The 71,939-nt window shown below is 44.5% G+C and overlaps 2 protein-coding genes across 2 annotated transcripts; both read left to right on the top strand.

Moving 5' to 3' along the window:
- Nucleotides 1-2,495: 2,495 nt before the first annotated feature.
- On the top strand, nucleotides 2,496-49,017 carry PRPS1 (phosphoribosyl pyrophosphate synthetase 1). The gene is made up of 7 exons (XM_030209266.1): nucleotides 2,496-2,860; nucleotides 20,991-21,174; nucleotides 23,956-24,054; nucleotides 26,180-26,304; nucleotides 27,677-27,850; nucleotides 36,893-37,052; nucleotides 47,112-49,017. The coding sequence occupies exons 1-7, from the start codon at nucleotides 2,739-2,741 to the stop codon at nucleotides 47,202-47,204; spliced, it is 957 nt and encodes a 318-aa protein (XP_030065126.1). The 5' UTR covers nucleotides 2,496-2,738; the 3' UTR covers nucleotides 47,205-49,017.
- Nucleotides 49,018-69,084: 20,067 nt separating this feature from the next.
- On the top strand, nucleotides 69,085-69,981 carry SLC25A53 (solute carrier family 25 member 53). The gene has a single exon (XM_030210743.1). It carries the CDS (start codon nucleotides 69,085-69,087, stop codon nucleotides 69,979-69,981), a length of 897 nt encoding a protein of 298 aa, XP_030066603.1.
- The last annotated feature ends 1,958 nt before the right edge of the window (nucleotides 69,982-71,939 follow it).

Below are 71,939 nucleotides of genomic sequence, written 5' to 3' on the forward strand. Positions count from 1 at the left end.
TGTTGGGACAGGTTTGACTAAGAGTGACAAAGCTGGAACTTATGCAGCACAGCACTGGAATAAATCACACCACTGTAGTTGGTTTGACGTTGTGATTAAGCTTAAATTGCTGCACAAGCTGTGATGGTACATTTTTGGCAAATGAGAGAAATTTTTAAAATAATTTTTTCCTGACCCTGATTGGTATTTTGAGGTAATTTGCAATTGAAATACCTCTCTGACAGCAGTGTATGCTGTTATCTTGATAGATTTCAGTGATGTAAATTTTGATGTTGAAAATATAAAAGATTTTTATATATTAAATCTTCCTAATGAAATATCTTGTGGGTGGGATTAGGATAGGGATAAATAATTATATATTTTGTTTATTGGGAAAGCTAGTCAGGGAAATGATCTATAGGTTTTGTGAAAAGGGGCTACTTGACCAGTGTTATTAGTTAGGATTTAGGGTTTTAAAGCATAGGATAGTAGGTACCCGGACCAGGTTCCTGATTTCAGCTGACAGTGAAAATATGGTACCCACCGATTCAAGAAAGGCGAAGAACAGAAGATTACAAGAGAGCGGGAACAAAAGTTAAGTGAACTGAGGTTGACATTGAAAACTACACAAAAGACTGACTATCAAAGAATAAAAGAAAAATATACACTTACCTGTTTGATAGATGAGAAACCTGAAAAGGAAAAGACCACTAAGAATCAATTCTTGAAAGTTGACTTTTGCTAGTTTTTTTGTTGCATGTTTTATTATAAATTGAACAAATTAGATTAATACTTATCTGATCTGTTGTTATATCAGGGGGGAGGTTGATTATCTGCTGGAGAGATCCTGTACCAACGTAAGGAAACAAGTGTTAATAGCACTTCAGTTAACCAGGGAAGGAGTTAATAGTTACTGATGTAAGTGAAAGGGAAGTTTAGTATTCCTAAGGATTAAGGGTAATATCCTTTAGTGTGATTGATAAAATTCATTAAATTATTTAATTGAAAGCAAACGTGTTCAATAAAAAAACTTTTAACTAATTCCATCTCACTAGTTTTATTTGTGTCCTCTCTCCGCTTCTGGGCCCTTGGCCTGGATTGGCCGCTGTTGTGGACAGGATGCTGGGCTCGATGGACCCTTGGTCTTTTCCCAGTGTGGCATTACTTATGTACTTACTAGCCGTTAAGCCCGTAAAAACGGGCGAGTATTGCAGCCCTCATTTCTCCCCTGGCCTCACCCTGTCCACCGATCCTCCCCCTTCCCCCATGACCAGCTACCCTCATCGCCACCGCTCCCTCCCCCCTCCGTGCCGGGCCCCCTGCACTGACTTGACAGTGCCTCTCACCTCCGTGTGCAAGCACTACAGGCAGCAGCAGATCGCTCTGCTGCTGCCTGCAGCGCTTCCACACAGAGGTGAGAGGCGCTGTCAGGTCAGTGCAGGGGGCCCGATACGGAGTGGGGCGGGAGCGGCGGTGGGGATGGGGGGGAGGGTGGAGGTTGTTTCATGCGAAGTTCCTTTCTAGGCGGCAATGGCGGCGTCCGACAATTTGACTCGTTTCCCTCTCTGTTCCGCCCTCTGACGTCATGACGTCTTGACGTGAGGGCGGGACAGAGAGGGAAGTCTGTACTGCGCATTTGCAAGTGAGTACGGTCACTTGCCGTTTATATGTTTGATGGGTGATGTGTTTGTGCCACTTGGCCAGAGCTACATTGAAAAGCTGAACCAGAACACATTTGGCCCGCCACCTAAACCCAGGAGTGGGGGAGGGGTTTACATATTACCAGTAACAAATTTTTTTTGTTCTGATATTTATATTTTGATTTACCCATGCACTTCTGGTTCGACTTTTTAATGTCATACCATCTCCTGGCTGTCATAAAACATCTTCCTTGTCTGAGCGAAGACTTCAAAGCTGGCGCAAGCAGCAGATGAGCATCACTGCTGTGATAGCGAAAATGCTGAAGCAGATCAGGGGCTATCAGGCCATGGGCAGGGGACAAATACTGGATGGGGTGGACAGAGCAGGCCAAAGGGGAGGGAGTTTTAGAAGGCCCACCACCCATATTAACTGTGGGCCCATTCAAAATGTTAGGTGTTGTTGCTATGTCATTGGTAAAAAGTTTTAATGGAAACATCCAATAAACTGCATTTTTTTAATGTTAACTTTTTTAAAATTTAAATTTAAAAATTAAACTAGAGAAATAATTTCTTCCAAGGAAAAGATGCATTACAACTGTACCATTCAACTACTCAGTAACAGCTAACCCTGCTGCTCAGTCACTACCACTGCTTCTTCTACGTGCTTTCTGCCTTTCTCCTCACCCTAACAACTAACCTTAAGGCCCACATTTCGCCGGCAAACTGACAACCTACCTCCACTGCAGGACGTCTCCCTCATCACCCAATAGGAGGATAACGCGCCCGCAGATGATTGTTATAACCAACCAATTCGCTTTCATATCTAGGCGACACTTTGCCAAGTATCCCACCCCTAAATCTCAGTAGGCTAGGTAAGCACCACAGTATTACAAGCTGCGCGGCGCTGCCTGGCAAGGGAGGGGGAAGATGGCAGTGTAGCTTAGGGCGCTTCTTTGCTGAAACCGTTATTTTTCTTCTGCAGAGAAAGTCTGCTTTTATGATAGTAAAGCTGTTGTAGCTGATTTCGTGACGGAAGGTACTGGGGTATTGGTTTTGGCTGTTTTTATTTTATTTTTTTCTTTAATTTTAATATTTTCAACAATTCGTTTGGGAACGGAGATGCCGAACATAAAGATCTTCAGTGGTAGTTCTCACCAGGATCTGTCGCAGAAAATTGCAGACCGGCTTGGGTCAGAACTGGGCAAGGTAGTAACCAAGAAATTCAGCAACCAGGAGACCTGGTGAGTGGTGGGTGAAGAAGGGAGGGAAATGTATCTGGGAAAACACATGGCCGTGCAGGATATGAAAGCGGCTGCGAGAAGGTACATAAGCAGCCAGGCTTTGTGAGGCTGCACGCGCGGGGAACATTGGGAGATGAAGTCTTTCAGCGCTTATGCATGGGGAACAAGGGGAAGCGAACGCTGATGGGAGTGTTCAGGATTGTATTTCCCAGCAGTCCGGCTGGCAAGCAAGTGACCATTTGGGATGGATAGTCCTAAGGAGGTCTGTTAAACCTCCTTGGATAGTCCACTGGTCGCGAAAAACTAGCACGCGCGGTGAAATGAAGTCGAAGTGATCAAGCTTGCTTGCTTTCCCAATCCCAGCGTGCCCTGCAGACGAGGTCAACGCCGCACCCCGTTTACTTCTGATACTCTGCGAGGGTCAAGTTGCGTTGCGTCTTCTGAAGAAAACAAGGGCACGTGCTTGTTTTGCTAGTTTTGTGAGTTCTGCTATACGCCACTGCTTATCCTAAGTAAACTTTATATGAAAGCAGGTCTTGAAATACTTAACGATAAACCTTTTAAATACCTTTTTTTTGTACTTTAACTATGACTACTATTTCAGTGTCAGGTGGAAGAGGGTCTACTTAACCACTACTAGAGGTTTTGTGTAACGACATTTCCATACCTTCCCACTTCTTCCATCCTACTTAGATGGAAGAAGTGGGAAGGTATGGAAATGTCGTTACACAAAATCATTATTTCTGTGAGGGCATTTTGTTAGAATATTATCCAGATTGTAGTGGTGTAAGAACTAAGGTGGTGGACTTAGAGGGATCTGGATCCCCCCCCCCCCCCCCCCCCTTCAATAAGAGGGTCCTGGACTCCCCTGGGTCCCACTTCTCTCCCACCTCCTCAGATCCAGCATATTTCTTGTCCTTCCCCACTATGCAACGTCTCTCTCATTCATTTCTCTCTCCCCTGGATGGATCCGAAGGAAGGAGAGCAGAGATGGTGCAACATTTTTCCCATCTCCTCTCTGTTCCTGGAAATGGCTTTCGCCCATCGCATTTACCTGAACAGTGCCTTTCTCCATAAAGGGCCCTGGCTATGGTCCATCCTTGCTGAAGCAGGAAGTTATCTCAGAAAGGGGTAGGCTGTAGCAAGCAGCCGGGGCCCTGTATGGAGAAAGGGACTTTTTGAGGTAAATTGGGGGGGGGGGGGGGTGAGACAGGAGAGCGCCGGACCCAGGGAGAAAGATGTGGGGAGGAGGTACTAGGCCCTCGGGCACTGCCCGGTTACCTGAATGGTCAGTCTGCCCTTGGCATTAAATAGAGTAAAAACAGAGCTAAATCGTACTGTGTGGCATGCCCAGCAACCAGTCCAGAAACATCATAGTCCCTAAGGCTCAAATTCATGGTTTTTATTAAATTGTAATTCTGCCCTCTCAGGTGACCATGTTGCCTATATAGGACTAAACATGAGCATGAGTTCACTTGTATGACAAAAATGTTTTGCAGCTTAGGGGCCACACCTGAAAGAGAACAAGTTCTAGATCTTTCCATCTTAAAATCTTTATTTAGTAAAAGGTGAAGCTGGATAAGGGAAATGCATACAAACCTGATCCTCCTAACTTCCACAGTAAATAAGACAGCTGGACATAGCTGGTTTTTGTTTTGATTGCAAAGACAAAACTAGCCAGATCTGTTGGCTTTTGTTTGATTGGAGGAGAGCTGGAGGATCCACTAGATACATGTTACATGGAAAGAATTGTACAGAAGAGGTCAAATGTCTGCCTTGGGGGGGTGGGGGGGGAATAATTCTCCAACAAGTTCAATGGGATGAAGCATGGCATGGCAGTGAAAACGGTGAAAGGACACAAAAATGGGCCAGAGAAAGTTCCAGAGAAAGCCTGCCCATGTCCCAGTGCATTTATTACAGGAGAAACAGTCCCAGCTTCTATAGGTTAGAAACATAGCAGTTAGGACTTTCATCTTCTCAAACTGCTTCTCCAAATCCCACACTGCCCCCCATCTTTCTTAAATCTAATCTGTAACTGCCCCCTCCCATGCATAAATAAAACCGTATTGCAATATACTGGATTGGGGACGAATTCCATAAGCACTAGTTAATGCCAAACTTAAAGCAAAATATAGTTTATTTAAAGGAGAAAGAGACACCTCAGAAACCAATCAGATAATGATCCTTCAATCATCAGGCTCAAAAACTCCTTTATTTAAATATTTTTTCAATGCCATCATTTACAGTGCATCAAAAATATTTTTAAATCAAGAAGGTGATTTAAAGTGTTCAAATCAACGATTTCATTAATAAAACAGCACTTGCGCCTATGTTTACTAAGGTGCGCTATAGGCAAGTTAGTGGTTTTAACACGTAAATGGTCTATGCGTGTTAAACGCTAATGCGCCCATAGGAATGTATAGGCGTGTTAGTGTTTAATGCGCCTTAACTTTAAAGGCGCATTAAAAATTCTAATGCGCCTTAGTAAATATGCCCTGTAATGTTCAACGGGGCCACCCATCTTATGGTCTTCAGGAACTTGTGCTGCTTGTCATTACCAGAAATTTTATCTAAAAAGATAAAAAAATATGAGTTCAACAAAATTGTCATATCTTACAAAGTTTGATTGCTAAACCTACAGTTCACATTCTTCCAGTTTCATCAGAATCCTTCAAAATGGCACCATTATGTCGCACGCCAACTTAGTCATTTAAATAGAATGCTGTCATCACATAATTACCAGTGGGATCTTAAAAAAATAGAACATGATTTAATATTCTTTTTTATTACTCCGATTTAATAGAATGCATGGCAGTCAATCATATTATTTAATCCTTCTGGTTCTAAAGACTTAAGCTCAAATGCCCACTTTGCTTCTATCCACTGCAACATTAATTTACGATTTCCTCCTCTTGTCGGTTGTATTTTGAAACACAGCATCTGAGGTCTTCAAATGAGTGTTTCATTAAGATTCACTGTTCGCCCAAAGTCTCTTTCCTATTCATTCTTCTAATGTTTATCTATGTTCTAACATTCTGACTTTAAATGATCTTGTTGTCTTTCCTACGTATAACTTCCGGCATGGACCGTGGATCACGTAAACCACATGGTCCGTCAAACAATTGGTTTCAGTGATGCAGTGTGTACATTTTTTGATCTCATCAAAAATTTTTATTTGTAATGTGGTCTTGCAGATCTGACAAGTGCCACATCTAAAGTGGCCAGTGATTTTTTTTTTTCAATTGTTAATTCACAGTGTAACCTGTAAATCTGCAGGACTTTCTTTCAAATTGTTACCTCTCGCAAAGGCAATTCTCAGATTGACATCTTGAAAAGTAAGGTTTGACTGCATGATCTTCCAACGATTTCTCACCATCTTGGCAATATCAGAGCTACTAGCTGTGTATTTCATCACCATTGTGCACGTACTGTCAGACTATCTTTGTAATGAAAAAAAGCACAAAAGGGCCTCCGGAACTGAAACAGTGGTACAGTCTTTATTGAAAATGACCTGACTGCAGCTAGTGGTGGAAGAAGGTGAGTAGCATGTGGTCTGTAGTAAGTATTTGTAGACCCCTGAGGCAGGTGCTGTTGAGCGCCGAAATATGGCCGGCCCGTGTTGGGGCATTCGCAATAAAGACTGTGCAATTGCTCCAGTTCTGGAGGCCCTTTGTGCTTTTTTTTGTTGCTGTATTTTGTGTGCTATTGGACCCTCTCTTTTTTTGCAGACTCTTATCTTTGGACACAAGCCAGATAATAAAAGCTCTCTATTATTGTATTTGGCTCTTTTTATAAGCCTTTCTGAGTGTTTTCTTTGAGTACCCCCTGTCCTTCAATTTATTGATTTAAGTCTTTGACTTGCTTTTTATGCATGCTTTTCTCAGTATTCTAAGCATCTGCGACAGTGGCAAGCTGTTCTTCAAATTAGTTGGATGACAACTCAAATTGTGTACAAAAAAAAAAAAAAAAAAAATGTATTTCTGTCATTTATTTTCAAAAGTTTTTGTAAAAAAAAAGTGTTTGTCCTTTAATGAGATCTCGACATCAAGGTAATGAATCCGTGTAGAAGAATGAGGATCAGTGAATTAAATATTATCATTACTGCTGTTTAACCATCTTATAAATTGTTGTAACTCTTCAGCTATTCCTTTCCACAACATAAAGACATCTATAAACATCCACCAGTGGTGTATGAGTTCTTTAAATGGTGATGTCTCTATCCATTGTTTTTCAAAAGAAGTCGTATACAGATTTGCAATTGAGGGCACAAACGTTGCCCCCATTGCTACACCACTGGTTTGGAGGTAAAATGTGCCATTAAATAGAAAAAGCATCTAAATGATAATGGTGATCCCCAGGATACTCCCCAAGAACTTTGATCTGAATGAATGGGTCTGAGAGGCAGATGCATCAACCAAACGTTAAAAAATCTAAATCGTAAAAGTCCCTAACGATTTTTAAAAAAACGAAGAATGCACCAAGAAATCGAGTCACACATACCTGGTGCGGTATTGAAAAGTTCAATGTATCAAAAAATCGTAATCCCCGTCCATAATCGGCCCCTAAAGCATGCGCAGAGCAGCCAAGCGTTTTGCTGCCTGCTCTGCGCATGCTGCATACGTCAAAACAAACAAACAAACAAACAAAAAAAAGCCACAACACATACACGTGGCTACCCGGTCAGCAAATACAAAACCAAAGGATCAGGCGAGGGCAAGGGCCCTCGTCCGGAGCGTCCTGTATGGTCGCCCTTGCCCCTCCCCCCCCCCTGCTGCTCCCCACTTTCTGCCGCTTCCCCCCCTACGAAAAAGCAAAATTCTAGCAGCCCCGCTCCCCCTCCCTTCCTGTTCTTGTGTTTTGCAAAAGTTAACTCCGCCTCCCGTCATTCTTCCGCCCCGTGCCCCGCTGCACCCCATGAGGTCGACTATGCCACTCCCCCCCCCCTCCACCGAGACCCCCCTCCCTATTACCGACCCGAGCAGCGCCTCTCACCTCTTTCTGAAGGCGCTGCACGGGCAGGAAGATCTGTTGTTGGTCGCAGAGTCTTCATGACGTCTCTTCTTCCCTGGCCTAGGCCCGCCTCCTTCTGACGTAGGTAACCAACGTAGGTTACTTACGTCAGAAGGAGGCGGGCCTAGGCCAGGGAAGAAGAGACGTCATGAAGACTCTGCGACCAACAACAGATCTTCCTGCCCATGCAGCGCCTTCAGAAAGAGGTGAGAGGCGCTGCTCGGGTCGGTAATAGGGAGGGGGGAGCGGCATAGTCGACCTCAGGGGGTGTGGCGGGGCACGGGGCGGAAGAATGATGGGAGGCGGAGTTAGCTTTTGCAAAACACAAGAACAGGAAGGCAAGGGGACCGGGGCTGCTAGAATCTCGCTTTTTCGTGGTGCGGGGCAAAGCGATGGAATGTGGGGAGCAGCAGGGGGGTGCACAGGGCGGAGGAATTATGGGAGGCGGAGCTAGCTTTTGCAAAACAGAAGAACAGGAAGGGAGGGGGACCGGGGCTGCTAGAATTTCGCTTTTTCGTGGCGGGAAGTGGCGGACAGTGGGGAGCAGCGGGGGGGGGGGGGGGGGGGCAAGGCTGTCCATACAGGACGCTCCTGATGAGCGCCCTTGCCCCCTCCCGATCCTTTTTTTATTTGATGTGGTTTATGACACGTTTTCTTTAAGCTTAAACACAGCTCTTGGACATATGTAATGCAACGTCCTTTTGACCAATCACAGCGCTTTTAGCTCTGCTAATGCGCTGGGATTGGCTCACAGTTTGTTTTTTCACTTTACGATTTTTCCTGGCACAGAGCTGTCCTAACCTCTCGTTAGATTTCCTGCCTTTTTTCTGCGTTAAGGCAATCGGGAAAAGCTTAGTGCATCTCGTTTCAATGGGGTTTGTACAGAAATTGCTTATCTGCATTCCGTTTTCGTTAGCTGCTAGCTTCCTCGGTAAAAGCCCTTTGCATGCAATGGATCAAAATTTCCTCGTTGGAGGGTCGTTATAGGCTCATTAAAGTTTAGTGCATCTGCCTCTGAGTGGGTAATGGCTTCATGCCTTACTGCAGGTGTGAATGGACTTTAAAAGACCTCATCATCCTGTCTTTCGGTTTCTGTTAACAGAATTAAACTGCTATTATGAACTTTTCCACACCCTCTTGCACTTCTTAATTCCTTCTCTAGATTCTATATCATCCTCCTCCCCATCACTTAGAGTCAGATGCACAAAACCTAACCAGCCTGCAATGTGATGATTTTTACACTGGTTCTAGCCGGTTTAGCGAGCAAGGAGTAAAGTGAGATGTGCAGAAACGGTGGCTCAGAGCTCTTTTCCTATCACTATAGTAGCTAACAAAAATTGTGTACAAAGCTATTACAATGAGCTAGTTACTATACAAATGTGTATGCAAAGCAGTGCACAGCTGTTTTCCCAATTATGCACAGAAGCAGCTCCTACATTTACCATGGAAAATTTAACGGGTTGTCAGGAGCTGCCAGTACTGCCTAGATGACAGCTGAAACAGTGGCATGAAGGGGTGGAGGGAAAAATCAGTCCATTAGAGGTGATATTGATAAAGGCTTTGCTCTTGGTTGAAGGCATAATCGCAGGTAACTGTTTCACTAGGCTGACCCCGGCTGCTTCTTCTCACAAGGGAGATTGGACCTCAGCAGCAGTGTATAATTTGCAGTTCCAAGAGCAGTCTTTCTTTGCACTTTAGTTTTTGACCTGAAAATCAAATAGGTTCATTTAAATACAATCAAACTGAACAACTGCAGTGATCTAGAGCAGAAACAGTAACCTAATACCAAAGAAAAACGCTCTAGTAAAATTAACCAATAGGTGCTAATTTGTTGAAAAATGGAGAAAAGCCCTCAGAAACCGTAGGCTAAATTGCCACTGGGTTTAGAGCGTGGTTAGAGCTTATATTGACTTATAACACACGCTACAGTTTAATCACTGGGCAGAAAAACTCCATTTGAAAAACAAGGCTCATAAAATTTTTTCGCCCCAAATTATTCTGTGTGAACACACAAGAAAATGTGTGAACACAAAAGAAATTTTCTTTCAATATATATTTTTTACAAATGTTTTTTCAAAATGTTTTTATCAAAGTGTTAACGCATCAGCATATCAAAAAAAGAAGAACACTTAGCTTTATAGTGTGTTAAGACCGGGCACTCATCACTATCTGTTCCTTTATAGTGTGTTAAGACCGGGCACTCATCACTATCTGTTCTACGGGAACCCGTTTCGCCTAGAAACGTGGCTTCTTCAGGAACAGAGTGCTATTGACATATGCTGACAATTTTTAGCCAGACGTCTACAATACTTCAAGATGGCTTTCCCTTTCTCGCTAGTTAGCACTTTAAAGGCTCGGCCCTTCTCTCTCTCTCAGTTGTGGTCTCGCCCTTGCGGAAACAGGAAATGAGGGCGGGACCACAGCTGAGAGAGAAGGGCCGAGCCTGCACGCCTTTTACCACTGCTGCCTTCCGCTGTAACTCTGACTTGGTAAGTGAAGATGACTTTTAAAATTTGGAGGGAAGGGGGGGACCCTGAAACTTGGAGGGAGGGGGATGATAACCCTGGAACTCGGAGGGAGGGGGGACCCTGGCACACTCTCTCAATCTCACACACACACACGTGCTCTCTCACAGACACTCGCACCCAGTCTCACTCTCACTCTCTCTTTGTCACACACACACTTGCACATTCACTCTCTCTCTCACATAGTCACTCTCACACACTATCAAACGTACACACTCTGAGCAAAACCTTGCTAGCGCCTGTTTCATTTCTTTCAGAAACGGACCTTTTTTAATAGTATTAAAATAAAAAATAGAAATATGTATTGCCTCTATGATATACAAGAATTGGGGCCCTGTTTACTAAGGTGTGCTAGCGTTTTTTAACTTGCGCTAAAAATTGGTGTGCGCTAGTGCTAGACACCCATATAGTCCTATGGGTGTGTCTAACAATAGCATGTACAAATTTTTAACACATGCTAATAATGCTAGTGTGCCTGTAGTGTGGCTTAATAAATGGGGCCCATTTATGGCAGTTAAAACCTAAAAGGTGCCCAAACTTTGTCGGCCGTGAACTATGCTGACCCACCCCTCCAGTTGGATAAAAAGCCAATATCTCAAACCATTGAAGTTAGAAGTCTAAAAGTTTTGTAGTTGTTCATCTTATGTATTACTCTCCATTCTGGTAGATTATCAGTTTCTAGTAGAGAATCCACAAATGTGGAGAACTCGATGAAATCCCACGGATAGTCACAATACAACAAAGCAGTGGGTAAAAAACCAGTAGTTCCAGAGTGAGGATGAACCAAACTTTATTAATCAGTATATTGGGCTCATGCAAGTGATCTGGCTCACGCTTCAGAACAAAGGTCTTTTTTAAGACTCCTGATGTAGGCCCTTTGGCCGAAACACAACATTGTTGAGTCAATATACTGATTAATAAAGTTTGGTTCATCTTCACTCTGGAACTCCTGGTTTTTTTACCCACTGCTTTGTTAGATTATCAGTTTCTGACATGGTGAGGTGGGGAGGTTTCCAAATTTAGGTTGAAGTGGCATGGAATGACCCAATTTTGCTTAATGTATAATCCTCTATTGTAACTTTACCTCCCTGATCCTCATAGTTGTCAGTATCCCCTTTATTACTTTTTGTAAACCACTTTGATATACTGCCAATCATGAAATATCTATTTAACTATGAACTATATTTAAATTCTTTTACTGAGAATACACCAGCAAGGCTCCATTATCAGGCGTGTTATGAACATCCTGTAAAAGATAATCAGAACATATGTAATGAACAATGCTATATTATAACAAAGGCACATAGTCATGGGTATCCCTGGAAGGGCTTGGGCCTGTCTACTTTTACTTCAGGCCCACCCAGCAGCAAAACACCATTGGAGTAGCTGTGAGAAGCTCCACCAGATGAAGGGATCCTTAACCTGCCAAACCCCCCAGGCCATCAAAACATCATGGTAGCCTCACTAATTTGCTTTGTCTTTGAAGGCATGAATGAACATAGTAAAGGTGAGCCTTGATGTAGTGTATCTAGCTTTTCAGAAAGCTTTTGGCAAAGGTCCTCCTGAGAAAATTAGTCTTGGGATAGGAGGCAATGTTCACACCATAGCTACTGAGCTTGCAGTGAATTTGAGCCGCATGGTAGAAGATCTTATGAGGTTTTAAATTGAGATCTAGCAGCTTTGCCAGCACTGTGCAGCTCAAATTTGCATACATCTAGTAGCGCTATAGAAATGATAAATAGTAGTAATACTGTGAGTCCAGCAGCACAGTGCAGTTGGAAAGAAGGATTCAAAGAAAACAGCTGTGTAAAAGAAAGGGGAAGGGCTGATTAGCTGGTTGGGGGCAACTAGTGAATGAAGGAGTTGAGAGTACTGGGGAGAGATAAGAGGCAGACTGGCGGAGGGCAGGAGGGAGGAGATGAGAGAGGCAAGACTGGCTGAGGGCAGGACTATAGTGGTAGGTGAAGCCAAGAAGCAAATACCTCAGGCACAGCTTTAAGGAGGATGATCCTATGCTGCTGATGGAACACTTTGGGGGTGGAGGGAAGACGCTGGCTTCTGCCCGTGCAGTGGTACATTAAGGTTCTGATACATAGAACAGAGCATGGGAAAACAGCCTTAGTAAATTGGGTACTAATGAAGTGCCCTTCCAAACTTCAGTTAGAGGAACAGAGCATGGGAAAACAGCCTTAGTAAATTGGGTACTAATGAAGTGCCCTTCCAAACTTCAGTTAGAGCTGGTACTGCTGGCTGTGAAATTTTTTAGTGTGGCTCCTAAATGCAAATTTTTGTGGGGTGGGGGCTGGCTCCTAAATGGAAATGAATTGGCGAGTTCTGGAGCATCCTAAATTGCTTCTTGTAAATATTTACAACCTTTAAATCTGAATATTTTCCTAATAGAACATTTGTTTACTTATATGCATCATGGATGAGATGGGGGACAGCATGCTGTGCTGCCATTGTTGCTGTAGTGACAGATAACTCCTGATCACTCACTGGCTTTCTCCATATACTGCCAGTGATTCAGACTTAAGGGTTTCTCCGAGGACAAGCAGGCTGCTTGTTCTCACGACTGGGTTGACGTCCGCGGCAGCCCCCACCAACCGGAAGAAGCTTCGCGGGACGGTCGGCACGCAGGGCACGCCCACCGCGCTTGCGCGGCCGTCTTCCCGCCCGTGCGCGACCGCTCCCGCCAGTTACTTTTTTTCCGCGACTGGAGAGAGTTGTGCAATTGCCTCTCTCTCCGTTCAGCCGCCGGATTTTTCGACCGCGTTTACGCGGATCGTTGCTTTGGATTCCCGTTCGGTTCCTCTTTCTTTTCTTTCTTTGTATTGTTAAAAAAAAAAAAAAAAAAAAAAGATTTTCGCGCGTGTGGAGCACGCGCTCCCCTTTTCCCTCGCTTCCAGCGGGGACGCCTCATTGCGGCCTAGTGGCCGCTCGGTCGGCTAATTTTTTCGTGGTGTGATTTTAGCCACCATTGCCGACTTTGACTTCGCCGACGCGATTTTTCCGTCGATGTCCTCGAAGGTCCCGAGTGGATTTAAAAAGTGTGGTCGCTGCGGCCGGCCGATCTCGCAGACCGACACCCACGCTTGGTGCCTCCAGTGCCTCGGGCCGGAGCACAATCTCAAGTCGTGCGCGCTGTGTCTCGGTCTCCGGAAACGGACTCAGGTTGCGAGGCAAGTTCTGCGGGACCGTCTTTTTGGAACTTGCGCCGGCCCCTCGACGTCGACCTCGACGGCATCGGTATCGAAGGCCGGGTCTTCGGTACCGGTATCGATGCCCGAGACATCGGCACCGATGGCAGCGACCCCAGGAGAACAGGTCCCTTCGGCCCGCCGGTCCGCCGGTGAGAGTGGGGTTGAGAGGCCGCGTGGGCAGTCGGCCCCGGTCACTCCCTCAGCTCGTGAGCCACGGGACCGAACCCTGTCGGACCCGGTACCTCGAGACCGAGGGGGATCGACCTCCTCCTCCTCCATGCCCTCCGGCGCCGGTGACGTACACCGGAAAAAAGATAAGAAGCGCCGTCACCGGGAGCCCTCGGTGCACCCTGAAGAGGAGTCGACGCCGAAGCGTCATCGCAGAGAGGAGAGATCTCCGTCGGTGGTGGAGGTACCGACGCGTCGGGGTTCCGGCACCTCGGTGCCGTCTCCTGGCCCCCAGCAGCTTCTGGCACCGACACCCTTACCGGCCCCACCGCCTTTCCCGGCAGCGGGCCTGGACGAGTGCCTCAGAGCCATCCTTCCGGGGATCCTGGAAGGGCTGATGCGCCAGGCTGTGCCGGCGTCGGGGGTGCTTGCGCCCCCGGCGCCGATGACTGTGGCGCCGGCGAGCTCTAGCCCGGCGCCGGGGCTGTCGACACCGCCGCCGCTTGCGGTGCCGGTCTCGACCGCCACGCAGGTGGAGTCCCCGTCGACGTCGATGGAGGGAGCTCCGTCCCCGCCGGCGCGGGAGTCCACCGCTCGACGACACCGAGACCTCGGTGCCTCGACGTCGAGCCGGGCCCGGTACCGGACTCAGCTACATGAGCTAATGTCCGATACCGAGGATGAGGACTCGTGGGGGGAAGAGGAGGACCCGAGATATTTCTCCTCAGAGGAGTCTACGGGCCTTCCCTCGGACCCCACGCCGTCACCGGAGAGGAAGCTCTCACCTCCTGAGAGTCTCTCCTTTGCCTCCTTTGTGCGGGATATGTCTATAAGCATTCCCTTTCCCGTGGTCTCTGTGGAAGAGCCGAGGGCCGAGATGCTCGAGGTCCTCGACTATCCATCACCACCTAGAGAGTCCTCCACGGTACCGCTGCACAATGTCCTGAAGGAGACGCTGCTTCGGAACTGGGTGCGACCACTAACTAACCCCACCATTCCCAAGAAAGCAGAGTCCCAGTACAGGATCCACTCTGACCCAGAGCTCATGCGGCCCCAGTTGCCCCATGACTCAGCGGTCGTGGATTCTGCTCTCAAGAGGGCACGGAGTTCGAGGGATACCGCCTCGGCGCCCCCGGGGCGGGAGTCTCGCACTCTGGACTCATTTGGGAGGAAGGCCTACCAATCCTCCATGCTCGTGACCCGCATCCAATCTTACCTGCTCTATATGAGCATCCACATGCGGACCAATGTGCAACAGCTGGCGGACCTGGTCGATAAGCTCCCGCCGGAGCAGTCCAGGCCATATCAGGAGGTGGTCAGGCAGCTGAAGGCGTGCAGAAAGTTCCTGTCCAGGGGGATTTTTGACACCTGTGACGTGGCATCTCGTGCTGCGGCCCAAGGTATAGTGATGCGCAGGCTCTCATGGCTGCGTGCCTCTGACCTGGACAACCGCACCCAGCAGAGACTGGCTGACGTCCCTTGCCGGGGGGATAATATTTTTGGCGAGAAGGTCGAGCAGATGGTTGACCAACTGCATCAGCGGGAAACCGCTCTCGACAAGCTCTCCCACCGGGCGCCTTCAGCACCCGCCCCCGCGGGCGGGCGTTTTTCCCGGGCTCGGCAGGCTGCACCCTATTCTTTTGCGAAGCGTAGGTACAACCAGCCAGCCCGAAGGCCTCGTCAGGCACAGGGACAGCCCCAGCGCGCTCGTTCCCGTCAACAGCGTGCGCCTAAGCAGCCCCCTGCGCCTCCACAGCAAAAGCCGGGGACGGGCTTTTGACTGGATCCACAGGAACATAGCCGCCCTACAAGTGTCCGTACCGGACGACCTGCCGGTCGGAGGGAGGTTAAAATTCTTTCACCAAAGGTGGCCTCTCATAACCTCCGACCAGTGGGTTCTCCAAATAGTGCGGTGCGGATACGCCCTGAATTTGACCTCCCTGCCTCCAAATTGTCCTCCGGGAGCTCAGTCTTTCAGCTCCCATCACAAGCAGGTACTTGCAGAGGAACTCTCCGCCCTTCTCAGCGCCAATGCGGTCGAGCCCGTACCACCCGGGCAGGAAGGGCAGGGATTCTATTCCAGGTACTTCCTTGTGGAAAAGAAAACAGGGGGGATGCGTCCCATCCTAGACCTGAGAGGCCTGAACAAATTCCTGGTCAAAGAAAAGTTCAGGATGCTTTCCTTGGGCACCCTTCTGCCAATGATTCAGAAAAACGATTGGCTATGTTCCCTGGATTTAAAGGACGCATACACTCACATCCCGATACTGCCAGCTCACAGACAGTATCTCAGATTCCGCCTGGGCGCACGGCACTTTCAGTATTGTGTGCTGCCCTTTGGGCTCGCCTCTGCCCCACGAGTGTTTACAAAGTGCCTCGTGGTGGTAGCGGCCTACCTACGCAAGCTGGGAGTGCACGTGTTCCCATATCTCGACGATTGGCTGGTCAAGAACACCTCGGAGGCAGGAGCCCTCCGGTCCATGCAGTGCACTATTCAACTTCTGGAGCTGCTGGGGTTTGTGATAAATTACCCAAAGTCCCATCTCCAGCCAACTCAGTCTCTGGAATTCATAGGAGCGCTGCTGAATTCCCAGACGGTTCAGGCCTACCTTCCCGAAGCGAGGGCCACCAATCTCTTGGCCCTGGCTTCGCAGACCAGAGCGTCTCAGCAGATCACAGCTCGGCAGATGTTGAGACTTCTGGGTCATATGGCCTCCACAGTTCATGTGACTCCCATGGCTCGTCTTCACATGAGATCTGCTCAATGGACCCTAGCTTCCCAGTGGTTCCAAGCCACCGGGAATCTAGAGGATGTCATCCGCCTCTCCACCAGTTGCCGCACTTCGCTGCTCTGGTGGACCATACGGACCAATTTGACCCTGGGACGTCCATTCCAAATTCCGCAGCCCACGAAAGTGCTGACGACGGATGCATCTCGCCTGGGGTGGGGAGCCCATGTCGATGGGCTTCACACCCAGGGTCTGTGGTCCCTCCAGGAAAAGGATCTGCAGATCAACCTCCTGGAGCTCCGAGCGATCTGGAACGCACTGAAGGCTTTCAGAGATCGGCTGTCCTGCCAAATTATCCAAATTCGGACAGACAATCAGGTTGCAATGTATTACGTCAACAAGCAGGGGGGCACCGGATCTCGCCCCCTGTGTCAGGAAGCCGTCGGTATGTGGCGTTGGGCGTGTCGGTTCGGCATGCTTCTCCAAGCCACGTACCTGGCAGGCGTAAACAACAGTCTGGCCGACAGACTGAGCAGAGTCATGCAACCGCACGAGTGGTCGCTCCATTCCAGAGTGGTACGCAAGATCTTCCGAGAGTGGGGCACCCCCTCGGTGGATCTTTTCGCCTCTCAGACCAACCACAAGCTGCCTCTGTTCTGTTCCAGGCTTCAGACACACGGCAGGCTAGCGTCAGATGCCTTTCTCCTTCATTGGGGGACCGGCCTCCTGTATGCTTATCCTCCCATACCTTTGGTGGGGAAGACCTTACTGAAGCTCAAGCAAGACCGCGGCACCATGATTCTGATAGCGCCCTTTTGGCCCCGTCAGATCTGGTTCCCTCTTCTTCTGGAGTTGTCCTCCGAAGAACCGTGGAGATTGGAGTGTTTTCCGACTCTCATTTCGCAGAACGACGGAGCGTTGCTGCACCCCAACCTTCAATCCCTGGCTCTCACGGCCTGGATGTTGAGGGCGTAGACTTCGCTGCGTTGGGTCTGTCTGAGGATGTCTCCCGGGTCTTGCTTGCCTCTAGGAAGGATTCCACTAAAAAGAGTTACTTTTTCAAGTGGAGGAGGTTTGTCGTTTGGTGTGAGAGCAAGGCCCTAGAACCTCGTTCTTGCCCTGCACAGAACCTGCTTGAATACCTTCTGCACTTATCAGAGTCTGGCCTCAAGACCAACTCAGTAAGGAATCACCTTAGTGCGATTAGTGCTTACCATTATCGTGTGGAAGGTAAAGCCATCTCTGGAGAGCCTTTAGTTGTTCGATTCATGAGAGGTTTGCTTTTGTCAAAGCCCCCTATCAAGCCTCCTACTGTGTCATGGGATCTCAACGTCGTCCTCACCCAGCTGATGAAACCTCCTTTTGAGCCACTGAATACCTGCCATCTGAAGTACTTGACCTGGAAGGTCATTTTCTTGGTGGCAGTTACTTCAGCTCGTAGGGTCAGTGAGCTTCAAGCCCTGGTAGCTCATGCTCCATATACCAAATTTCATCACAACAGAGTAGTGCTCCGCACCCACCCAAAGTTCCTGCCGAAGGTGGTGTCGGAGTTCCATCTTAACCAGTCAATTGTCTTGCCAACATTCTTCCCCAGGCCGCATACCCGCCCTGCTGAACGTCAGTTGCACACATTGGACTGCAAGAGAGCATTGGCCTTCTACTTGGAGCGGACACAGCCCAACAGACAGTCCGCCCAATTGTTTATTTCTTTCGACCCTAACAGGCTAGGGGTCGCTGTCGGGAAACGCACCATCTCCAATTGGCTAGCAGACTGCATTTCCTTCACTTACGCCCAGGCTGGGCTGACTCTTGAGGGTCATGTCACGGCTCATAGTGTCAGAGCCATGGCAGCGTCGGTGGCCCACTTGAAGTCAGCCACTATTGAAGAGATCTGCAAGGCTGCGACGTGGTCATCTGTCCACACATTCACATCTCATTACTGCCTCCAGCAGGATACCCGACGCGACAGTCGGTTCGGGCAGTCGGTGCTGCAGAATCTGTTTGGGGTGTAAATCCAACTCCACCCTCCAGGACCCGAATTTATTCTGGTCAGGCTGCACTCTCAGTTAGTTGTTCTTCGTAGGTCAATTTCTGTTGTTCCCCCGCCGTTGCGAGGTTCAATTGACCTGGGTTCTTGTTTTGAGTGAGCCTGAGAGCTAGGGATACCCCAGTCGTGAGAACAAGCAGCCTGCTTGTCCTCGGAGAAAGGGTATGATACATACCTGTAGCAGTTGTTCTCCGAGGACAGCAGGCTGATTGTTCTCACCTACCCTCCCTCCTCCCCTTTGGAGTTGTGTGTTTCATCTTTTGCTAGTCATTCAACTGGCGGGAGCGGTCGCGCACGGGCGGGAAGACGGCCGCGCATGCGCGGTGGGCGTGCCCTGCGTGCCGACCGTCCCGCGAAGCTTCTTCCGGTTGGTGGGGGCTGCCGCGGACGTCAACCCAGTCGTGAGAACAATCAGCCTGCTGTCCTCGGAGAACAACTGCTACAGGTATGTATCATACCCTATCTGTGAAATAGAGCCCTCTTGAGACTTTTCTGCTTTCTCCCTTGAAGAATCAAAGGATTATAGAGCCTAAATTTTCCCTTGAACTTAAGGAATTCAAGTGTTCCAGGCCTTGTCATATGATGCTTTATTTTTTTTCCCTGCCCCCAAATATCTCACTTGTAGGTGCTGATGCTGCCTTTTCCCTGTAGCTGGTCCCAAATTAGAGCCAGCAGTGCTTTGTTCCCCTTTTGTTTTTTCCCCTTTTGTTCATTTTTAACTGCCAATTAAATTACCTAGGAACTTAAAAGCCTCTATTTCAGTTGTTTCAGAGAGATTATTGTGCTCATTTTCAAAACAAAAAAGTCCAAAAAATGTTATAGGAGGCAGGACATTTTTCTCTCAAATATCCAAGTTGCAGTTTTAGACACCTCAGTTTTACACATTTTGATCCACAGTTTGTCCAAATTTCAAGGAGGTGTGATGGGGGTATGTTTTTTGGGGGGACATGGGGGGCCACAAAAGGTAGATGTTTTTTCTGCAATAATGGAATAAAATGAAAATGTCTAGAGCAAAAATTAAAATGTTTTTGGCTAGACCTATTTTTCAATCACAACTAAGTGACCAAAAGATGCCCTAAATGACCACTGGAGGGATTAAGGCATAACACCCCCTCCCTGCCCCCTAAGATTGACAGTACACACCAGGCTCTGACAGCTTCATGTATGATGACCATTCCTATTAAAGTAGCAAGCAGGTTCCAGGAGTAGCCTAATGGTCAGTGCAGTGGACTGTAGAGAAGGGGATGGAGGCGCGTATCCCATTCTAACTGGTACACTTGAGGTGGAACATGTGAGGCCTCCAAAATATACACGAAATACCTTCTATATCTATATATAGGTGACACCTGCAAGCTTGAGAGCTATTTTAGTGGTGTACAGTGATTCAATGGACTTGGGGAAAATCCACTGCATATTTCTAGGATAAGCAGCATAAAATGTACTGTTTTGGGATCTTGCCAGATCTTGTAACCTGGATTGGCCACTGTTGGAAACAGAATGCTGGGCTTGATGGACCTTCTGTCTGCCTAGCATGGCAATACTTATGTTCTTAGTGAGGTATAGTAGGTATTTTTGTGCTCCTGGAGGGCTCACCATACAATATAACAAGGTGTATACCAAGGACCTTTTATGTCCACTGTAGTGCACCCTACCTAGGCTACTGGGATGTCTGTGGCCAGTCTACTAAGAATGATGGTCCCCAGACATCCCAATGGCTGGGTTTGGGCATTTTTCTCTTGGACTTTTTTTCTCCAGAATGATCCTAAAAGAAAAACACACCGAGCATAAAACATGTAGGAAAAAGGTGATATTGGAGCTTGAAAAAGTCTGTTCACCATTTAGGATTTTTTGGATGTTTCTAACAAAATGTCCAACATCAGAATTAGACATTTTATTGAAAATGTCCCGCCTCAGCCATCCAAATATTAATAATATACTACCAAGAAAAGTGTCAAGTGCTCAAGGTGTTCAGATGTTCTTGTCAATTGTACAAAAACACTGTAGGCTAATCAAAAGTAAGCTTAATACAAAAACTTGCAAAAGTAAGTCTTTTTTCTTTGTCATACTTAATGTTCAAGTGTGATGTTTTCATAATCTGGATTTTTTAAAAAAGTCTCTAGGCAGAAAGATATTAAAGATCTTGAAGAGAAGCAATACAGGCATGAAATGGTGATGGCAAATTGTTTCAAAATGAAGGACAGTTTGAATATGATGTTCTATAAGATGGATTGGTATATTTTGCTAGAAACAGATTGCAACACTCGCGTTACTTCCTCTTAATATTCTTGGGTATACCAGCAGGCATTTTTGTTAACTCCAGCCACTGTCGGCCAACTGAAAGAAACATCCCATATGTCTTTACTAGCTGCTGATTGGCTGACAAGTGGGGGCACCTGCAGTTAATTACAGTATATTTGAAAGCTGAGCAAAACTTTGTTTACTCACATCCAGTGTGGAGATCGGGGAGAGTGTCCGTGGTGAGGATGTCTACATTGTGCAGAGCGGCTGTGGAGAAATTAATGACAACCTTATGGAACTCCTGATTATGATCAATGCCTGCAAGATTGCCTCAGCCTGTCGTGTCACTGCCGTAATTCCCTGCTTTCCATATGCACGCCAGGACAAAAAAGATAAGGTAAGAACTAGGTGGCAATGGGCAGAGGAGGCAAAGAAAATCAAAGGGAGTTTGGCTTGAAGCATGCTCTGTATGTTTTCTGAAATATTAGTGGTTCGTAGGATAGTATTGTGAGAACTGGTCTCCCTTAAATTGGTTTGGTAAAATGTTGGTTAACACTGATTTCTCTGGCCACTTGTACTCATTAAAGAATTGGATCACTGTTTTGCATAGACAGATCTGCTCTCACTTATCTGGTTTGGATGAATGGTGTGTGGTCATTGGGCAACAACTAGTTGGCAGAGGTAAGATCCAGTGTGCTTGCAGGTTTCCAGTAAAAGCTTTACTATAGGCCCTTCGTACCCTGACAAATTGACTGTTGCTGCATTGAATGGATATTTTTTGGGGAGGGGGGAGGGCGGCAGAGCTTGTGGGGAAAAATTACTAGGCAATAGTGAATGGAGGCTTGTGTTGACATATCCCAGCCCTAGATCTGATTTCAGCTGGAAGCCCAAAGAAGCAATAGCTAACTACTGGGCTAAAAGTAACTGATTTGCTCTTTTTAGTCTTTTAAACACACTTTTATTTTATTTAAGTTTTCTAGCCTGTATTATCTAAATAGTTACAACCAATGTACAAGAATTCCTGTTAAGGTGCATCTGTCAGCCAGTAGATATGATATATACGTGGGACAGCATGTCCCTTTTTTGGTTCTACATCTGAAGTTGTTTCTATGCAGTTAGGACTTCTTAATAGCACACATAATTTAATTTAGTAGAAGGCTGCAGTTTGACCTGTGGGCCACACATTATTGCCCTTGTCTTGATCATTGGTCCATTGAATTTTTTTAACTTTAACACTGAGTAAACTTTCTGATTTTTCTCATTCACAAGACATAGCTGTTTCACAGAACCCAAATAGTACCAGCAACTAAGGAGGTAAATCAGGATCAAGTTGGCAAACATGTTCCAGAACATTTCTAGAAGGAAAGGGGAGCAGCAATCTTCAACAGCAACCAAAGAACAGTAAAAGGAGTGGAAAAGGGATGTTCCAAGGTTGACAGTCCTAAGTTGCAAGGCTTCTCAAAATGCTTTATTCTTAATGGAAAAAATACATAAAAAATGCCAAGTACTAATACATATACCAAGTAAAGAATGAATATAGAAAATATGAAAACTGCAGGAAACCTAAATATAATAAAGTGAAAACTGTAGAACATAGAGAACCCCAAACATGAAAAAAGAAGATAGCCAGTAAAGCAGTGTGTTAACCTGAAAAATGAGGTGAGGAGCAAGTGATTCTCAAAAGTTGTGATGAGGAAGAGAGAGCAAGATATGGGACCACTAGAAATAATAAAAATAAAATGCATACATACCTCCAAAGTCTGTAGTAATGACCAGGTGGAACACAGAGTATCTAGACTAAAGCTACAGAGCATGCCAAAACTGATAAAAGGGGATGTGAATGCGTTAGAAATGCATCTCATAAATATTAATGTATATTACATCATCCACTACAATACTGGTGTAGGGTGACGTGTGAGTCGTAACCTACAAACCCTGCTGGTATAAGGGGGGGGGGGGGGGTGGGAGCAGAAAGACAAAACAAAAAAGCAAATGCGCTTGTCCATAGTGAATGGAAAATAAGATGAGGAAGATGAAGTGAAATTAGTAAAATGTAATGCAAAATACATCTCGGCAAATGCCTTAAGGAGAAAGCCATATATATATAATTAAAAGATGGCACTGTAGTGCTTACATAATGTTATAAGACAAAAGTATTCAAGAAAAAAATATACATGTGAATATAACATTCCAATATAAGTAAAATAAAAACATAAACTAAAAAGTAATAAACACTGAAGTCCTGTAAATACATGTGTAACATGAATCAAAATAAAGAACATTTTACAATGAAAATATATGCTGTAAGGTATATTATACTTCTATCAGATAAAAAAAAATAATAAATTTGTAGAAAGCAAGAGAACACTACAGCTACAAATGTGCCTCAAAAATGGTCATATCAACACAGTTCCAAAGCTACTCTTTAAAGTTACGCTATAAAACTTTATTTGCAGATAAAAAATCAACTGTAAATACTCAAGAATAACTATATGGACATTAATATTGACAACTATATAAATCTGTAATATGGATCAAAGTAAAACAGATGGTACTATATTGACAATGAAAAATGTATATACTAAAAAGTCAAAAACATATACTTTATAAGAAGAATCTCTATACAAATTGTACAGTATAAATGGTTAAAAATGCAGAGTTATAAATAAAAATGTCTGAATTACAATTTTCATAAGAAGTGCACCATCTTTATTTCTTGATTGAGACAAACAGGATGCACATTACTGAATTCAAAGATAATCTTTTGTTCAAGTTTTAATAAGGCTGTGTCCAAATCTCCTCCACTTTCTCTTAATCATGGGCTTGACAAAAAAAACCGAATATCTGCAGTATGTTGAGCCTCCAGCCAGTGTTCAACCAAAGGTGCTGATCTGTATATGTAAAATTTTTTGTTTTACTGTTTACTAATAGACCCCGAGGAAGGCTATGTTCTCAAACATGGCCTGTTTAGGGTCATATCTGTTTACTCATTTGTGGGTGAAGACTATATTTCTGTGGTATTCTGTTTAATAATAATGCATTTTGAGAAGCCTTGCAACTTTGGACTGTCATCCTCTTCCCCAGAAAACTTCTATTCATATCTTGTAAAACCAGGTTTATTTGCTGTTCACAACTTAGCTTCTGCTTTATTAAATTAGTGTCTGCTTTTTGTTTCTAGAGTAGAGCCCCAATTTCAGCTAAGTTGGTGGCCAACATGCTGTCGGTAGCTGGAGCAGATCATATTATCACCATGGACCTGCATGCCTCTCAGATCCAAGTGAGTAGGGGCAAAGCAGCTTCCTAAAAGGGAACGAGGACACGTGCTATAAGGCTCAAAGGGAGTAGACTCTGCTGTGTGGTGTCAGATAATTGCATCCCAGAAATGGGGGTGGGTATTTGAAATGGCCTCTCAGACTTTTAGAGGCAAAAATAGTAAGTGAATTCAAGAAAGCATGGAATAAAGAGGATCCTTTGTGAGGAAGCAAAGGAAGCCAGATCAGTTGAGGTATGTGAGGGCCTTATGGTCCTTATCTGCTCTCCTTGGATCTGTCTAAGATGGGAATACCTCTCTGCACATGAAGAGGCACTATCGGAGGTTGATCGACAGACATGGATTTAGATGGAAGTGGTTTAGGCCTGGAGTTTGCTTCTACTTCAGCTTTCTAATGAATTGAAACTCAAGGCATTATGGATGTCAGCTTTCAGTAGGTTTAAAATGGATACTAATGCACTAATATAATAAACTGCTACTCTTAGTGTACTGTTTTTCCATCAGATCTTTATGCACGGAAACGCTTGCTACATCAAATTGTGTATTAATGTAATCTGTAGTTCCAAAGTTAATCTGAGCATGGGAATACATACTAATGAGCTGCACATTCACTACTTTGAAACAGTGGAGACTAAAATTAGCACTGATGGGTTGATGATCAGAAGCGAACACAGGCGCTAAAGGGTGTTAGCGCCATACTAGCGCCTGCGTTTGCTACTGCCCCATGATCATAGCCCTTGAGCGTGTGAAACAACACGCTTGCGGGCTTTGAACGCAGCTAGCATGCAAAACAGGGCTCTTAGTGCGAGTAGTATGTCCAATATGCATTTGCATGCTAGCAGCTGCCCCCCCCCCCCCCTCCCAGCGACACAGGGGCTGGAGTTCTGGTGGACCTCCAATTCCCCCCCCCCCCCCCCCCCCCAACCCTCTATAGCATCCCCTCACACGGAGCTCTGGTGAGGGCCGTGAGTCAATCCCCCCCCACCAGGTGGTCTAGCGGCCCTTCCCAACTCCCCTACCTTTGTTGGAAGAGGAGGGAGGTGATTGTGTCCTCCCTCCTCTTCCATTGGCGCTGCCTCGAAAATGGCAGCGCCCAGCCCTGGCCAGTGCATCCTGGTATGTCCTGGGCAGGGCTGGCATCTCCTCCAATGAAGGTAGAGAGTTGGGGAAGGGCTACTAGACTACCAGGGTGGGGGTGGGGGATTGACTCGCAGCCCACTAGGCCACCAGGGCTCCATGTGAGGGGATGCTAGGGAGGGTAAGGGGGGCTGGAGATATCACCGGATCTCCAGCCCCCCCCCCCCCCCCCGAACTTGGGTCAGGGGGGATTGGAGGGCCACCGGACCTGCAGCCCCTGTGTTGCTTGGCTCGGGGTGGGGGGTACTAGGTGTCTGGTGGTCCCATGGACCTCCAGCCCCTGTGTTTGACAGGTCTGGGCTTTTGACAGGCATCCTTTGGAGCATCGGTCCTCTGTGCAGTATTTGATTCCCACCCTATGTAAGGACTGCTTTGCTACATCCCACAAGTCTCTGTATTCATCTGCTGTTGATGACAAGGAAGGGAAATTTGTTTCTTGATAATTTTCTTTCTTTTAATCACAGCAGATAAATCCAGAACCCTGCCCCTTCTTTCTGCACAATCTATTGATTTCTCTGTTTTAGAGTTGCTGCATGTGGTGGTTTATGGTTATAGTTGAGGTATGCTCATTCTGTGAGGAAGGAGAAATGTTTGGTTTCAGTTTATTATGAGAAATACTAACTGACCAAGGAAGCATACTGTCCTACAGTATATGATGGAGTTCAGCTTAGTGCTCTCTATCTCCACCTGCTGGTAGATGGTCATAATCCACAAGTGTCTAGATTCATCTGCTGTGATTAAAGGAAAGACAATTATCAGGCAAGACAGTTTTTCCATGCATAGCTTCTAGAGCTTGATCTGCTCAGCCAAAGAAATTAGTTTTATACAAAGATGTCTGACCGGGTAGGAAATGGTGGAAGCTATTCATGGTGGTCCTATTCCTGTGTGAAAAGATACATACAGAGACCCTGTTAAGGCTATGAAATGGCAACTTTTTTTTTTTTTTTTTTTTTTTGGAAAATGGAGATTAAATATTATATTCTGTGATCTGTAGGGTTTCTTTGATATTCCTGTGGATAACCTCTATGCAGAACCCGCTGTGCTGAAGTGGATTCGTGAGAATATCCCTGAGTGGAAGACATGTACCATTGTCTCCCCAGACGCTGGAGGTGCAAAAAGGTAAGAAGGTAATTGTAGATGGCCAGATACATCAGCTAGTGGAGTTAGAGGCAGTCTTACTACACCTTCATTTGTTTGTGTGCTGCTCACTTGGCATTTGAGCAGCATTTTGCCTGCTTGGTTTGTATAGCACCTGCAATTTGTTCAAACAAATGGCTTGTCCAAGACTTTAGTAAGTACAGGTCTTTTGACTTTAGCTTATCTTACTTGTATAAGCCAGCTGGAAAATGTTAACTCTGTTCTGCCTTTATACCTGGGATTAGGTTTCCTGGGGAACAGCATACTATGTGCAAATACCTGTTCAGTGCAGATGTATTGTTTCTAATACCCAGCATCAGTTAATGCAAATTAACTTTTTTCATTTTGACTCTTCTCCCAATTTGTATACCTTGACTGAAGAAAAAAATTGTCCTGGTTTTTTTTTTTGTTTGTTTGTTTTTTTGCTTTAAGTGCCAGGTATCTCTGTTCTCTTCCCTAAAAGCCTTGGATTCAAAATGCCTCTCTGATCAGAAAGGTTGAGGAATCATATTCAGTTGTTGAGGGGGGTGGGTAGGGAATAATGGTACATAAAATCAAACTAGTGACAAGTCTCCTAATAAAGCCTATTCATTTGCACCTTGATTTTCTGTTTTAGCTGCTGAAGTAGGTGGATTTTCTGACTTGGGACATGTACAGGTGTAGCTTACTGATTCAATTAAAATGGATTTGAACCATCATGTAACTGATACTATGTAGGATAATTGTCCTGGCTCTAAACTTTATAGTCTGTATATGAGTACAAGGACACATCCGAATGGTTAGCAAACTGTGTGTGCATGTAGGTGAACTGAGAATTAGAAAACTTGGTAGCCCTCAAAATCCTGCCCAGAAACTTGATTCTTTCTATTTGATCCTAGGGCTGCTGTTGAGCATTTTGATCTTTGTATTACTGTACAGAAGGGATTCATGCATAGGACAGTTCTGGCTTTTTAACCATAGTATCATTCAGGGTTAAAAATGTAATTTGATTCCTGAACTAATAGTTGTTAACCATAGCAAATTTTGTCTTTGCATGATACTCAAATCCAGTGTTTTATTGAGCTCAATTACCATAGCAATTCTTACTCTAGCAAAGTATGCGAGCGAGGTAGGAGTGATTTTGATTTCTGGGATTGAAAAATGCAGTTTTTATACATGGAATTTTATCTTGCCATTCTAATCTTTATGTAACTATCTGCTTTTATTTTTTCTGAATGTTCTTTAAATCCAGACAAGTTGAGTTTCTAAACAATCATATATGGATTAACCAATACAGTTGGGCCTGTATTTGCTTGCTGGCTGTGAAAAAGGTAAAGTGGAAGCCAGCATACTAACGCTGAATGGACTTTACCAGGGTGACTTCTATTGCTGACCGGCTAAATGTGGATTTTGCCCTCATCCACAAGGAGAGGAAGAAAGCCAATGAAGTGGACCGCATGGTGCTGGTAGGAGACGTGAAGGACAGAGTGGCCATCTTAGTTGATGATATGGCAGATACATGTGGCACTATCTGTCATGCAGCAGACAAGTGAGTGAGCCTGATGATTGCAGGGTCTGGGAAATGATTTATGTACTGTAATTGGGTTGATCACTTTGAATTTCATGTTTAGTAATGCTTTTAATCTCTATTACAGTGAGTTTCTATAGGTTTAACAAGCTGGTCCAGGTCCTTTTCTTTACAGGTGAATCTTTGAAGCTGCTGTACCAGAGCAGGGAAGCATGACCTTAGCATATTGGCTATTATAAAAGCCTTATGGCTCACATAACTAGAATGTTGTAATTTGACTCTTTACAGTGGCTGGATAAGGTCACTACCAGTAAGCATGGAATTCTTGAATTTTTGCCAGTTTAAAATTCAGCACTGTAGATAGGTTCCATTTCTGCAGACACTGTTCACAAATCTGTGTTCTCCGTGGATGAGTAGGATATTAACCACTCTTCAGAGCCCAGAAGAGTCTGGAAAAACTGTAGGTATGTATGAATGCTCCCTTGTAAACATTGCTCCTCCCCTTCAGTCTACTTCACTAACCAGGTATAGTAGTATGGAGTTTTGCATTCCCAAGGGGTCCCTGAAAGGTGAAGGTGCTTCACATTTACAACCAAAGGGCTCAGTAAAAGCACCTGCATGTCTGTTTCTGCTTAAGAGAGAAAACTAACTCTTCTAGTACACCCAAGAGGCTTAGACACAGTACCCAGAAGTCTCAAAGCCTGGAAGATGTGTGTCTCATATAATGGCATTCATACCCAAACAATTCACTAACGGCACATGCAGTGTGTGTTTTCTGTTTCAAATTGACATGACTGAGACACTGTGCATTCTCACACTGCTTCAGTGAACAGCAGCCTGTTGACTCTGAGGTGTGGCTGCTGGCTTTTGACCCTTTTGACTTAAAGGGTCTACATGTGGTACCTATGGTATCTGACCCAAAGGACCTTGATGGTACTCACTGGTGCTTATATTGAGTCTGCATAGGCTAACAGAGCCTGTAAAAGCTCAGAGCAGCAGCCACGGAATTGTATAGTATTTGACTAAGTGTACCGCTTCAGAATGCAGATGGAATTGGAGACCCTCGCCTGTAGACTGGTAAGGGCTATTTCATTACAGAGCTCTTCTCCATTTTTCTCTTCTGAAATTACTCTCGTGTAGAAAGTTGTATGGGGACAGATATTTCACCCTTTCCCGCCAATCCCCGATGGAATCTAACCCATACCCATTAAGATCCATTCATCCCCACAGTCTCCTCCATCCCCACCTGTACTCGCAGGAGTCAAAACTATTATTTACTTGCTGGCAGCCCTCTGTTTCCTCCCAACCTTAACTGCCTCCTATGGTGTGTGTGTTTTTATTTTTTAATAGTATTCACTGTTCAGTGAGTGGTCTAAACCTCATTCTGCCTCTCTCCATACTTTCCAAGCCTTGTTCTGGTGCTACAGTTGTTCCTCTGTGCAATCCAAGTCTCATTCTGGAGTCGCCAAAGATTTTGACTACACTCCAGCAGGAGTCCCATGGCAGCTACTTCCATTCCTGTGCAGCTTTCTACTCTAGTGCTGTCTAGGGATGTTGTAGAGAAGTCCCACCTCCAGTCTGGTAGCCCCTGTGCTACCGTGGAGAAGGAGGTCTCCTAGAAGGAGAGCATCACCCTGGTGAAGTAGGAAGTATTCCTGTAGCCAGGACCTGCCCACCACAGGATGTACTATCCTCTCGCACCGAGGATATGTCTCCAAGCGCTGCCCAGGAGGGAAGGGTTAGGACAGCTGTTGTAGTTGGTGATTCGAACATTAGACATATAGATAACTGGGTGGCTGATGGACGTGAGGATCGCCTGGTGACTTGCCTGCCTGGCGCAAAGGTGGCAGACCTCACACGTCACCTAGATAGGATTTTAGACAGTGCTGGGGAGGAGCCAGCTGTCTTGGTACATGTGGGTACCAATGACATTGGAAAATGTGGGAGAGAGGTTCTGGAAGCCAAATTTAGGTTCTTAGGTAGAAAGCTCAAATCCAGAACCTCTGGGTAGCATTTTTTGAAGTGCTAACCGTTCCACGCGCAGGGCCCAAGAGACAGGCAGAGCTCCGGAGTCTCAATGCGTGGATGAGACGATGGTGCAGGGAGGAGGGTTTTAGATTTGTTAGGAACTGGGCAACATTCTGGGGAAGGGAGAGCCTATTCCGAAAGGATGGGCTCCACCTTAACCCGATTGGGACCAGGCTGCTGGCATCGGCATTTACAAAGGAGATAGAGTAGCTTTTAAACTAGAAACTGGGGGAAGGCCGACAATCGTTCAAAATTGCATGTTTCGGGATAAGGTATCGTTCAAAGATATCACCAAAAAAGGGAAGAAAGGATATCCCAATAGTGAGGTTGCAAAAGAGACCGTAGTAGATCAGGTGTCCTTAAATAAAAATTAGACAAAAGATTGCAAATTAATACTGTCAAGTACTGAGCATGATGTAAATAGGAACAAAAAACATAGTTTGAAATTTCTATATGCGAATGCCAGAAGCCTAAGAAATAAGATGGGAGAGTTAGAATATATTGCACTAAATGAAAAATTAGATATAATAGGCATCTGAGGCCTGGTGGAGGATAACCAGTGGGACACTGTCATAACAGGGTACAAATTATATCGTACTGATAGGGTGGATCGAATTGGTGGAGGGGCAGTATGTTAAGGAGAGCCTTGAATCAAATACATTGACAATTCTGCAGGAAACAAAAACATCTTGAAATCCCTATGGATTGAAATTCCATGTGTAAAGGGGAAAAGGATAGTGATAGGAGTGTACTACTGTCTGCCTGGCCAGGATGAACATACGGATGTAGAAATGTTAAAGGAAATTAGGGAAGCAAACAAACTGGGCAACACAATAATAATGGGTGATTTCAATTACCTCAATATTGACTTGGTAAATGCAACATCGGGCACGCTAGGGAGGTAAATTTCCTTGACTTAAATCAAGGACTACTTTATGGAGCAGCTGGTACAGGAGCCGACGAGAGAAGGAAAAATTGTAGACCTAGTTCTTAGTGGAGCGCATGATCTGGTGCGGGAGGTAATGGTGCTGTGGCCGCTTGATAACAGTGATCATAATATGATCAAATTTGATATTAGCTTTGAAGTAAGTATACACAGGAAATCCAATACGTTAGCATTTAACTTTAAAAAAGGAGACTATGATAAAATGAGAAGAACAGTGAAAAAAAAAACTTAGAGGAGCGGCTTCGAGGGTCAAAAATTTACATCAGGCATGGATGCTGTTCAAAAACACCATCCTGGAAGCCCAGACCAAATATATTCCGCATATTAAAGAAGGAGGATGGAAGACCAAACTATAGCCGGCATGGTTAAAAAGTTAGGTGAAGGAAGCTATTGGAGCTAAAAGAAAATCCTTCAGAAAATGGAAGAAGGAACCGACTGAAAATAATAAGAAACAGCATAAGGAATGTCAAGTCAAATGCAAAGCACTGATAAGGAAGGCTAAGAGGGACTTTGAAAAAAAGATTGTGTTGGAGGCAAAAACACATAGTAAAAACTTTTTTAGGTATATTTAAAAGCAGGAAGCCAGCAAAAGCATCGGTTGGACCGCTAGATGACCTATGGGTAAAAGGCGCGATCAGGGAGGACAAAGCTGTAGCGGAGAGATTAAAAGAATTCTTTGCTTTGGTCTTCACCGAGGAAGATTTGGGAGAGATACTGGCGCTAGAAATTGTATTTGAAGCTGACGAGTCGGAGAAAATGAATGAAATCTCTATAGACCTAGAGGATGTAATGGGGCAATTTGACAAATTGAAGAATAGCAAAGCTCTAGGAACAGATGGTATTCATTCAAGAGTATTGATAGAACTGAAAAATGAACTTGTGGAACTATTGTTACTAATATGTAATTTATCCTTAAAATCGAGTGTGGTACTGGAAGATTGGAGGGTGGCCAATGTAACGCCGATTTTTTTTTTTTTTTTTTTTTTTTAAGTTTCAGAGGAGATCCGGGAAATTATAGACCAGCGAGTCTGATGTCGGTGCCGGGCAAAATGGTAGAGACTATTATAAAGAACAAAATTACAGAGCATATTCAAAAGCATGGCTTAATGAGACAAAGCCAACATGGATTCAGTAAAGGGAAATCTTACCTCACCAATCTGTTGCATTTCTTTGAGGGGGTGAACAGACATGTGGATAGGGGTGAGGCGGTTGATATTGTGTATCTGGATTTTCAAAAGGCGTTTGACAAAGTACCTCATGAAAGACTCCAGAGGAAATTGGAGAGTCATGGGATAGGAGGTAGTGTCCTATTGTGGATTAAAAACTGGTTAAAAGATAGAAAACAGAGAGTAGGGTTAAATGGTCAGTATTCTCAATGGAAAAGGTAGATAGTGGGATTCCCCAGGGTCTGTGCTGGGACTGCTGCTTTTTAACATATTTATAAATGACCCTGAGATGGGAGTAACTAGTGATGTAATTAAATTTGCTGATGACACAAAGTTATTCAAAGTCGTTAAATCGTGGGAGGATTGTGAAGAATTACAAGAGGACCTTATGAGACTGGGAGACTGGGCGTCTAAATGGCAGATGACATTTAATGTGAGCAAGTGCAAAGTGATGCATGTAGGAAAGAGGAACCCGATCTATAGCTACGTCATACAAGGTTCCACGTTGGGAGTCACTGACCAAGAAAGGAATTTAGGTGTTGTCATTGATACGTTGAAACCTTCTGCTTGGTGTGCTGCTGCAGCTAAGAAAGCAAATAGAATGTTAGGTATTATTAGGAAAGGAATGGAAAACAAAAATGAGGATGTTATAATGCCTTTGTATCACTCCATGGTGCTTCCACACCTCGAATGTGTTCAATTCTGTTCGCCGCATCTCAAAAAAAGATATAGTGGAAGTAGAAAAAGTGCAGAGAAGGGTGACGAAAATGATAAAGGGGATGAGGAAAGGCTAAAGCATCTAGGGCTCTTCAGCTTGGAGAAAAAACGGCTGAGGGGAGATATGATTGAAGTCTATAAAATAATGAGTGGAGTGGAACGGGTAGATGTAAATTGTTTGTTTACTCTTTCCAAAAATACTAGGACTAGGGGGCATGCGATGAAGCTACAAAGTAGTAAATTTTAAAACGAATTGGAGAAATTTTTTCTTCACGCAACGTGTAATTAAAGTCTAGAATTCATTGCCAGAGAATGTGATAAAGGCGGTTAGCTTAGTGGAGTTTAAAAAAGGTTTGGACGGCTTCCTAAAGGAAAAGTCCATAGACCATTATTAAATTGGACTTGGGGAAAATCCGCTATTTCTGGGATAAGCAGCATAAAAAGTTTTGTACTTTTTTGGGGATCTTGCCAGGTATTTGTGACCTGGATTGCCCACTGTTGGAAACAGGATGCTGGTCTTGATGGACCTTTGGTCTGTCCCAGTATGGCAATACTTGTGTAAGTACCAAGAGTTCTCATCAGATACCTGCCTCTTTCTCTGTGGCTAAAAGATGTTTAAAAACATACCCAACCAGCCTCCACAAGAAGACACAAGATGTAGAGGAAGCATGACTTGATAAAAGCTTCTACAATTCATAAGCTAAAATCTTATAAGCAGACCCTGTCTTCATTGGTTCCCATGGTATCCTTCTGATGACAGTGGAATTGGGGAGTAGAAAATGGGAGCAACCCACGCAGATCAACTATCTTCATGCTGTGTTTGCCTGTGGTGGTACTCAAACGAAAATATGCTACAAAGCCTTGCTATGTCAGATCAGAATCCTGTATCTTTAATTACTCGGGCACAGCTGAGCTTTTGTTAGCAATGATTCAAACATGTCCCTTCACTGTCAGAAACTGTGCTGATGATGGTGGCAGGGGAGCTTTTAAATGAGATTAGTGCATTTTAATCTGCGAACTGTCTGATTTCCCAGTGTTGGAACGACGTGCTAGATTGTTCAATACAAGCTTGCTGGATCTAAATTGCTAACTGTTTTGGTTCTGTAGTATCAATTTTGATTATTGACCAGATAATCTACAGATACCTGATGCAAACCATATAGCTAAAACAGGGCCCATGTCTAGTTGATTGAAAGTCTTAAAGGATATTTGAGCACTCTTGGTGTACTATTTTGTATTTCATCGCCTCACGGTTCCCTTTTACTTAGTGGCAGGGGAATGTCAGAAATCAGCGTTTGCCTTTTCTGCTCTGTTTGTAGGTGGTGTAGTCAGGCAGAGTTGGCAAATCATCCGCTGTGTTAGTTTGGGTCCTGTACATAGGTTACAACCTCTACAAAACAGCCAAGAAGCTGTGTGTGGGAACTGTATGTGATCTGCAAAAGGCACCATGTCTAGCAAAGGTAGGAAAACAATCTTAAGAGTATAGCTGAGGCGGAAAATAAAAAAATTGGGTTTCCATAATGCCCTGTTTGGCTTATTTTTAAATGTTGTTTATCTCTATTTGTTGCTGAAGTTCTTAAAACAGAGGTTGCATAACAAAGGGGGCTGACATCATCTGTCATGCTGAGGCCAGTATTTTCTAGTGAACTATACAAAGGCAGAAATTTGCTCTGCTAAAATAGAAGGGCTTCATGGTCCTAGTTCTATATCCAGGGAGCACTTCCTATGGCTGTTTACACCAAAAAAGAGAGAAAAAACAAACAGGATGGTGGGCCATACTCTCAGCTCATAGATTACGAAGGTTTCCCATCTTAAATGCCTGTCAGGGTAAGCACTAATGTGTGCAGCATCAAAGTTGAGTCAGTCTTCCAAAGATCATACAACATAGAAATATAGTCCCAAAAGCACTGGAGTGTGGCCTATGAATGAAAATACTTGCCATCAATGCCAATGTTTTTTCACTCTGGTTTCCTCGGGATTCTCAGCTATAGTGAATCCAGTATTCTTTCCCTATGTACATTCGCATGGATGGCATTTTTACCTTGCCAGAGCATACCCTTTGAGCACCTGTCAGCAGCCACAGCTGCTGGCTCCAACAGTAGTCAATCTCAGGATTCTTCAGCTGGTTAATTTGCAATAAGAGCTCACTCAGGCCTCCTTAGGAGGAGCAGTCTCCTAATGCTCACTTTATTCAGTTCTTTCATGGTGATCAACATGAGAAATTTGCATGCACTGCCTTCTTGGTATGCAAATCTTTCGTGCATATTCATTGTGGATATCTTGAAAACCTGGCCGGCTGGTGGACCTTGACAACTGGAATTGAGTAGCCTTGCTTTAGACCAAAGGTTAGCAAAATGCCACTGGAATTAGATGGTGTCACAGGAGTCCCAACAGTGGATGTCAGATTCATAAGTAGAGATCGATCTCAGACTCTGAATACCCAGGGATACAATAGTTGCTATCCTGTTTTCAGACAGCTGGTGCCTTATCTCTAGTTCTGATCACATGCTGATACTTGGGAATAAGACACATATCTATTTTTAACATAGGAAACGCATAGTACGAATCCCAATCACATAACTAAGGCCATTGCTTCTCCAGTGGCAAAATTACATGGCAGTCTTAACACAGGCGCACCTGTTTTACAAGCATAAAAATGCAGTGTGCCGGGATTCCACACTTGGTTATCCCATCAGTTTGTTTTCTAAGGCAACATTTCAAGCTGTATCACATGCAGAAACCTAAGTCCATAAGCCATTAATATGGACTTGGGAAAATCCACTGTTTATTGCTATGATAAACAGCATACAATCTGTTTTACTCCTTTGGGATCTTGCCAGGTACTTGTGACCTTTATTGGCCACTGTTGGAAACACAGGATACTGGATTTGATGAATGTTTGGTTTGTCCCAGTATGGCAACACTTCTAAACAAGTATTTCTTGAAGTTCCACATTTTAAAGGTTGCACAACCTAGTTATGGTACATATGTTTTTCCAAATGAATAGTTATCTCAGATGTCTTGATATATCCTCTTTCAAAATCTCCAGTTGGGCTTTAGCTGCATTTTAAGATTTTTTTTTTTTTCCTAATTGACCTGAACCGACCACAGCAGTTACTCCTAGGTTGCAGGATCCACCTGTCCACATTCAGAAAATCAAATACCATTCCACCCTTATCTTGGAAGTCACCTGTATGTGTGGCTGATTTTTATATCCTGCTTGACCCTAGAGAAAGTGAGGTTACTTGCCTGTATAGGGGGTTCTCCATGGAAAGCAGAATAAATCAGTCACACAATTCCTCCCTCCCCCTTTCCAATCCTCTTTGGTTGAAGTTGCTTAAGCTGTGTAATAAACTGAGGAAAGAGAATATTGGCTGTACAGGAGGGAGCACTTGCACATATCCAAAGTTTGTGGGGTTCTCTCGTTCTCCCCCCCCCCCCCCCCCCCCTCAACTCTTCTGGCCCCTGGGAGAGTGAGTGTGTGTGGTTGATTTATCCTGCTGTCCACAGAACCCCATTACAGGTAAGCAACCTCACTTTGTCATGAAAAGTTCCTTAAAGCTAACCCAGCCAGGTAGTTGGATCCTTTACAGAGCCACATGTAGGTCCTTGTGTAATCTGTACAGGGAAGTTTTCAGTTCCCCTGTTCTTCCTGGCAGGGGCATCAGCACACAGTGCTCTTTACTGCTTCTGCCTCCTGCTTCTCCTGCAGTTAGAACCTCATGAGTTTCTGCAGGTCTCATGAGACTAGGGACCCTGGTGCATTTCCAACCTCAGGGAAGCTGGCAGCAGAGGAAGCAGCAAGTGGTAAGTGTGCTGCTCATACAAATTTTTCTGTTGCTGGCAGGATGCCATCTGGAGAACTGATGCTAGGGGGAGGAGGAAATGTGATGACTTAATCACTGCAAAGCAAATCCAGCACTGGGTGTGCTGTTAAGATTAAATGCATATACCAATTGTATTCAAACAGTGGCTGATATATATCAATTAAACATCTACTAGTTCTTGGCCTGAACAAATAAGCTTTTTATGCTACCAAGGACAACTTGCCATAGCCTAAGTTTACTAACTAGGTTGTGGCAATCCCTAATTTCCTGGAATTTGACTTCTGTCCCTTTTAAAAATCACTTTACTTCTCTCTTTCCAGGCAGAAAAATCTAATTGCTTGCCTCTTTTTTTCTTTTTTTTTTTTTTTTTCTACCATAGACTTTTATCAGCAGGTGCCACCAAAGTCTATGCCATCCTAACTCATGGAATCTTTTCTGGGCCAGCCATCTCACGAATTAACAATGCCTGTTTTGAAGCTGTTGTAGTCACAAATACAATACCACAAGAGGAGAAGATGAAACAATGCCCTAAAATCCAGGTAAGTCTGCTCTGATCTGCAGAAGACAATGAGATTTTCTAATTAGACAGGGAGAGGGCAATGTGTGTTCTACAGTTTGTATTAGCAGGGGAAGGGATAATATAATTAAGAACCTAAGACCCTAGTAATGTCAGGGGAAGTAATCTGGAGCTGGAGTAGGTAGACAAACATTGAGCAGTAGGTATGCAATACTGTAGCAAGAGGGGAAAAAGAGTAGATTAAAATTTATCTGTATGTCATCTATGGCACTGACACTTTAGACTGTACATCACTGAGTTCTCAAGCTTTTCTGGCATGCCAAGCTCTTCTGCTTTCAAACAGGTAACAGGCATGCTGATGTAGGTGGCTTTCATTATAATTTGAAATGAGCGAGAGGTAGTTCTATAAACCAGGAGAAAAGGATGTGTAAACATTGTATATTTGGTTAACCAATAGGGTGGCATATAAAATGAAAACTGAGCTGTCTAGACAAAGATCTACTAATAGTCATATTCTATAGCTCAGATACATCTTTGGCAATATGAACAGGAATAACTGATCAGGCAGATAAGTAGCAGAAAAAAAATCCACTTTATACAATTTAGAGGCTCAAGTACACACTAACTGTTACCTTTCATTTCACCAGCTTGATAACTAGTAGTCTCTCTCCCTCCACCCCACCAGCATCATCAAGTCAACAGGCCAGTCACCCCACTGTTGTCTTCTTGACATATGACAGTTGAAGACCATAAAGGAAGAATTGCTATATTTTTAGCTACATGTTGCTAGGTTCCACAGTATGGAGTCAACACATAGGAGAAGGATCTAGGCATCATGAACTACTTCCTTATCTTTGCCAGACCTGTCTGAACAAATGGGTTGTGTCCCCTTCTACCAGCAGATGGGAGGTAGAGAACGGAGTTTTCTAATGATATCACTGATGTCCCTAGAACTCTCCAGCATTTTATCTACATCCAGCAGATGGTGAGGTGGCTTATTCTGGTGCAGCAGGTCCCAGACCTAGCTCTGTAGTGTGCAGCTTAAGGCCCACAGTCTAGTTGAACCTAACAGCATCGCTTGTGGTGCTTGGTCTAAGGGCCTTACTCAGTAGAGCATGGAGTTTGTCTCCGTGGCCCTAAGATAGCACCTAAGGGTGGTAGCTTGGAGAGTTGTCAGGCTTGGGCCCTGCAGGGCCCTTTCATGTGGGGAGCCTAGGCCGCTGCTGATGGAAACTGGTTGGGGCTGCCCATCCTTGTTCACCATCAGGGCATGTGTGGGATCCTCTTTAGGGCCTCAAGAGCAGATTGGATTTAGCAGGTTGCTCTGCTTCTGAAGGAGGTCCTGGTAAGGAACTGTGACCCTTCCAGGATAGGTTGGGGGGTGGGGTTCAGGGAAGGAGCAGCTTCAACCGGAGCCCAGCGCTAGAAAACCAAGCGTCCCAGGCCAGATGGCAGTCCACAAGGGGCTAGGCTTTGGGGACAGTAAGAAGGGGCCTCAGCTTGGAACCCATGCCTCCCCCAGTCATTTGCATTTTTCGGTGTGAGGAGCTCCCAAACTTGATTCAGTTAGAGGCTCGTCATTTCCTCATGGTTTCTGCTTCTGAGGCAGAAGAAGGGAGATCCCCCTTAGGAGGGCCTTGCAGGTCCTAAGTTCTTCCTGCTCCACAAGACTCTTTTAGCACATGATGCAGATGGAATGTGAGAGCCTGGATGGTGCTGTCAGGGGGACCAGAGTCCTAGTTATGCTACCTGTTTCCACCAGAGGAGGCAGTAAGTACTGGTGGGTGCCCCAAGGTGGATGTCTTGATTACAGCGGTCACCACGATGACCACCATACCAGTGGAGTCCCGGGAAAAGATTGAACAATTCGTGAAGCAGGCCTTCTCATTGGTGGCTGTATGTAGCTAGTTGTGGAGGCTATGTTGCCATGGCCCAGTTGTAGTGGTTGCAGCAGTTCCAAGATCACCTGAGGTGATTTGCTTAGTCTAGAGCTGCCTTTTTGGCAGTTTGTTTTTTTTCTTGGCGTCTCCATGCAGAGCTCTGGCAAAGAGGGCCTCTGTTCAGAACATTGTGGATGGGCTTCTGCATCTGGGAGCAGTGGTGCCAGTTCCGCCAGCTGAGCTTGGCTGGGGGAGGTATTCCTTTGGATGGCCCCAGGTGGCCACAGAGATGGTGGTCTGAGGGCCTTGTTCATCTTAGTGGATGATCACTTTCTCTTCCCTAGAGGTTGTGGCTTGCACATGCAGGATTCCTGATCCCTTCTGGCTTAAAGTTTTGGCCCTTGAGGAGTTGTGATTAGCAAGGAAAGATTTTTCACCTGCAGTGATTCCACTTTGCTCAAGGCCATTATCTTCCATTTCGTGGCTTAGCTCCATGTTTGGAAGGCATTTTGACAGCTGGCGCTTCTAAAGGCACAGGTGCCTGAGGTATCATTTCTGCAGTGGGGTTTTGATCAGGGGTTGGCGCTGAACTTAATGTATTCAGCTAGTGCCCCTCTCCTGTTTTTAAGATATAATCCTGGGGCTTTTCCTAGCTTCTCATGGGGGACATAGGTTTTTGTAGGGGTCATTTGCTTGTCCTCCTGTCCATTTGTCTCTTCCCTCTTGAGATTTAAATTCAGTGCTAACAAAATTCTGTTCACATATATGTACAAACTAAATGAGTTTCACTCTGCAGATCATTTTATTGTCTTCTTCCATTGCCCTAGACAGGACCAGATGGTGTCCCAAGGCCTTCATTGAGTGTTGGATCAAGGCAGCCATTGAGACTGCCCACATTTGCAGGAACAAGAGTGGTTCGTGGATTGCAACATCACTTGACTTGGGGACAGGTGACCTCCATGGAGGCCTGGCAGTGTCTCCAGAACATATTTGGGAAGCAGCAAAGTGGTCATCGCAAAAGAATGGAGCAAAGCATTAAGATTGGATGTGCTAGCCAGAGCCCGTTCAGACTTGGTCAGAGCAGTCATTCAGGAGCCCTTGTTTTCCCTTGGCTAGTGAGTTCTGCTTAGGTACGTCCCAGTAGTTCAGAATGGTAGATCCTTAACACCAAGGAAGGTGAAATTTGTCATACCTGTTATTTCTAGTTGTCTGGACTGAGGGGGATCTGTTTTCTCCAGTGGTGTTTGCAAAAAAATAAATAGCATTTTTCTCTCCTATTATAGCTGCAGTGGTTGATGGGACACTAATGTGATTTCTGAGACCTGCTGCTGCTTTGGCAGAGACATACTGGAGCTTTTCACCAAGTACAACTGCTTTGTACTGGTGATATCACTAGGAAAAATCCTCCATATGCTGGTAGGCATGGATAACAACCCAGTAGTTCAAGATGTAGAGCCAGACTAAAGGAAGGGACATTAACAGGTATGAATTTCATCTTTTTTTTTTTTTCAGGTTAGGCTTTATGGGGGGGTAAGAGTAATTTGCATGCCAATATATAAGCGTATAATGCCTCTTACACAAACTTACAGATAATTTTATATTGTAGGTTTGTTCAAGGCAGAGTTTTGGTGGAGGTACAATTGTGTACTTGTATGTTTTTCATCTGCTGCTGTACTTGGGTGCATTTTACCCACACATGCTGCAGGTTTTGTGCTAGTATTTTATAGAGATACAGATGCCTATATGCCTTTTAATAAGACTTCAAGTAGGTATCTTCTGCACCTCCAGACCTAGGTGGTCAGTTATGAACTTGCTTTCTAAGGTGAAGTGTTCTGTTGTCCAGGATAATTTGTTTTTTGTTTCTTTTCCTCCAAGGACAAGCAGGCCTATTCTCACAAGTGGGTAACGCAGGCTGCATTGTCCGGATGTTATGACAAGCATAAGAGCTTTGTGGAGCACGAGACTACACTCCACCGCGCAAACGTGGTCATCTTAGTTGCTTTTTTACTGCGGTGAGGAGAGTGTACTTTTTTTTTTCTCCATCTCCACACATTGCGCTGGCCAAGAGCTTCTTTTGTGCCTTTTGGCGTGTTTTTCTTCACCTTTTCAGCGATGCTTCCATTCAGGGAACATTGTTTTCCCTTTCCTTTATTTTCTTAGTTTTGGGGATTTTTTTTTTTTTTTAAACATTTTTGTAGTACAAGGCCACTGTCGGGCCTTGGCCTCGGTTGGGTTAATTTTTTTTTTTTTTTTGCCTCACCCCTTTTTCAGGCGTCATCACTTCCTTTTAGTGGCAACGTTTTTCCCGTCCATGTCCACTAAAGTTCCCAGTGGATTCAAGTGCTGTACCCAGTTCAGTCGGATGATCCCTGGAACAGACACCCATTCTTACTGTCTCCAGTGTTTAGGGCCCAACCATACCCCTGCCAACTGCATCCTTTGCCTTTGTATGAAGAAAAGGACCCAAGTTCCTAGAGAAACTCAACGCAAGAAATTTTTTGGAGCCAAGTCCAGTTCGGTGGCATGGACGTGGAGAATCGGTGAGTACGACTGCTGCTAGGCCTGCGGACAGTTGGAGCAGTTGTGCATCGAGTGGGTCTCCACCTGTCTTCAAGCCTACTGCTGTGCAAAACCCCTCTCCTCAGGTCACTGCACTGGCTTCCAATCAAATACCGCATTCAGTTCAAGCTTCTCCTACTTACCTACAAATGCACTCAGTCTGCTGCCCCTCACTACCTCTCTACCCTCATCTCCCCTTATGTTCCTGCCCGAAACATCCGTTCACAGGACAAATCCCTCCTCTCAGTACCCTTCTCCACCACCGCCAACTCCAGGCTCCGCTCATTCTGCCTCGCCTCACCCTGGAACAACCTTCCTGAGCCCTTACGCCAAGCCCCCTCCCTGCCCATCTTCAAGTCTTTGCTCAAAGCCCACCTCTTCAATGCTGCCTTCGGCACCTAACTCTCACCTTTCAGGAAATCCAGACTGCCCCAATTTGACTACCCCTCTCGGACTGACTGTTCACTTGTCCTTTAGATTATAAGCTCTTTGAGCAGGGACTGTCCTTTATGTTAAATTGTACAGCGCTGCGTAACCCTAGTAGCGCTTTAGAAATGTTAAATAGTAGTAGTAGGACCCTCCATCGTTGGTGACTTGAGGATACAATGTCATCCTCATCAGCACCAATTAAGCTTTGGGCTAAGGCCAAGAAAAATAGTTACCAATTCCCCTCGACGCATGGTGCCGGAAGTGCCAGGGCATCGAGTGATTCGGCACCCAAGAAGCATTGGTGCCGGGAGACTGCTTTCCCTCCATACAGGAGGTACTGATGCGCTCTTCTACCAGCAGCCACCAGCTGACTCCAGTATCTACCCCGAAGATCTGCAGCCTGTCTCAACTGGAACCCCAGCTTTTCCCGATGTTGGCCCTTGATGAGCACATCCAGGCCTTGCTTCCTAAGCTGCTTGATGGCCTTAAGCACCTACCCTGCCTCCCGTTGCACCCTTCGACCCCGGTACCGCATGTAGCCCCAGTGTCGACTGCCACCCAAGCCAGGACCCCCTCGACGTCGGTGGAGGAAGATACACCGGAGAGGAAACAGACTCCTCGACTACATTCTCGAGAACATGGGTCTTCTACATGAAGGGAGGCTTAGTCTCAACCCTCCCATACAGAGGTTTTGTTTGATACCGATGAGAAGCGCTCATGGGAGTCGGACGAAGATTCCAGATATTTTTCCTCAGACAAGTCATGGGATACCCTACCCTCCACCTGAAAGAAGAATTCTCCCCGGAGAGCCTTTATTTCCATCTTTTGTAGAGGAAATAGCTCGTGCCATTCCATTTCCTTTAGAAGTGGAGGACAAGTCCAGGGCCAAGATGCTCAAGGTCCTGGACTACACGTCTCCTCATAGGGAGGCTGTGATTGTCCTTCTACATAAGGTATTTTGGGAGTCCCAGTACTGCCCAAGAAGATCGATTTTTTTTTTTTTTTTTTTTTTTCCCCATGTACCAGATCCAAAGCACACCTTGGTTTGATAAGCCTTTGTTGCCTCACAATTCCATGGTGGTGGAGTCCGCTCTCAAGAGCCAAGAATTCCAGAGACTATGCCTCGGCACCCTTAAGTAGAGAAGCTTAGAACCCTGGATACTTTTGGGAGAAAGAGGTCCCATGCCTCAATGCTCATCTCCTGAATTCAATCCTACCAGCTCTTCATGAGTGTCTACTTGCAAAACTCTGTGCACAAGTTGATGGACCTGGCTGAGACGCTCCCTCCTGAGCAGTCAGAGTCACTTCGCAAGTTGGCCAAGCAGCAGAAGGCATGTCGAAAGTACTTGGCCAGGGGCACTTATGACACTTTTGACATGGCATCCAGGATCTCTGCCCAGAGTTCAGCAACGCGCCGACTCTCTTGGCTGCGTGTTTCTGACTTGGAACATTCTGTTCAGCAGCAGTTGACAGATGCCCCATTCCAGGGGGATAACCTTTTTGGAGAGAAGGTTGAGGCGGTCGCTGACCAAATCAAGAAACATACTGATACCATCTTTTCTCTCTCTCGCGGGGCACCTTGTTGCATCTACCTCCTCAGCTAGGAGGACTTTTGGCAAGCCCAGGAGGAGTCCCTATTACTGTTGGACTTGGCTCGCTAGCCTGCTCAGCCTCAGCACACTCGTTCATGTCAACAGCATGCACCTAAGGCCCCTGCTGCTCCCTAGGCAAAGCAAGGGATGAGCTTTTGACTGGTTCCAGAACAGCATAGCCACAGTAAAAGTGTCCATCCTGGAAGACTTGCCAGTTGGGGGGAGACTGAAAAAAATTTTTTTTTAACAAAGGTGGCCCCCTATGACCTCTGACTGGTAGGTTCCTCAAATAGTCTCTAATACACCCTCAATTGATATCAGAAATCTCCAGATTGCTCTCTGGGAGCTCACTCATTCAGCTCTCAGCACTGGCAGGTACTTGCAGCTGAACTCTCAGCCCTTCTGAAGGCCCATGCACTCGAGCCCGTTCCACCAAGGGAGGAAGAGCGGGGATTCTATTCCAGATACTTCCTTCTGCAAAAGAAAATGGGGGATGCATCCCATCCTAGACTTAAGGGCCCTGAACAAATTTTTGGTCAACAAAAAGTTCAGGATGGTTTTCTTAGGCACCCTTCTCCCCATGATTCAGGAACACAATTGGCTGTGCTCTCTGGATTTAAAGGATGCATATACTCGCATCCCAATACTTCTACCTTCAAATTTTGGCTGGGAACACATTACTTCCAGTACCACATGTTGCCCTTTGGCCTTGTGTCAGCTCCCAGGGTTTTCACCAAATATCTATCAGTAGTTGCAGTTTTGCTACGCAGACTGGGAGTCCGTGTTCCCATATCTTGCTTACTGGCTGGTGAAGAGCACCTCCCAGGCTGGTGCTCAGGACTCCATGCAGATGACTGTTCAGGTGCTCAAAATGCTGTGGTTTGTTTTAAATTACCCCAAGTTCCATCTTTGCCCTGCCCAGCGATTGGAGTTCATAGGAGCTCTGCTTGATACACAGACGGTTCAAACCTACCTCCCAGAGATGAGCAGACACTCTCTTGTCACATTTGCTTCCAGGGTTTGAGCCTCTCTGCTGGTCACAGCTTGGCAGATGTTGATTGTTGGACCACATGGCTTCCACAGTGTACATTACACCCATGTCATGCCTTCACATGAGATCAGCCCAATGGACCCTGGCTTCTCAGTGGTTTCAAGCCACAGGGAGCCTGGAAGATGTCATCCAAGTGTCCCCAGAGCCTGTACACTCCCTTCAGTGGTGGACTATTTGATCCATTTTGACTCTGGGGCTTCCATTCCAAATTCCTCAGCCACAAAAGGTGCTGACGACAGATGCATCTCTCCTGGGCTGGGGGGGGGGGGGGGGGGGGGGGGCTCATGTAGATGGGCTTCACACCCAAGGTGTATGGTCCACCCAGGAAACAAATCTTCAGATCAATCTCCTGGAGCTTCATGCAATCTGGAACGCTCTAAAGACTTTCAGAGATTATGCTCATTCAAACAGGTTGCCATTTATTACACCAACAAGCGGGGGCACCGGATCACGCCTTCTGTGTCAGGAGGCTGTCCAGATGTGGCATTGGGCTTGCCAGCATGGCATGTTGTTCAAGCCATTTATCTGGCAAGCAAAAACAGCCTGGCCGACAGACTGAGCAGGATAATGCAGCCACACAAGTGATCTCTCAATATGGACATTGTCTACGAGATCTTCCGAGCGTGGGGCACCCCACCCCCTTGGTGGATCTTTTTGCCACTCATATCAACCACAAAGTCCCTCGGTTCCGTTTCAGGCTTCAGGCCCACAACAGACTAGTGTCAGATGACTTCCTCCTTAGTTGGGGGACAGGACTTCTGTATGCGTATCCTCCCATACATCTGGTGGAGCAAACTTTGTTGAAACTCAAGCAAGACTGCAGAACCATGATTCTGATCGTTCTGTACTGGCCTATGGTTCCCTCTACTTCTGGAGTTATCCTCCGAAGAACCATGGAGATTGGAGTGTTTTCCAACCCTCATTATGTAGAACGAAGGGTCTCTTCTACATCTCAACTTCCAGTCTCTGGCTCTCACAGCTTGGATGTTGAAAGCCTAGAATTTGCTTCCTTGGATCTTTTGGAGGGTGTCTCCCGGGTCTTACTGATTTCCTTGCAAGACTCCACTAAGAAGTGCTATTATTTCAAATGGAGAAGGTTTACTGTTTGGTATGAGGAACAAGGCCCTAGAATCCCCTTGCTTGTCCTACACAGACCTGCTTGAATATCTTCTACACCTATCAGGGTTCACCTTAGTGCAATTAGTGCTCACCATGTAGAGGGTAAGTCCACCTCTGGACAGCCTCTAGTTGTTCGCGTCATGAGAGGCTTGCTTATGACAGAGCCCTCTGTCAAACCTCCTCCTGTGTAATGGGACCTCAACGTCATTCTCACCCAGCTGATAAATGCTCCTTTTGAGCCACTGAATTCCTGCCATATGAAGTACTTGACCTGGAAGGTCATTTTCTTGGTGGCTGTTACTTCAGCTCGTAGGGTCAGTGAGCTTCAGGCCTTTACTGGTGGATGCCCCTTATACTAAGTTTCATCACAACAGAGTAGTCGTCCACACATCCCCTAAGTTCCAATGGCGTCCAAACCATAATCCCTGATGAAAGTGATGTTGCAGTTCTATCTGAACCATTCGATTGTCCTGCCAACATTCTTTCCCAAATCTCATGTCCATCCTGGCAAAAGCAGCTTGCACACCTTGGATTGCAAGAGAGCATTGGCCTACTACGTGGAATGGTCCAGGCCCCACAGACAGTCCACCCAGCTTTTTATTTCTTTTGATCCCAACAGGATGAGGGTCGCACCATTTCTAATTGACTAGCAGATTGCATTTCCTTCATTTGTGCCCAGGCTGGGCTGGCCCTAGAAGGTCATGTCACGGCTCATAATATCTGAGCCGTGACTGCTTCGGAAGGCCACTTGAGGTCAGCGTCCACTGAAGAAATTTGCAAGACTGCGATATGGTCTTCAGTCCACACATTCACATCACATTACTGCCTTGCAGGATATCCGACGTGACATTCGGTTCGGGCAGACAGTGTTGCAGAATCTGTTTGGGGTCTACAATTGTTTTATTCTGTGCCAGGCTGCACTCTTACTCAGTTTGTATATAGTTTCAGGTTAATCTGAGTTATGTTCTCACCATAGCGAGGCCCAATTGACCAGTGTTTATTTGTACTGAGCCTGGATGCTAGGGATTCCCCACTTGAGAGAATAGGTAGGCTTGCTCATCCCCGGAGAAAGTAAAGATACTTACCTGTAGCAGGTATTCTCTGAGGACAGCAGGCCTTATATTCTCGCAATCCCTCCCATTTCCCCTTGAAGTTGTCTCCTTTATTATTTTTCCTATTTTGCTGTTATACTCAACTGAGGTGACCATGTTCGTGCTGCGGGCGGGAAGGCACTCGCGCATGTTTAGTGGAGCGTGTTTTGTGTACCTCAAAGCTTTTCTTATGTTTCTCATAAGATCCGGACCCAGCAATGCAGCCTGCGTTACCTATCTGTGAGAATATAAGGCCTGCTGTCCTCTGACAATACCTGCTACAAGTAAGTATCTTCTTTTTTTTTTTTTTTCTTTAAGTCTAGATGATTTGACAAGTCACTTTTATTTTCCCCCACACAGGTGATTGACATCTCCATGATCTTGGCAGAAGCGATCAGACGAACACACAATGGAGAATCTGTCTCCTATCTCTTCAGCCATGTTCCCTTGTAACGATGGAGAAAGCTGCTGCTGCTGCATCCATATGGCCATTCTCAAACCAAAAATTCCTGTCCTATAAAAGTCACTTGGAAGATCTATTTTTCCAGTGCAGCTCTTCCCAACGCAGCTGTTCAGTGCAATTCTTTCTGCAGTTTTTCTTTTATCTGGGATGGAGGGGAAAACGTTTATAGTAGTGACTACTCTTTCCAGCTTCCCTCTGTAATTTATTCTTTCAGTACTGCTTCAGCATTTACTGCCACTTTAAATGCCAGTATATAGAGAGCAGCACTGACTGTGTGCAGTTACTGGGTAAGAAGCATAAGCATCTATTTTTGGGAGGATGGTAGATCTTAAGGAAAGTCTTAGGTAGCTGTTATCTGAAGCTAATGGGCTTAGAAATTCATGATGTGCATGCTGACAGTGGAAGCCAGAAAGACTTGATAAAGCTATTGCACACTCGCTAGATGAAACCCCTGTAAAGTTGGTCAAAGGCTAGCAGTCATAATTGTGTGTGCATTTAGCCATGATTTAGACCAGGAACAGGGAGGCTAAGCCTCATAGGATTTATTCAGCATGTTTTGCATAGCATTGGTATTGCAGCCCATTTTCAATAAACACTAGTTCAGCTATTGTGGCATCGCCACCTGTTTTTATTCCAGTAGCTTTATAAAATCTAAATATGGGTCCCTATATTTTTTTAAATTAATAACTTGAGTTTTAGTATATGTGGTCCAGAGTAAGCGGTGATGACTATTCAAGAACTGATTTTTCATAAAGCAATTTTGGTTTACAAAAAATCTGTTCCCTCAGGCAATGAAACTTAGCTTGGACAATCTTCCTTTGCCGTCTGTTACAGCTGTCCTTCCTGACCCTGGCAAGAAAACTGCTCTTTTACTGGACAAGTTCTGTGCTTGTATTTGCTCATAAATTGAATGATCTCTGTGTTGCATTTAGGTGCAGTTCCTGTAAGCTCTAGCAATGCAGTTATTTTTCTCTTGTACTCTTTGTGGTTCAGCTTTACTGTTGCTCTCTTAGCAACATCTCCCACTGTAATACATGTGGTTAACATTTTTAGATTGGCTTTGTTTTTGCCATCCCCTTTGCATATTTCTATAAAGTAGCAGAAGTTCAGCTGGCAGTTTTTTTAAGATGACCACCTCCCTCCAGGTTAAGCAAAAATAGATTAATCCTGTCTTAGTTTACCCCATTTCATGGCTTCGACTTCTGTTAAAAAAAAAAACAAAAAAAAAAACTGTCGACTACAAATCATGCATGTAGTAAGGCCAAGTCAGGACTGGATCAACCTGTTCACTTGACCTGGAATGAGGTAGCAGTTCTAGTCACGGTGCTTGACCGGTTGAATGTTGTGTTTTTGAAGGGTATAGTACATTTAAATGTGGGATTGTATATAATCCACAAGACTACAGAGCCATCTGACTGGCTCTTGGTCTGCTAGAATTTAATTGATGGTGCCAGAGCTACCTGTAGGTAAGTGTCATCTAATTTGATAGATTTCCTGCTCTTTATTATACCAGTTAACTGAATAGTCTCTTGTTTTCTTTTCTTGGAAGGGTGGGAGGACATGGAAAATGAGGGAGCTTTTGGGGCAGTCCATATGTTTGCAGCAGAGACACCAAGCTCATTGGTGTGGTTGGTCTTTAGTAGTTTTGTGTCTTGCTGGTGTTTCATTTGTCTTGATTTGTGCCTCTTTTCCCCCATTTCCTCTACTTGTAATCCTGAATGTTGTAATACGGTTGTGTTGACTAGTATACAAAATGTCTACAAGTTTGTCTACAAGTTTCCTATTAAAATACATACAAGCTTTCTTTTTTTTATATAAAACTGTTTGTTCATATCTTGGCATTCTGTCGTTGCTAGAAGTTAAAGTGCAATTCTGCCTGGAACGTTTGCTAGAATTGAACGTTGCTTTTAGTTTTCCTCTACATTATTATTTTTTTTTTTAATTTTGCTGTACTCTTGCCACCTTCCAGAAACCATCTGTAAAAAGTCAATATACCTGGAAAGGAAGATGATGATCAAGCCTCACTACTGCCAGCACCTGCTTACAGGTGGAAGTGTAGGCAGTGAGCCATTCTGCCTTCTGTTTTCCCTTTTCAGCTTTTGTTTTGAGTCAACAATTGTATTTGATACTTTCTTATAGGGTTTTTTAATGCATATTTTTTGTTCCTCTACTGCCTTTCAAGCATTTTTTCTGAGTAACCAGTTGCAACTGCAGTACGCAAAGATAATTTTAATTCAGTTGGCAATTAATATTTAAAAATCCCAATAGGGAAATATTTTTCTGTACTGGCATTTAACTGAAATTTTCTTGCTTGGCTGCTGTTCTGGGTTGTCGTCTACTCTACAAGCATCTACAGTGGAACATTCAGTTTCTCATGAAGAGCATGAGCATATGACTCAACAGGATGAATAGATAAGAGCATTTATGAAAACCCAGGGCCTGTTTATAATAGCAAACTCCATTTGGTAACAGGTTTAAATTAATGCTCCATGTAATATTAACTAAATTCAAAAGGATAGTGATCTAAACCACCCTGCTAGTGTTCAGGAAGTAAAAATGAACATTAAATGTCTTGTGGGTGAAGGAAAAAGAGCCTCAGTTGATGCCGGAATCAGGACAATGTTCTAAAAGAACTATATATTGCAAACTTCCTTGGGTCGGCTAAGATCGATCATTGGCTCACCCAAAAAAACCTCCAAAAACTCATTGTAATAGTCTATAAATTTTTGTATGCCCATGTAAGGGCATAGAATATTACAATGGATTTTTTTGAGGGTTTTTTGAGTGAGCTGATGATTGATCTTGGCTGACCCAAGGAAGTTTGCAATATAGTTATTTTGTAACATTGTCCTGATTCTGGCATCAACTGAGGCTCTTTTTCCTCCACCCACAAGACATTTAATGTTCATTTTTACTTCCTGAACATGCTTGCAGGGTGCTTTTGATCACTCTTTTTGAATTTAATGAAAACTGATTGTTAATGATTTTTTTCCTTAATTGAATATTTTGGTATTGTCATGTAATATTAAGAAATAGCCATGTAGATAGGTTGTAAAATTCTTAGTCAATAAATGGGCTGAAGTCTTCTATAGTAGTGAGCTATCATCTGACAAAACCAATACAGACCCTACCCTGCGCCCTAAGTTTTTGTGAGCTTACCTGTGTGTGTTGTAGAAGTGCTTCTGCTTGTTTTCTCTGCTGGAGTGTTTAAGCTTAAATTCAGTGGTGAAAGCCATCAAACAAAAAGACTTAACCTGTTCCACATGGTAGACATACAGCTGGCCTCATGTTTTACCAGTGTAAGGCAAAGATAACTACCCCACACCTGTGTAGGATTTGTTACCTCTGCCTGGGGTCTGACCACATTATTCCTAGTTGAGAAACCACATTATTCTAAGCCTTGAAAATATGAGATTCTGATCTCTAGTAACTGGAGATGAGCTTTATTAAATATCCAAGGATTGGTGTGCAGGCACTCCACAACCTCCAGCAATGAAAGCCCCTCTCAGAACACCGGTACAGGATGATTAGGCTGAGACCACTTTGCATTCGACCCCTCCACCTGTGCGTGAGCATAATATAAAAGACATACTATCACATCAAGGTCCCTTTTAGCCTAGCATCCTCTCTGATGGGCACAAGTACCTAGTAGAACTTTTTCTCTTAGCTCAGCTCCTACGCTGAGCAATCACTAGCTCAAATTGCCATACTTATTAATATTTTTAATGGCTCTTTCCTCTTGGAACTTGTCTAAACCTTTGGTCTGAAATTGTAAATTAGTTTGTCAAAATTTGCCTTGCTGAACCCATTCTAACTCATTCCCATGTAAACTATGGCTGTCCATGCAGTCAGCTTCAACCACTTTGCTTAGAACTGAATGTTGGGCTCACTGGTTTACAGTACAGAGTTGCACAGGGACAGAAATCTAACCTGTCCCCATCCATCCCCACAAGAATTTAATGGTACCTTTTAAAAAAAATTGCAGGTTGACTCTTTCTTTGGGTTTAAGCTGCAGCATTGCAGACAAGGAAGGAACAGAAGTTCAAACTTGGAACACTGGTGCGCATATGTAAGACTTGTCTCTGATTCACTGGCACTGTGTGCACCAAGATGGAAGAATGTCCACAAAAATTGATTTTACTGGGAATAAGATTATAATATCGGTGTATACATAAACTTGAAGTTTTTCAAGTGTGTAACCCAGAGATGATGATTTATTACATAGAAGTAGTGACAGTGGGGAACTCTGAGGGACCCTGCAGCCAGGCAAACATTTTCTGAGAGCTCACCTTTCATCTTAACCAAATATCTATAAGAGAGAAAACCTTTAAACCAGTTCAACACTTTGAACTGCTATTTTCCAGTGCTATCCAGCTTGAAGACTCTCTGCTGAAACTCAAGTAAGATTGGGAAACTATAATCCTAATCACCCCTGACTGCCTGAGGCAGATCTGATTCCTACTTCTTAAAGTTGTCCTTTGAAGAACTGTGAAGATGGAGTGTTTTCCAACCCCACAGAACAAGGCATCTTTTCTGTATCCCAACCTCCTGTCCATCGCCCTCATGGCCTGGATGGTGAGAGCATAGAATTTCAATCCTTGAATCTGCCTGAGGGTGTCTCCAAAGTCTTTTTTGCTTCAAGGAAAGATTCCAGTATGAGGTGTAATCCTTTTAAATGGAGAATATTTGCTGTGAGGGCAAGACCCTAGAACCTCTGGTACATCTCAGTGTAATCAGTGGTTACCATCTCTGTGTGGGAGCTAAACCCATCTTTATACAGCTTCTAGTTGTTTGGTTCATGAGGCGGTTGATGTTGACAACCCCTCCTCCCCCCATCAAAGGAGTAGCCTAGTGGTTAGGGTGGTGGATTTTGGGCCTGAGGAACTAAGTTCAATTCCCACTTCAGGCACAGGCAGCTCCTTGTGACTTTGGGCAAGTCACTTAACCCTCCATTGCCCCATGTAAGCCGCATTGAGCCTGCCATGAGTGGGAAAGCGCGGGGTACAAATGTAACAAAAAAAAAAAAAAAAACTTCCCACTGTATTGTGGGATCTCAATGTTGTCCTTACCCAGCTGATAAAGGCTCCTTTCGAGCCACTTGACTCCTGTCATCTGAAGTATCTGACCTGGAAGATTGTATTTTAGGTGGTAGTCCCTTCAGTTTGCAGGGTTGGTGAGCTTCAAGTGCTAGTAGCTGATCCACCTTATACACAATTTCATCACAACAGAGTAGCTCTTCGCATGCACCCCACGCTCCTTCCTAAGGTAGTGTTGGAGTTCCATCTTAACCAGTCAGTCGTTCTAACTTTTTTCCCCAAAACCACATGCCCATCCTTAAGACGCCCACCCAGCTTTTTGTTTTGACCCAAACAGGATGAAACACTCTTTCCAATTGGCTAGCAAATTGCATTTTCTTCATTTATGACCAGGCTAGGCTGACTGTGGAGGATCATGTTGAGGCTTATAATGTCAAGAGCTGTGGCCTGCATCAAGATTTGCAAAGCTGTAACATATGTTTTAGTTCACACATTCACATCTCATTGCTTCCTTGAACAAGACACTCGATGTGATAGCCAGTTCAGTCAGACAGTCCTGCACAATTTTTATTCGGTGTCTAAAATTCAACTCCACTCTCCTAGATCCAGTTTTATGTTCCAAGATGTACCTTCACAACTAGTTCGTATATAGTTTAAGGTTGATTGACTTCAAGGTCGCGATAGTTTGAGTTCCTATTCTGTCATTTGTTTTCTGTAAGCCTGGGAGCTAGGGCTTCCCAGATGTGATAATATTGATGGCCTGCTTGTCCTTGGCGAAAGCAAAGTTACTTTCCTGTAGCAGGTGTTTCCTGAGGGCAGCAGGTCAAGTATTCTCACATATCCCTCCCACCTTCCTTAGGAGTTGTATTCCATCAGCTCTATTATCTTACTAGAGAACCTCCGTTTGTGCTTTGGGTTGGAAGGCATCCATGCATGCATGTTGGGACGCTGCTAGAATTTTCTAGTAGCTGTATAAGCTAGATAGCATCTGCACCAGGCTGTGTCGGATGATATCACCCAGATGTGAGAAAATACATACCTGATGCCCTCAAAACATGTGCTACAGGTGAGTAACTTTTGCTTTTTGGCCACTAGTATGGGGATCAGCAGCCATTGTAAGAAAACCCATCCATCTGCATGAGTTATGCCCATTCCCTAGCCTAGCTGTAAGTTGAGCTTTGCAAATAGGGTCATAGAAACAGGGCAATTTCCCTACTGTTTATACATCCAATCAACCTGTGCCCTGCTCCTCTCTCCTGTGTTGGCTTCCTATTTTAAGACTGGAAACCCATCTAGGCTACAGGGGTCTGGGAGTACATACAGCCCTTTTCCTGACTGTTGCTACTGTTATCCACCATGGCTGCCTTCATGCTTTAGAGAGGCAAGTGGACTTCTTAAGTTTTTTCTCATCACTGAGGGTTACATGAAAATGAGGCAATTTTGGATAAAGGTTTGGGAAACAATGGTCAATATGTTTACTGTATGGAAAAAGTTCCAGCTGATGCCTCTGGCTATAAGTCTAATTTGTACCTGCTCTGAATTTTTGAAGACTGCAACTATGAACTTTCCTCTTTCTAAGGAGGTTGCTGCATTTAGCTAGTCAGTTTAGGGTTATAAGTTTAGGTAGCTGACTATTGATGATTTTAGTGGTTGCCTATAGCAGTGTTTCCTAAGTTAGTCCTGGAGTACCCCCTTGCCAGTCTTGTTTTCAGGATCTCCCCAATGAATATGCATGAGATAAATTTGCATACACTGCCTCCACTGTATGCATATCTCTCCTAGCAGAACATCAGAGGGTGACACGCACAAAATTGACACAGAACTTTGATAGGGCGGGAGTATCTCAAGCCATAGCTGACTATTGTCAAAGCTGTGATGCGTGCCAAGGAATGGGTAAGGCCCACGATTTTCGTTGAGCTCCCCTGAAACCTTTACCTGTTATCAGTGAGATCTTTGCAAGAAAAATTGTGAGTATAGTGGGTGGGGCCTGTAGCTGTCTTTACCCGGACTGGGAAAAGATATATATTAATAGTGGTGGCCTTTGCTACCAGCTATCCTGAAGCAGTTGCCTTGTCCTCCATGGAGTCAACGAGGATTGCCAGTGACCTGCTAGAAATATTTTCTCTGGAAAGATATCCACATGAAATACTTTGCCCAAGGGACGCAGTTTATGTATCAGTTGATCCAGAATCTGTGGGCACACTCTGGAGTGAAATCTGCATATACCATATCACCCTGAAACTAATGGGTTGGTGGAGAGATTTAATGGTACTTTAAAGCACATGTTAAAGACTTTCTTAGAAACAGGAGACCATGACCGGGAGAAATACTTGCTGTACCTCCTGTTTGGATACAGAGAAGTACCGCAGAAGTCTACAGCATTCTCACCATTTGAGTTGCTTTATGGCTGGAGGATGAGAGGACCCCTTGACCTAATAAGAAAACATTGGGAGGGGAAAGTTGATGATACCTCTGACACCCCTGTAATTGAATATGTAGTTAATATGTGGCAGAGATTAGAAGAACATATGGGCTGTGTCAGAAATAACTTGCAGGCAGCCCAGACTAAGCAAAAGGGTATGAGTATGAGGGCCAGCAGGTACTTGTTTTAGTCCCAGTTCATCAGAACACAAGCTAATTGGGTGGGACTTTACAATATGTTAAAGGCCTATGCAAATTGTACAGCTATACTGATAACTGTGTGCAGCCTACCAGAAGCATGTTGGGATAGTGAACCCATACCTGACCTCATAGCAGAGACATCAGCAGGTTCTGACACTGAAGAGAGACCATCTAAATGTACAGACTGTGAAAACAGCCAAAAGGGAGAACTAGAATAACGGGAAATATGTATAAAAGAGGCACATTTTACATGCTGAGAAAGATTACAGTATGAACAAGGAGCTAATGCAGCACATGAAAAATAAAGTGGACTATGTAAAAGTATATAATATGGGAAAACTGTATCAATAAAGTATACATTACAGAACATCGGAGAAACACTGATAATAGAATATCTTTATGTCCTGGTTATGACAGTAGCTTCAACCAGGAAGAGAGCTCCACAAAAAATGCAAAATTTCACACAGATACCAGTTGCAAGTAGCGTGTAAGAAAACTTTCAGTTGCTGGGTATTGTTGCATGCAGCATATAATCCATTCAGGGAAAAACTGTTTACATGCACTGAATGTAGAAAAAGCTTTATTCATAAATCATAGCTAACAAAGCACCAGAGACTACACACAGGAGTAAAACCATTCACATGTGCTGAGTGTGGTAAAAGCTTCTGTCAGAAGATACTCATTATTTACAAAATGAAGCAAACGATTAAAATTGTTGACATACTGAGTGTGGTAAAAGCTTCTGTTATAAGCACCAGAAGGGCAATGACCGTGGTAACACTGATGACCTCTCCAGAAAAGAAGAGCCAGAACCACCCTAACACTGGACTATCGAGACCTGGTCAGTGGAGGCCGCAGTCCAAGGTTTCTCTCTTGAGGGATGTGTGAAGAAACTGTTTTAAGCATGTACAATGTATTGGATATTTTCCTGCATTATGTCCTGAAGTGTATTTCTCCTGTTTGGCCAGCAGATGCATGTTTATGCTTAAAGCTGTTACAGAGGGCTGACTTTCTTTATTTGGCACACAGATAATAGGAAGTGTCTGTAGTGATGTAACCATTTTTTATTTGAAACTTGACTGTTCTGGGCTCTGATTGGCCTGGAGTTTTAAAAATTACCCTGCAGATGCTGACTGTTGCTTCAGTCTTAGCCAGGAAAAGAGACAGATCTCTTTGCTTAGGCTCTGTGAATTATACGTCCTGATCTTCCCAGATACTGTTTAGACAGTATATAGATATTTAGTTAGTTTTCTTAATTGATCCATTTTTCAGTTACTTGTTACTGTTTGCACATTTTTGTTCAGTGTTCAAATTTTATGAGAATAAACAAATTGTTTGCTCTGCTTGTCTTTGTAGCACAGGTGCATTTAAATTAGGGGTTCTTAATTTTGGTCGTTGAGACACACCTAGACCGGTTTTCAGGATCTCTACAATTAATATGCATGACATAAATTTGTAAGTACTACCGCCATCGCTTATAATTCTCTCATGCATATTCATTTTGGGTATTCTAAAAACCTGACTGGCTAAGTGTGACTGGAGGATTGGGTTGAAAACCACTGGTTTAAGGCATAAATAAGGGCTGTGCTGTGGGAAAACGAAGTGGAGAGTGCCTTTTCTAGCATAAGTTCTAGTTATGTGTCCAAAATAGGAGTTGTTTTTTTTTAATCTTTATTGGTGAATTTAATATCCTAACTTTCATTTGGTACAAGGTGGTCTCTTGCGTTGTCCTTTCCATCAGTAGAGTCCAATCAAGGTCCATTGAGCCAGTATCCTGTTTAATAAAGACTGGTTTACAGGTAACCAGCAGCTCTCAAAAAGTTGATATGGTTCACCTAGCTCATGGCAAGTGGTGAATTAGCCAGGTGCACTTGAGAGAACTGTTGCTCACTGACTTTTCCTACTAGTACTTGCCTTAATCCTTTTTGAACCTTCTAGGCTAGGGGGCTAATACAGAAGGCATATGGTTAAAGCTGGCTATGTGTACAGCTTCTACCATGAAATTAGCAAGACAATAAAAAAGGCAGTATACAGTAAGCAACTCATTGCTCAAATGCTTCTTTTTGTCAGTAGGTGAGAGGTGATTGGCTCACACACAGACCAGAAGGGGGATGTTAAATTTCAAAAAGCCATGGGTTTACATTGGCCCTTCACCCCTGTGTTGACCTGATCCAACTGCCTCCCCCTCAAGATGACATGACCTGATAAGTTAGCTGACCCACATGCACAATATCACCTGAAAGACAAAAGGTAAGAGTGATGCCCATTCACTCCTGTCTCTGGCACCCACCATAATCCAAAAGGGTGGCACCTGACCTGTAGCAGTGTGTGTTGCAACACTGCTAGGAGTCCACCTTCCAAATAAGGCATTGTATTATGAATGTGTTATACTAACACCCCCCCCCCCCCCCTCACACACACACACACACATACACAGCAGTCTATTGCAATATACTGCTAGGCTTTGCTGTTTTGGTTTGAGGCAGAAGCAAATTGGCATCACTCCTACCTGTCCAGTTTTTGAAGTGTGTGAGGTGGGTCTGAGGGCATGCAGAGAGAAGGGGTTATATTAGACTGCTACTGATGTTTTAAAAATGTTGGGGGTCAGGGACCACTGGACCACCAGTGATTATTTGGGGGAGGTGGGCATGTGCTGCGGAAAGCTACTGGATCATTTAGCTCAAGATGGGCCTTGTACGCCACTTCAGACCTGGAGCTATTTTGGCATTGTGCTGGCACACGGTATACAGCACACACCTTTACATCACTGTGGTTACTAAAAAGCCTCTGTACTCTGTATATTTTAATAGGTTGTTTGCTGATGTCTACCAAAATTTTCATTTTAACAGTGGGACCCTGCCTGCTGCTTGTGGCCAGTAAAGAATATGTAGACTGCTCATTAACTGTGGGTCACTTTAACTACATCCTCCAGCATCAAGGTTCCACAGCTTAATTGTTGTATAGGCTCTCAATGGCCCATCCTGAACGTATAGCACCCCCCCCCCCCCCACACACACACACACACACACACACACGCAAGCACACTTGCACCTGTAGCCAAAAACCTGAGAAGTGATGTGTGCGACTGAGACAGTGAAGTAGGGTCAGAGACCAGAGCACACAAATGTGCATCTTCTACCAGCATAGCCGCTGTACAGCAGGAAGGGGGAGGGGAGGAATGTGCAGCCCAGGAGGGTTCCCCTGAGCCCTCAGATCAGTGATACAGAGGAAAGCAGCTGAGGAGACAAAACATTATATCCTGTGGGGTTTTTTTGGGGGGGGGGGGGCTTCCCCTCCCCTCAAAATGCAGGATATCATTTTTTCAGCATTACTGTAGGGACCAATGGTTCTTAAGCTTTTCCTCCAAAGTGACCCACACCTAGCATGTCCGAGTTTCAGAATATGCATGACTCATCAGAGATCTGGATACAGTGGAGGCAGTCCCTGTGCAGTTTCTTAACCTGACCTATGCAGTCATTTTGTATGTCTGGAAAGCTGAAACCTCCACTGGTTGGATTTGTCCCCAAGACTGGGGGTTGAAAACTGCTGTTGACCTTCGTTTGGCTTTCACTTGTTTCGCCCCCTCAAACTATCTATCCTTCTCTGCTTGTCACCTGGTTTCTTGAATTTTGATAATGTTTCTGCTTTTTGTAATATTGTAGTGGTGTAGTGTTATTTATTTTGCAACTGTAAAAAAAGAGTTTGTCAAATCAGTGTTTTATATTTTCAGTAAACATTTTTCGGATCCTTCTGTATTCTTGTTATAATTCTATCACATTTGATCTTGGTTTAGTCTTGTTATAATGGTATCACATTTGGGGGTTGTTTACTAAAGCTTAGCTCGAGACTCGAGTTAACTGCAGCAGGGCCCACAGGAATAAAAGGGCCCAAATAATAAAATGGGCAGTGCTGCAGATAACTCGAGCTAAACTTTAGTAAACAGGAGGGGGTAATGGGGTCTTTTACTAAAGATTAACTAGAGTTATGTGCAGCAGTGCCTATTTTTTTTTGTTGCTTTCGCGCGCCAAGAATATATAGGGAGGCTGTACTCTGCCTCTCATATCTGTAGACACAAAAAACTAGCGAAAGCTCTGGACATAGCATCGAACTCCTCAAGCCGCTCCCACTTTCCTCAGCAGCAGACTGGGGAAAGGTGAGGTGCTTCCGCCGGGCCGGGAAGCCTATACTGTAGCTGTAAGTAATCAGTGCACACCACCACGGCAAAAAGGTACATGTATCTATTCTTAGAGAAAGGTAACTAAATAATAGAATAATTCTATTATTATAAAATAAAATTCCATGCTTCAAGAGCTTTTTTTGTGGGGGGTGGGGAGGACGACACCACTTGACTGACCTGAACCTGAGAGAGCTAAACAGGAACCAATGAGAACAAAGCTAATAATGTAATGTGTGCTGCCCTGGCTGTAATCCATCAATCAGAAGCGAGGGAAGCAAAGCTTCTTCTTCCCGTAAACCTGCAGCTTGAGCTGTGCTGGGCGGAGCCCCGGAGCAGCTTTCATGAAATCACAAAACAGTTATCTCTGCAAGATGATGCTTCCCTTTTGGGCTGGAGATGGAGATATTGTTACGGTCTGCAAACAAAGGGGTATATTATTAAAGCACACAAGATAAGTAAGTGAAAAGCAAGGAGGAAAAAATAAGCGGCTGAAAGGCACAGAAGGTAAAGTAATTTAACATATATAAATATATCTATTGTAGGCAAACTGCAGTGTGCACTAGACCAGAATTAATTCCCGGGCAGTCAGGTTTTTTTTTTACATAACACACAGCTCTGCCTTCTTCGCTGAGCTAGGGTATCAGGACTGCCATTTTGGGGTCAAATATTTTAAAAATTGTTTTGCATGTTCTGCTTTCTGAAATTTAGCTAATTAAATAAACAAGGAAATTACTGTAAAACAGCAGAGATTTTTTTTTTCTCTACTTCACTCTCAAACCTGAAGCTTCCTTTCTCTTCTGACACACAAGCTGTATAGGATCCCTGGGTACAGTGGACTAGATGAGAAACCTCTAGAGCATTGATGGCGAACCTATGGCACGCCTGCCAGAGAGGGTACGCAGAGCTCTCTCTGTTGGCACGTGCGCTGTCGCCTCAGCCAGAGTCGCCTCCCCATTCCAGGGTCCCCCCTCCCTCTGAGTTCCAGAGTCATCGTCCCTCCGTTCCTCCCTCCCTCCCTTCCTTCGAGTTCCAGGCCCCCCTCCCTCCCTCCAAATTTTAAAAGTCATGTCTTGACTTACCTCATCGGGGACGGGTTACGGCGGCCGACTAAAATGCGTGCAGGCTCGACCCTTCTCTCTCTCTGAGCTCTGGTCCCGCCCTCATTTCCTGTTTCCGCAAGGGCGGGACCAGAGCTCAGAGAGAGAATGGCCAAGCCTGCACGCATTTTAGCGCTGCTGCTGGCCACTGTAACCCATCCCTGATGAGGTAAGTCAAGAGATGACTTTTAAAATTCGGAGGGAGGGGGCCTGGAACTCAAAGGGAGGGAGGGACGACGACTCTGGAACTCGGAGGGAGGAAGGGGGATCCTGTGGAACTGGGAGGGGGGACCCTGGAACTCATGGGGAGGGGGGAATCTGGAACTGGGAGGGCCGGAGGGCCCTGGAACTGGGAGGGAGGGCGGGCCCTTGAACTCGGAGAGAGGGGGAGGGGGGACAGGGGAGAGGGAGGGGGAATGGCACTTTGCGATAAATAATTAGATTTTGGATTGCTGAAAGGTTCACCATCACTGCTCTAGAGCATCTTGTGAATGCTAGCTAGGGAAGGGATTTGATATATTTCCTTTCTGTGGTTACAGTCAAAGCAGTTTACATATTATGTAGCAGTATTATTTTGTACTAGGGATAGTGGAGGGTTAAGTGTCTCAAGGAGCTGCAGTGGGATTGGTTCTCAGGCCCCTACACTAACCATTAGGCTACTCCAACTAAATCTATACCAAATACCATCTTTAAACTCTCATGCTAACAACTTTGGTTTCTAATATGCTTTTATTAGTCATGTCCTGTTTGTGCAGTGATCTCTGGGTCAGTTGTTAGATAGAAGTTAGATTTCATGGCAACACCTAAAGGAGAAAAAGGAGTAATGTTTCTCTGCCTGTATATATACAGTAGAAGTATCCATTTGGTCCAATATTCTTGTTACCTTAGTAAACTAAAACATAATTTGCCCCAATTCATACAGGGTTCTTTCTGTGGTGAAAGATTTCCACTGTAAGGGTAACTACCTGTCTAGGAATGCAGGAACCTTTACACCAGACTCTACTTTATACGACATGCTGAAATTGGAGGCTTATATAAACTGAAACATTGGTATTTAAAAATCATGCAGGAATATAAACAAAATATGCACATAGTCCAATGCTGCTTGTTTTATGTTTCAACGGTTTTTATTGATGACAGGTCAAGAAATACAAATTCACTATAACACAATAATAACATATTTGCTAAAAACACCACAAACACACAATAATGCTGCTAGGCATCAAATGTTACATTTTCCCCTCCCCCTTCAACTAGTGGAGAAGTACATGCTCGGATACCCATGATATACTATAGTCATTCAACCCTATATTTCAACATTGGTATTGATGACAAATAAAATTCTGTGCAATTAACAATTAGCCCAAACACAGGGCTCATCTTCAAACAAACATAGTAGCAAGAAGACGAAATGATCCGTCCTCAACCGTTTCGTAACAATTCCCCCCTCATACCTAATCCTCCCTCCCTCCTACCCAGTATTGTTATTATAGTGCTGCTGCTTGTTTTATATTCAAGAATTGTACTGGCATTATTATCAGTGATGTGCCACCAGTTTCTTATTATAGGGGTCTTGCCATCCACATAGGTTGCAGCAAGAAGTCTGCCTTCTTCTCCAAGCTGAAGCCATAGATCCTGTCCTGTAGCAGGAGTGAAATTGGTTTCTACTCAAAATGTGTTCTCATTCAAAAAAAGACAGAAAGTTTGCACTCTGTACTTGGGGACCTCAACTGTTACTTCTTAAAGAGAATTTAAATTGACCACCTTCCCCTCCATTCTTCCTGTGCTCAAAAAAGGGGATTGGTGGGATGTGAAGGATGCATGCATACATGTTCCATTCCACCCTTCTTATATGAAATACTTGGGCCAACCTTCATCTGATCATTTCCAGTACAAAGTCCTTTTGACCTTTCCTCAGCCCTCGAGGTGTTTTCCAAGTGCCTCGGGGTGGCAGTTCTACACCTTCATAAGCAAGCTCACATGAAGGGCAATTCTATAAATTGGTGCCTTAGTCTAGACACCCCAAAACCATATACTTAGCGCCAATTCTGCAACAGTCTATTGGCATAAAGAGTCCCCCTCACATGCCAGGACACCAACTGGGCACCCTAGGGGGCATTTTTACAAATTAAAAAAAAATTAAAATAGCTCCCAGGTGCATAGCTCCCTTACCTTGTGTGCTGACCCCCCCAAATCCCCCCCAAAACCCACTGCCCACAAGTCTACACCATTACCATAGCCCTAAGGGGTGCAGGGGGGCACCTACATGTGGGTACAGTGGGTTTTGGGGGGGGGTTGGAGGGCTCGACATTAACCAGCACAAGTGGAACAGGTAGGGGGGGGGATGGTCCAGCAAAAGCGACCCAAATTCTCGTTTCTGCCGCCCTTTTTTTTTATTATCGGCCGAAGGCGCCCATCTCTCCTCGGCCGATAAACACGCCCCAGTCCCACCTTCACCACACCTCTGACACGCCCCCTTCAACTTTGTTCATTCCCGCGACAGAGTACAGTTGAAGACGCCCAAAATCGGCTTTCGATTATACCAATTTGGGCGCCTTTGCAAGATGGGTGCCTATCTCCCGATTTGGGTCGAAATATGGGCCCCCATCACTTTCGAAAATAAGGCCGATAGGCATCTGTCAATTTGATGGAGCCTTTGACGCAGGTAAGCGGTGCTGATCTCTAGGCACCACTTCATAGAATTGCCCCCTAGTTTTTCCATACCTAGAAGTCTGGTTTCAAGTGGCACAGTTGCAATCACAAGCCTTAATACTTTTGGAGAAGACATTAGCTCTTCTACAGTCTCTGAGATTCCTTATCAACTTTCAGAAGTCCCCATTTCATCCAGATAACATTATTTCTTTTTTAGGAGTTTTCCTGGTCACTGTCCAGTCCAGAGCATTTCTTCCACAGGATAGAATCCAAACATTCATGGCTCATGTTTGTACCATGCAATTGGTGCCCAAGGTTACGCCAGAGCTTACATAAAGATGCTGTGGCACATGGCTGCAACTGTTCACATTGTCCATTTAGCTCATCTAAAAATGCAACATCCTCAGTGGGATCTCAGGTTCCAGTGAAATCAAGGCTCCCACCCTCTTTTCAGCCTATTGTATCCACCTTCTTGACTTTGTCTTCTGTTACAGTGGTGGATGCACAAATCTAAATGAATAGTAGGTCTTCCCATAGCACCATGGCAGCACCACTTAGTTCTAACTGCAGATGCTTGTACCTGAGGGTGGGGGAACTCGGTGTAAGAGTCAACATTTACAGGCATTGTGGTCAAGATGCAAGGCATCTCTTCATATTAATCACCTGAAACTCAGGGCAATCATCTGTGTCCTACACCACCTTTACAGTTCCTTTATCCTAATTCAGAGAGGCAATTGAATAGCAATGTTTTATGCAAACAAGCAAGGAGGCTTGGGCTCTCTTCATCTTTGCCAAGAAGTGACAAGCATCTGGGACTCTGATAGTTAACTGCATCCAGATACAGGCCACTTACATGCTCAGCCCCCCAAATCATCCTCACAAACAGTCTCTCCCTCTAACTGTTTTAATTCCTTCAAGATTGGGGAACACTTCAAATCAACCTCTTTGCCAGTGAAGAGACCACAAAGCTTTCTCTCTTATTTTTAGCCTCCCCCTCCCCTCTCTCATCTCACACCAGATGCACTGTCAATTCCATGCTTGCCCTCTGATTCCATTCATACTACGAGTGCTAAACAATGATTATCCTAGAGCTCTTCTAGACTTGACAGAAGCAATTGATTGCCTCTATTCCAGAACCTCATAGTTCTACCTTCCTGTAAACTGCTCCACTCAGTCTCTAGCCCTCACAGCCTGGAAATGGAGTCATCTGTAGCTTGTATTCTGGGTACTCTACAGCCCATACAGGACATCTTGATAGCTGCTTGCAAGCCTTCTATCAGATGAATGTATGTTTTCAAATGGAAGAGCTTTTTCAGTTCTACTAACAGCCATTACCCCTCCTCATGTCTTCTTTTGATAATTCTGCAGTACCTTTATTAGCTACATCATCTTGATCTTCAAACCTCTTCTATTGGTGTATATCTCAGTGCACTGTTAGCATACCGTGCTCCAGTGGATAACTACCAGCTTCATAATTGCAGCTATTCACCTGCTTCATGATAGGTCTATTTTATGTAAAGCCTCTATTACAGAAACCTCCTGTACCTTGGGACCCGAATCTAGTCCTCACTTCACTTATGAAGTCATTTGAACTTCTACAAAGAGTATAGCTCAAATCCTTATTTGAAAGCACTCTTTTTAGTGGCAGTCACTTTGGCTAGGAGGGTTAGTGACCTTCAGCTAATATATGAACCATATATACAATTCTTTCATCACAAGTTGTTCTTCAGACACATCTTAAGTTTTTAATTGCAGTTGCTATGTATTTCCAACTGAATTAGGTATAAATAGAAACAAAACATAGAAAAGAAAATAAGATGATACATTTTTTTAGGAAATAGTGCTTCCTGCTCTTTGTCTTGAGCCTCATTCAAATGCTGAACAAAAGGCCCTTCATACTTCAGATTTCAAGTAGCAGTCGAGAGAGCCCATTTACAAAGAACTGCATCATTGAGAAGTTTGACTCAGCTATTCATTTTCTAGAAAAATGGCTGGCCTCTTTCAAACCGTTTTTTTTTTTTGCTATGAATATGCACATCCTCCTGTTATCTCCAAAGTCTAATCAGATTAAAGCTACTGCAACCACAATAACCCACTTGAAATCTGCTTTGCTGAATACCATCTAAAAAACAATTACATGGTCCTCTCTTCATACATTCACTGCACATTACTGTGTAGATCAGGCTTCAGCACAGGACAGTGCCTTTGGCCAGTCTGTCCGTCTTAACTAACGACTCTCGCATTTGACTGCACGGCCTGTTCCAGAAACTAAGACGATTCAGTGCTGAGCAGCCCTAAGCTTCGGAATCACCCACTTACGTGCCTAACTTTGTCCTCCTTCTTGATGGAAAAAGTAATGTTGATAAGGCATACAATTCCTACATCCTCCCTGAGAGCGGTCTCACTATTTTGAGCTTTAGAACTAGCTGAGGAGACCGCTGTGTACAGGAAGGGCTGCACGCGCTTAGAACTTTACACTAGAATTCTGAGCTCTGAGAGAGTAATTCATCACAGGACTGTCAAATGACACCCACTTGTGTGCTTTACCAATCCTTCTGTCTATGGAAGACATCTGTTACAGTTGAGTAATATTGATTTACAGGGCTAAACAAATTTTCACGCTCTTTAATAATTGCAAAAACAAAACACCTTTGTCTTTTGTTTATGAAATTTTTATTCTGTATTGGGGTTTTATTGCAGAGCCACACTTGTGTATAGCAATTTACAAGTGAACATTTCACAGTGAACATCAATTTACAAATGAATATTGCAGTTTAACTTTTTATTTAGAAACAACAGGCGTTACAGTTGCCAGTATGAAAAACTTCCAAGTCCAAGAGCGGTAAGTAAATTATAATTCAAATGAGTAATACTCTGAAACAGGAGGAAAAAGACTTCAGAAGCTCAGTTAAAGTGCTATTAATGCACAGTTTATCACTGAGGAGCTTCTTCATCAGTCCAAAAAGCCTCCTGTTACTACTACTACTATTAAACATTTCTATAGCGCTACTAGACTTACGCAGCGCTGTACAAATTAACATGAAAAAACAGTCCCTGTTCAACAGAGCTTACAATCTAAATTGGACAGACGAACAGACAGTTAGGGGTGGGGAAATTGCAGAGGTAGGGGTGATAAGTGAGGGTGTTGAGTAAGAGAGTCATGGTTAGGAGTCGAAAGCAGTAGCAAAGAGGTGGGCTTTAAGCCTAGACTTGAAGACAGCCAGAGACTGAGCCTGACGTACTGGCTCAGGGAGTCTATTCCAGGCATAGGGAGCAGCAAGATAGAAGGAACAGAGCCGGGAGTTAGCAGTGGGGGAGAAGGGGGACGACAGGAGACATTTACCCAGCAAACGGAGTTCACGGGGAGGAGTGTAGGGAGAGATGAGAGCGGAAAGGTACTGAGGAGCTGCGGAGTGGATGCACTTGTAGGTCAAAAGGAGAAGTTTGAACCATATGCGGAAGCGGATAGGGAGCCAGTGAAGCGACTTGAGGAAAGGGCTAACCATTTTTTATTACTTAATTTTGAAAAGAAATCATCTATAGAAGGCCACTTATCTGAGCACATCAATTGCCAGATAAGTGGCCTTCTATAGATGATTTCTTTTGAAAATGAGTGCTAAAAATTTTTGTTAAATAATTGTTATTAAGTAAATTAAACAAGAGTTTTTTTGGACTGATGAAGAAGCTTCTCAGTGATAAACCGTGTATCAATAGCACTTTAAGGGTCCTGTTTACTAAGCCACGCTGTAGGCGTGTAAACTTTTTAGCGTGTGCTAATGTGTCAGACCTGTGAGTTCTTGTACCAAGTAGAGCACTGCCGAGCCCGGTACTCGGACCAGGTTCTGCTTGGCGGCCGGACAACCCTGGGTTTCATCTTCGCTGACCGCCGTTTCCCAGAGGTTGAGCCCCTAGGTGCGGGCGGCCTGCAGGGCTTACGAGATGGAGCAGGAAGCAGGGTGATGAGCATGACGGCTAGACAGGTAGCAGGCAAGAGAGTGATCCAGGTACAGGCAGAGTCAGTTGGCAGGCAGCAGGTATGAGAGTAATCCAGGCACAGGCAAGGTCAGTAGGCAGGCAGCAGACATGAGAGTAATCCAGGTACAGGCAGAGTCAGTAGGCAGGCAGCAGACATGAGAGTAATCCAGGTACAGGCAGAGTCAGTAGGTAGGCAGCAGATACGAGAGTAATCCAGGTACAGGCAAGGTCAGTAGGCAAGCAGCAGACACGAGAGTAATCCAGGCACAGGCAGAGTCAGTAAATAGGCAGCAGATACGAGAGTAATCCAGGTACAGGCAAGGTCAGTAGGCAAGCAGCAGGTACGAGAGTAATCCAGGCACAGGCAAGGTCAGTAGGCAGGCAGCAGACATGAGAGTAATCCAGGTACAGGCAGAGTCAGTAGGTAGGCAGCAGATACGAGAGTAATCCAGGTACAGGCAAGGTCAGTAGGCAAGCAGCAGACACGAGAGTAATCCAGGCACAGGCAGAGTCAGTATCAGGATAACAAGACAAGCAAGAAAACAGGGTAGAGAAACACTTACCCCAAATAGAAGCCAAAGCAATGAGGCAGAGGGAAAGCGCCCCAGAAGTAGTGCTGGTCTCCTTCTGTGGAGAGGGCCAATCCCCGTGGAGCAAGGAGGCGGACCGAAGGTCCCGACCAGCCCCGGAGGCGCGCAGAGCCGGCAGGACGTAGGGCAACGTGGCGGTCCGGGCACGTGCACCGCACTGAAGAGAGAGAGGAGGAGTGCCGTACAGACTGGAGCACTGGACCCACTACGATGGCGGGCGTTCCCGCGCTGCCGGAGCGTCCCGCTGAAGAGGAGGTGAGGAGCATGACATAATGCTACAGACACCCATAGGAATATAATAGATGTCTCTATCGTTAGCGTGTGCTAAAATGTTAGCACTCCTACAGCACGGCTTAGTAAATAGGGCCCTAACTGAGTGTCTGATGTGGAATGGAGGAGTAGCCTACTGGTTAGTGCAGCAGAGTTTGATCCTGGGGAACTGGGTTCAATTCCTACTTCAGCTCCTTGTGACTCCGGGCAAGTCACTTAACCCACCATTATCCCAGGTACAAATAAGTACCTGCATATAGTAGTTGCAAAAACCACAAAAAGGCAGTATATCAAGTCCCTTTCCCTTTCTTCCTGTTTTAGAGTATTACTTAGTTGAATTACTTGCTGCTCTTGGACTTTTAAGCTTTAACTGTTTAACCATTTATCCCTTGGATGCAGTGGGGTTATCTCTAAGTTAGGCCACTGTGCCTCAAAACGTCTTTGATGTCCTTCAGCTTTAGACAAAATCATTTATTAATTTTCCTACTTGACCTTGCTCCCTCGATTGCTTATAGCCATCCTGCACCTTGTAAAACTTGGGGCCCTGTTTACTAAGCTGAGCTAGAAGTGCAATAGCATTTTTAGTATGTTCTAAGTATTGGCGTGCGCTAACCATGTAGATGCCCATAATTTTCCTATTGGCGTCTACACAGTTAGCATGTGCTAAATCCCTAGCACAGCTTAGTAAATGGGGCCCTTGGTTAGGTGGCCATTCCGTATAGCCATAAGCTGTGACATTTGAAAAATATAGTCTATCTTTTGTAGTGCCCTGTTCATGAGAGGCGAAGCAACCTGTTTCTGGACCACCGCCAAAGCCAACTTGCTGGCCATTTGTGAAATATTGATTGTGGATAGTTAGCATTTTTGACTTATCTAAAATTATTATTGTTTTGCTTTTGTAGACCTTTTTTCAACGTTTTTTAGGGTATGAAATGAATATATTAAAGAGGGGGCAAAAATATGTTTAGCCTTGTAACACTGAATTCATGCACACTTTGGTCCCTGTTTACTGAGCCATGCTGTAGGTGCACTAGCGTTTTTAGCGCACGCTAAGAATTAGCATGTGCTAAAGCTAGAGACAACCATTTGGGTGTCTCTAGTGTTAGCGTGCGCTAAAAAAGCTAGCGCACCTTAGTAAACATGGCCCTTTATTTTCTTTTGAAATTTTTCATTGGAATATGTCTTTAGAGTGCTATTTATTATTTTTGTTTTAATCAGTTGATTCCTCTCCCTCCCCTATTCCCCAATGTAAGAATATGTTTACTAAATATATTATATATTTTGGTTTAACTTACTGAAATAAGTTATTACAGTGTCTTATAGATGAAACTTATAGTTTTCATGAAGAAACCCAAAGCTAACGTTTTCAATTTTTTCACATCAACATTGCTCTTTGTAAGGCACTCCTTAATAATTTTCTTTTAATTCTTTTGTTCTGTAAAGCTTGAGTAATGAAGGAGAACAACCTTATAAACAGGGAATCGGAGAGGCAAGCAAGGGGATGGAGCTCAAGGAGTTATGTCTATGGAGCTGTCTCTAGCTTCCTGTCCACCTTTGTTACCTTTCCAATCTATAAGACCATCTTCCGGCAGCAGATCCATGTTTATGCCATGCGAGAAGCCATCCGCCAGCTCCAGCAGGAAGGCCTTCGCCACTTCTACAGGGGATTGTTCCCACCTTTAGTGTCCAAGACTGTCCAGGGAACCTTGTTGTTTGGGACATATGACACATTACTTCATCTTATTTCTGCAAACCCTTCTGGGCCCTATAAACTGAGAGACCGCTGGAAGGCTGGCTTCATGTCTGGGTTGCTGGAGGCTGTGGTGCTGAGCCCTTTTGAACGGGTTCAGAACATTATGCAGGATGGACGGAAAAATGCCAGGTTCCCGGATATTCATAGCATTCTGAGGTATTTCAATTCCTATGGGTTGAAGGAAGGGCTAACTATGGGCTACTATCGGGGCTTCTCTCCCATTCTGCTTCGCAATGGTCTGGGCAGTGCCTTATATTTCTCCTTTAAGGATCCCATCCGTGACTGCTTATCCGGCAAGGGGCTACCCAGCTGGTTGCCTCCTCTTGTATCAGGAAGTGTCAATGGTACTATTACGTGTCTGTTGCTCTATCCTCTTAGTGTTCTCATTGCCAACATGCAGTCGCAGGTTGGGCAGGAGACCCTCAGCCTTGGTGAGTCTATAGCATCCATCTGGGAGTCCCGTGGGAAGAAGGTCTCTCTCATTTATCGTGGTGGCTCCCTCATCATATTGAGGTCCTGTGTGACATGGGGGCTTGTGACAGCTATTCATGACCTCTTGCAGGGGAACACAGGGAAGAAAAAGGAGCAGGAGTGATCAAGAAAAGAAATTAAGTTTTTCTATTTATTTTATTTGAAGTTTCTATTTAGGAGTTTTGGTAAGCTGCTGTAGCTTACAGCTTCTTGACCCCTGCTCTCCACAGTCCTCCATATGTTCTGACTGCTCTGGGGGACACCATCTTATTCTGAGTTTTTCCTGCTCGGTTTCATGAGATGATGCAGTGATAGTAGTAACAATATTTAAAGTTTAAAAAAATCAGTAAAATTTGTGTCTGGAGGAAAATATAAGAAAGCTATCACATGGCCTGAGAAGTAATATAACATCAGTAGAAAAGATAACACAAGCTCATCAGGGGTGTGCAGCTTATACTCCAGTACAGGAAGCCACCATTTTTATTTATTTATTTATTTATTTAATTTAATTAATTTTAAAAAAATGTATAACCTGCCAACTCTATAATTCTAGGTGGATATACAATCAACATCAATAGAATACAGTACCTCAAACTAAAACATTCTACATAAAGAAAGCACATAATAAACAATGATGTTTCATGCTTGACAGATGAAGGGGGTAGCATTAAAATAAAATTTGCCTTTCTTTTATACCTCTGAAAGGATAGAGAAGGAGCAGAGGCATTGTGAGGGCAATTTTACCTGAAGCAGTTACCTAGGAAAACCCTTTGGCCTGAAAATTGCTCTCCGCTCTGTGTCTGGTAGTGCACATACTTTTAGCTGCAGAGTAAAGTACGTAAAGCGATTGGGTTCTCTACGAACCCCACCCTAGGATAGAAGAGGAGATACATATATACACATGCACAGTGAGGGGCACACAGGGCTATTCTTCCGCTCAATTCTCTCTCCTCACCTTCTGTGTCTTTGAAAAGTTCTCAACACAGTTGCTTAATTTCCAACTCCCAGCTCACTTAGGGGTCCTTTTACCAAGGGCCCAGCGATAGTAGCGGGGGCCATTTTTGCGGTGCGCCGGGGCCCTTTTTACCACAGCGGGTAAAAAGCCCCTAAAAAAGACATGGCCATGTGGTAAGATTATTCTTACTGTGTGGCCATGCAGGGGGGAGCACTTACTGCCACCCGCTGAGGTGGAAGTAAGGGCTTGTGCGATAACCCAGCAGTAACTGGGCAGTGCACGGCAACCCTTTAGTAAAAGGGCCCCTTAGTTCCCGACAACCATGGGACCCAGGAAGGTGGGCTCAGTTATTTATTTTTTCCTATTGGTGGCACCTGTTAGCATTTCTCCTGGTAGGCTTCCTTTTCATGAAAACAGTGATGAGGACCAGTGCAAGGCACTGAGGCTCTAATTAGAGACCAGTGTAATAAGCTGTACTATCCTTCAGAACTATGGTGGTCTTTCGATTTCCCCACACTAATCTTACTCCTGATGTAGTAAAAGATTTAACACAGCAAAATCTGCTGTGAAACCAAAGCACTAAACCATAGTCTAGTGGGTATGCAAAACCTATATAAAAAGACTGAATTGTAAGTTACGTCCAATGTGTGTATTTAAAAAAAAAAAAAAGACACATGAGCAATTCTGTAAACTAAGCAGTATTCTGCAAATGCATGCTTAACTTATAAGGCACATATTCACAAGGGGGGATACAGGGGGCGGAGCATGGACGCCCCGGGGCCTAGGTGGGGCTCTCATTTACATATGTAATTTACAGAATATTGTAAGTTACATGGGCACTCATGCTTTTGGCAGCTGATATTCAGACCACAGGAGTTAGCCGGGCTGCCTCACGTGGTTGGCAGTAAATCCAGAAATTCAATGCCAGGCCATATTCAAGGACCTGCATTGAATTTCTTTTTTTTTTTTGGTGGGGGGGGGGGGGGCAGTCTGAACATAGCTAGTTAAGTCAATATTCATCAGCTGACTGGCTAAGTTATAGGGTCAAAGATAGACCTGCTATTTATGCGGGTCTAGCTGGCTGCTAAACTTTGCCAGTTAGTCAATGAATATACACATAAATGGTA

This window comes from Microcaecilia unicolor, chromosome 7 (genome assembly GCF_901765095.1).
Source record: "Microcaecilia unicolor chromosome 7, aMicUni1.1, whole genome shotgun sequence".
Taxonomy (NCBI): domain Eukaryota; kingdom Metazoa; phylum Chordata; class Amphibia; order Gymnophiona; family Siphonopidae; genus Microcaecilia; species Microcaecilia unicolor.

Excerpts from the sequence above, each read along its gene's own strand:
- PRPS1 (XM_030209266.1), top strand. The coding sequence starts at position 2,739 with ATGCCGAACATAAAGATCTTCAGTGGTAGTTCTCACCAGGATCTGTCG. Across the intron at positions 21,175-23,955 it reads GCCAGGACAAAAAAGATAAG|AGTAGAGCCCCAATTTCAGC; the intron begins GTAAGAACTAGG and ends TTTTGTTTCTAG. Across the intron at positions 37,053-47,111 it reads AACAATGCCCTAAAATCCAG|GTGATTGACATCTCCATGAT; the intron begins GTAAGTCTGCTC and ends TCCCCCACACAG.
- SLC25A53 (XM_030210743.1), top strand. The coding sequence starts at position 69,085 with ATGAAGGAGAACAACCTTATAAACAGGGAATCGGAGAGGCAAGCAAGG.